The sequence below is a fragment of the Erythrolamprus reginae genome, chromosome 5 (assembly GCF_031021105.1).
Source record: "Erythrolamprus reginae isolate rEryReg1 chromosome 5, rEryReg1.hap1, whole genome shotgun sequence".
Classification (NCBI taxonomy): domain Eukaryota; kingdom Metazoa; phylum Chordata; class Lepidosauria; order Squamata; family Dipsadidae; genus Erythrolamprus; species Erythrolamprus reginae.
This window is the reverse complement of record NC_091954.1, coordinates 80017663-80072691: the sequence shown is the minus strand read 5'-3', so window position 1 is coordinate 80072691 and position 55029 is coordinate 80017663. Positions and strand designations below refer to the sequence as shown.

Below are 55029 nucleotides of genomic sequence, written 5' to 3'. Positions count from 1 at the left end.
AACGAATTAAGAAAAATATTACAAAATTGCCAACTCCAACACTTCCTCAATGGCATCATCATATCTCAACCACTGTAAAATGAAATAAAGTTTGTCTTTATTTTAAGGTGGCTTGTTTTTGTTTTAATGTCTATATAATATTTATTTATTTTTATTTATTTATTTTGTCCAATACAAAATGAATGTTGGAGAGAATGAACAAGTAGTAATATATATCAAGGAAAGGATAGAAGAGAAGATATGAAAATAAAATATGTCAATGAAGAAAAGAGGAAAAGATATATGAATGGAAGAAAAGATATAAAATATATGGGAGAGAGAATTGGACAGGGAACGGAAGGCACACTAGTGCACTTATGCATGCCCCTTACTAACCTCTTAGGAATCTGGAGAGTCTAAGGGGAAAATGTTGGGGTTGGAGGTTGACATCACGGAGTTCGGTAATGAGTTCCAAGCTTCGACAACTTGATTGCTAAAGTCATATTTTTTACAGTCACGTTTTGAGTGATTAATATTAAGTTTAAATCTATTGTGTGCTCTTGTGTTATTGCGGTTGAAGCTGAAGTAGTCGTTGACGGGCAGGATGTTGCAGCATATGATCTTGTGGGCAATACTTAGGTCATGTTTAAGGCGTCGTAGTTCTAAGCTTTCTAGACCCAGGATTGTAAGTCTAGTTTCATAGGGTTCAGTTTCGAGTGGAGGAGTGAAGGGCTTTTCTAATGAAGTATCTTTGGACATTTTCGAGGGTGTTGATGTCCGAGATGTGATATGGGTTCCAGACAGATGAGCTGTATTCGAGGATGGGTCTGGCGAAAGTTTTGTAAGCTCTGGTGAGTAGTGTGAGATTGCCGGAGCAGAAGCTACATAAGGATTAGGTTAACAACTCTAGAAGCCTTTTTTGGCGATGTTGTTGCAGTGGGCTTTGGCACTTAAGTCAAATATTCAAGGAAGGTTTATACTTTGGACTGAGGAGAAAACCTAGCCTACTGGGGACAACATTTCAAGTAATATACAAAGTCAGAGAAATAAAAGTCTGAGGCCAGAGTAAACTAATTCCCATTTTATTTAATAAAAATGTTGAAAAAAAAGATAATTTGATTTCTTCTTTATTTAATCATTTCTCCCTTTTAATAGTTTCATTATGTGGAATTGAAGACATGTGCCTTCTCTTTTGTATCATTTTCCCCTACATAGCAGACTGCTTATCAAAATTAACTACAGGAGTAACTAAATAAAACTGGTAAGGGAAAACAAAGTCTTTCTCAACTCATCATTTCAGTTTAGCAATTATACAAGTTAATCACTGGCTTCATGTATAGAGTTTTTTGACAACATAGTAAAGCATTCAGCCTTAGGAGGTTGAAATACTAACCAGGCACAGTACTTTTAGTCTTTCAACATCAGCCAAAATGAGCTAGATTTCCCAGAGAGATGCATGGATTAAGAGACTGTGCAATCCTGAGCTGGAGGAGAAGGGGGGAAATGTTCAGGATAGCCACACGCTAAAATACCACAAGATATATCTAATTGGTTAGAAGGTTATAGCTTAAGTCTGGCAAGAATCAGTACGTTTAAGTGTAAACAAGTAGAGGACTGAACACGATTGAAATTTGCAATGTCATCTCTAGGTTTGGACTTTACAGCCATTTTATATAGGGATCTACCAAAATTATTATTTGTAGAGTCCCACCCAACCTGGTTCAGGATTATACAAGAACAAATCAAAATGAAGGCTACACAGCTATGATGAAAGGAGATTAATTTCCCAAAACAAAGACCTTTGCCTACAGCTGTGATGGCAAACCACAGGTGGGCATGCATGCTATCGTCAGCTGCTTTTCTGGTTTCTGACATATGCGAAGACCAGCTGGCCAGCACATATGAACATGCTAGAAAACAGAAGACCAGGTGGCTAATGCACACATGCACACCGGCCAGCTGGTCTCTGAGTTTCTGGGGCTCCAGTATGTGCATGCCTCCCGGTTTGGGCAATCGGTGCCAAAAAGTTTCACAATCACTGACCTATGGGGTAGCTACAGAAAAAATGAAGTACAAAAGGGCAGTTAGGACTGTTTCCTTGGCATGGGTCTGTTATGTGCTGATTCTAGGATGACCCTTGAGGCGCATGGGCATATGTAGGTACAAGTCATCTACAGTATGTTGGTTATTCTTGTGAATATGTAGTTTCTCTGGGAGACAGTAGTTTTAATTAACTATATTTGTGTTTACAGACATCCTTTGATGGTTAAGTTAAATTTGGGTAACTTATTTTGAGGTTTAAGGAAGTGTGAGGAAAATATTTTCTTCCATTTTCTTTTTTTTTTTCTTGATTAAGTTTCAGCTTGACTATCAATTATTTAGTGGAGACACTGATTCTTAGTCCATTGAAGATTAATGTTTAAGAGAAAATAAAGACGGTACAGCAATAAAATATATATTTAATATAAATTTCCCAAAATTCTCCATTTCTATTAAACAAGAGCACTTAATTCGCATTTTGTTGTCATGGAAACCCTATTTTGGTTTATTTGCATTCTTATGAAGGAGACCTATTTTGTGCTTGTAGTTTACTGTCACCTAGATTTCCTTATGAATGGTGCTTGGTTGGAAAGTTAGGAAGTGATCTTTATATGAAAGCAAAGAGAATGCACAACATCTACACAATAGAGTTAGAAAATAATGGTGTACTATTGGCGAGCATGCTTCAAGCCATGCAATCCTCTGAAATTCTTTTGGGAGGAAAATATTTTGAAACGTAAATATTATCCCAACAAGTTATAACCTGGTTAGGTCCCACAGAATCGGTCTTCTTCGGGTTCCGTCAACTAAACAATGTCGTCTGGCGGGACCCAGGGGAAGAGCCTTCTCTGTGATGGCCCCGACCCTCTGGAACCAGCTCCCCCCGGAGATCAGAATTGCCCCCACCCTCCTTGCCTTTCATAAGCTCCTTAAAACCTCTGTCGTCAGGCTTGAGGGAACTGAACTACCCTTTTCCCCATAGGCCTATACAATTTATGCATGGTATATTTGTGAATATGTTTGTTTTTTAAATAAGGGTTTTTAAAATTATTTTAAACATTAGATTTGTCATATGCTGTTTATTACTGTTGTTAGCCGCCCTGAGTCTAGGGAGAGGGGCGGCATACAAATCTAATAAATAAATAAATAAAATAAATAATAAACCCTCTCTATTTGCGACATCCAGTTTTCCCTGTAGTTTCAGGCTTTCGCTTAAGGTCTTGTTTGCACATATACACGATACATGATACATCAATAATAAAAGCACATATTAAAACATACCAATAATTACAAATAGATGAATACCCTTTTTTCCATCATCACTCTGTTCCATTAAGTTACTATAGCATTGGTCCTAGTATAAATTCAACAATTATATTACTGTTCAATTATGCCAATCTGGTAGCTGGGATGCAGATTGGTCTTGTCAGCATGTAATGGTCAGTAAAACGAGGTGCAATTAAAAAGTCAGGCAGGCAGTTTGCTTGATAAAAACTAACCGAGTCCAATGCTATTCAGTTTTTAGTAGCTTGGAGAACTCTTCATCAAGTGACAAAAGTTTCTCCTGATAGGTTCCTATTGAAATCCACTAAATCAAAATACAATTGTTATCTCAATATTGTGGGGAGCAAAGGTTTTATTAACAATCACTGTATAACTATGCCCAATAGTCATTGGGCATTTTTCAGACCCCTTTCTATAGCTTTGAATTATCTCCACTAGCAGGAAAGCAGGTTCTTGTTTCCACATGGGGTGTACAAACCTTCTTTCTTTTGGGATAAGCTTCTCTTGCTATGCATTGATTGGGTGATGGTCAACAAATCACTGACTGGAGTTCAGGATGGCTTGATATCAGAGTGGCTTTCTCTTCTTTAATGCCCCTTGGCTATACTGGAAACAGATGAGTTGTTAAAATATTTTTAAAATGATAAATGCCATAACTGATTTGGGCTGTTTGCATTCATCTATACCCTCGGGCAAGACTTTATCACTGTTGTTAGCCACCCCGATTCCACGGAGAGGGAGCGGCATACAAATCCAATCAATCAATAAATAAATCAATAAACAAACAAACAAACAAACAAACCAGACTTGGACTGTGCGTTACTTAAACTGCGAAGGTATTTAATAATTTCCTATTTCTTAATGATTATTCAGAATGAGACGTTCCCCATTTCTAAATTATTCATCAGAATGAATACTGTACTTGCAAAGCTGAGAGTATGTGAGAATGTATTTATTTATTTTTGTACAGTTAATTCTCAAATTTATGTTGTGGTAAGACATTTGTTAAATAAATTTTGCTCCATTTTACTACCTTTCTTACCCCAGTTGTTAAATGAATCATTGTATAAGTTAGTAACCCAGCTGTTAAGTGAATCTAGTTTCCTGATAAACTTTGCTTGTCAGAAAGTTGCAAAAAAACATCACATTGACTTGGGACACAGCAATGGTCATAACTATGAGCCAGTTGCCAAGCCTCTGAATTTTGATTGAATAACCATGGGCATTCTGGAAAGATCATAACTGTGAAAAATGGTCATAAGTCACTTTTTTGAGTGCCACGTTAACTTTGAATGATCACTTAATGAACTGTTGTAAGTCAATGACTACCTGTATTACTTCCACAGTCAAGAGTTGGAACCATTTCTTTTGTGTTTTAGATAGAGGATTTCCTGTCCATTAAGTGCTATCAAATATTGTTTTTCCTCCTGCTTTCACTCTTATCAGATGCCATGGTAAGGGCCGAGGATGAAACCCAGTATGTGTTATCATGCCCATTTATAATTTTTAAAAGGTAAACACACAGGTAAAAGGTCACACACCTTTAGATTTTTTTTCTTACACAGAGCCAACAATGCTGGAATGTTTCTATGCAACGAGATTATGGGATTACTGATAAGAGGCTGAAATGCAAATTTGTTTAGGAAGTAGCACAGCAAACTTGGTAACAGCATCTGGGAAAGCAAAAATTTGTCTTTTTTCTATGGCTGAGAGAGAATGACATATCCAAGTCATCCATATTTTGATATAAAACTTCCCACACTTCCTTTTCACCATTTTACTATGTTTTTCTCCCACATCCATGCCAATAAAAGCCGTATGTACACACTGACCCAACCCAAAATGTATTAGCATTGCTTCGATAAGCAGTTTTACATCACAGAAACGATACAATTCTCCTCAATAAGAGACTTTGCATTGCAATTTGGGTAGTTGAAAAAACATCTCAGAAGAAGCAGAAATCAGAAATATTTTTGTACATGCAACTGCTAGAAAGTATCAGAAAATGAAGAAAGTGGACTTCTCCTTGTCAGAAAATTTGATAGCTGTAATTAGGAATCTAATTAGGAATGTATGAATGATAGTATAGTATATTCAAGTGAACTCTAAAAAAAATCTGAAGTATCATTTTTTACTTCAGCTGACTTTTTCTGAACAAAAAATAATATTGATGAAGCTTTCTGTTTTCCCCCCCAGAGATACTTTACTAGAAGAGCCCTCCACTCCACCACTCGCAACAAAATACTCTATGCAACTATTCAATCCTAGGTTTAGAAATCTTACAACTATGTCACCTTAAACACGACCTAAGCATAGCCTATAATGTCATCTGCTATAACATCCTTCCTGTCAATGACTTCAGCTTCAACCACAACAGCGCACAAGCACACAACAGATACAAACTTAAAGTAAACTGCTCCAAACTCGAGTGCAGAAAATATGATTTTAGTAATCAAATAGTTAATGCATGGAACTCATCATGCCTTATCATGATGAGTTCCAAACAGTATCATTATCTAACCCCAAAAGAAGATGTCATTGTCTCCTCTGATCTGGAGGACTGACAAGTGGAGAAGCCCTACTGGCAAAATGTCAACTTCAGGATTCAAATGGCAATTAGCCACCTCAGGCAATTGCACCAGCATTCATTTGCGACAGGTGAAGAATGACTCAGCTGATAGAGGTCCTGATAAAAGGCCACCAGCTCAAAAATATTCCAAGAACTTCAAACAGCTAATTAGAGATGGTCTGCTGAGCTCCTCCAGAAACAACACCATAATTCAAACACATCTATGGCAATCCAATATTAGACCAACCATCGGCGACCAATTTCTTCACTGGAAATAACTGGAGCAAATCTCAGCTCCACATTTTCATATTCTTGAACCTTATTTGAACTTCGGCTCTTAGATACTGGACCAGCTGACGGTCCATGAGGCTGACTCCATGGACTACTTTGGATTTCTTGTCTTCTGCTTTAACTCAACTCACTGTCTAGAACTACTGACAAATACGTTCTAACAAATCAGTTCAGCATATATATCTGAAACAGGACAGCAGAAAACCATGGTAGAGTGCTACTATGAAAACAGGTGGCATACACTTTCCAACCAGCAAAATCAAAAGGCAAGTGTCTAGTATTTTAGAAACCTAAAGTTTATACTGTAGAGCATAAAGAGATTATATCTGCTTTCATTGCACTTCAGTGGATTATGGGATATTCAGTTTAGACTTCAATCTTCAATCTTCAGTCTTCAAGCCATACTTGAATTGAGAGTGTTTTGCCAAATCTGAAACAAGCTAAATATCTTGGGACCTGTGATTTATATCCAAGCAGAGTGTGAAACTTGACAAATATACCTAAGGAGTTATTGTGAATGAAGTTTCTGTAAGACTGAAGAGTGCAACCCATAGCTTCAAAAATCTTGATATAGCCTTCTGAAGTTAAATAAAATTAAACCCAATATATTTATTTAATCAAATGTTGAGCTGCCTAACTCTGGATAATTTACAAATAAAAACAATTTTGTTTCTGTTGCTTTGTATAAAAACAACACAAAAATACAGAGAACAGAACTGACCAGAAGAACTACACACCAACCACAACATATCCAAGATGCACTCATTCCTGATACATCAGTCAAACAGCAAATGTGGCTTTTAACTTAAAAAAAAATACTATATATTTTACAGCTAAGCAAAGTCAGTTACACATGAATGTTTCTTTTACCTGTCGGGCTTCCCGGTATGAAATCAGCCAACGTTTTCTAAAAACCTGACAAAACAAGATTAAATAAAACTCTTTACCACATACTACTATTTTAAAAACCACTATACATGGTTCTTTGTCCTTTGTCAACACAAGTATGAAATCTGCACTCTACTCCTTGCTGGCACTTGTTTTTCCCAACTTTCCTACAGATTAATATATTGATTAACTTCTGCTTTTCAACTTTGGAGCTATTGACTAACAAGCTAGTAGATGAACTAGCATCTCTGCCTTTAGAAACTCTGGATCTCAATGTAGTTCTTACATAAGCATCTTCACCATAATAATATACTCTGTTACTGCATTGCTCCTGATACCTGTTTCGCCTTCTCCAGGCCAATAACTTTTCTTTCTGTCATTTGCCTACAGCAGTGATGGCGACCCTATGGCACATTTGTCACAGGGGACACACAGAGCCATACCTGGGTGCTGCTTTATGTCAGCTCCAGCGTGTATGCACGTGCTGGCCAGCTGATTTTCAGCCTTCTTTTCAGCTATTTTCACTCTCCCCAGGCTTTAGGAAAGTCTCTTGAATTACAAAGGAGATGGCACTACTAATAACGAGGAGAGACATGGGCGATTTCAGAGAAATTAAAGAAGCAGCTATAGAAAGTGCCCAAGCGGTAATAGTTTTAGGTTGGAAGGATGCAGCAAATTGGACATTACAAAACTGATATCGGTACATGGTGGAAAACATCTAATTTGAAATTATGGAAATTAAAATGAATTCGATCGATGAAAATAAAGTGGAAAAGCAGATGGGAAGATGGGAATTCGACAGCGAGCCATAAAGAAGAAATTGTGTAAGCCAGAATTTCATTTCTGAACTTTTGCTTGGTCCGTTGGGATGTTTTTCGCTGTCCCCAGTCTTCAGGAGTCTGGAGGCTTCAGTGAGGTCAGTGTGCATGTATGAAGGGGCAGCATGGGCGAGGTTGTGTACATGCATTGGGGGGGCAGCATAGGGGTTGTTCACGTGTGGTGGATGACATGGGTGCGGGCATGCACACAAGCCAAAAAACGTTTGCCTGTAGCAAGTCAATAAGAAAAGAAAGAAAGCTATTGGGTTTACATACACACACACATTTTTAGATTTATCACAAAATACTTATTTTGAGAGCAGGTATCAGAATTTTATTTTTTAATGTGTGACAGTTAAAGGGATGCTAACTCCCATCTTCCTGGTGTTTTTGCCTGGCAATTTTTTAAAAAAAAATGGCAAGAGATTAAAAAGTTGCTATCCTGATACTGTTCTGCTGACATAAGAATGAAAGAACAGGACAGTAAAACAGCAGGTTGGATGGAGTGAGGTCTACATTGGCTCAGTTGGCTCACTATTTGTGATCCTTTCTTGGAAGGGCCAAGAAAGACACAGAAAAATGAAATAAAAAAGCTATGTAGATGTTATAATTGGATGATAGAGATCACTATTATATGAGATCCTGGCTTGAACAATGTTCTTAAAATTGGAATAAGAACATGATACACTGATCAGTGTGCTTCCTCTAATTTAAAAGAAATAGTGGTCATGAGAAAGTATCACATGATGCTTATATTTTACTGCACAAAGTTTTACTTTGTGCAGTCTTTGAAACATTCAAAACTCATTTATGGATACTTGAGGCACATCCAATTTATACAATTATATGTTTTAAATCCGGTAATTGGTTTCTGCTTATGCTCATAAGGCAAAACAAAACTAACTTAGTATCTCAATTAGAACTGAATGTTCTATTTAGAGGATATGAAGGGAATTTTTTTATTTGAAATTGCTAAGAATTTACTTTTTAAAAGGATTAAGACACTACATGTGACATTACATATTATATGTTCCAATGCTTCATTTAAAAAAAACTATAAAAAGGCATCTCAGAGATTCGAACTGGATTAGAAGAAAAAGAGAGGAAATACCTTAATGTGATGTCTTGCAACATTTTCTCCCATTTTCAGTGATTATTTCCTATTGATTCTCACAAATGTAGAAATCACTTTCTTTCTCTATACATTTGATCTCTCATGTTATTTCCTCAACTCAGCAGCATTCAGGAATGTACAGTAGTTGAATTGGGGATTATATAACATTGTGTTCAGATTTGGACATCTTGATGCTTTAGAACAGTGGTCCCCAAACTGCGGCCCACTAAGGCCATTTATCCGGCCCGTGAGTGAGTGACAGTGCCCCAGATTTTACACCTCCTTCCAGTGCCATTAACAGTCCATTGCTAGGGAGGCGGAGACCACGGCGATCGGGAGATTGTTGTCGGGGCAGCAGGGGCCCGCTGACATCAAGCCCTGCGCCAGCCAGCAAAGCCGGCTGCCCAGGGAAGCAGCACGCTTTTCAAATGCGCTACTTCCCCGGGCAGCCAGCTTTGCTCGCCGCTGCCGGGCTTGACATCAGTGGGCCCCTGCTGCCCCAACAGCAACTCACTGGGTCAACATAAAGGCAACCTTGGAGCTCTGAGGGGAAGAGGAAATGGAGATGGCAGAGAAAGAGACAGATGTGGAATCAGGGCCATCAGTCAGCCCTCAGATGGAGAATCAACAACACCCAGGTCTGGAGGTAGTTGATGAAAAAGAGGAACAGCTGGGTCCAGTGCCTGACACATGATTGTGTGGAAGGCAGAGGACACCAGTGGAAAATCATGGGGCAATTATGGGGGTTCTGGGGAAGGAAAAGCCACCGCTGCTAGTAGTGAAGCGCCATCTTAGCTCTGGGGATAAAAGGCAGGGGGTGGAGATGAATAGACGTGGCAGACAACTATTCATTTTCTGCCCAGCTGAACTTGTTAGCCTGTGTGAGAAACTTTTAACCAGAGCTGCTAATAAAGGAATCTTTTGAGTTCACGTCAGAAGGTTTGTCGTGTTTGGAGAGCTGGGCCAGAACAAGTGAGCTGATGTGCAGGCAAGCAGCTGTTCTGGAGTGTTCTATGGAACACAGACATGAAAAATCACCGTAAGCGAGTACTACAAAGAATGGGCCAGCAAGCATCAAGGAAATAGTTGGAGAAGGACCAATTTGCAACCTACAGCCAGCTTCTCCATTGACTTGTGGGACGCAGAGTCAGGGAAGGTCGCAAATGGTGATACTACACTGTGATACCGTAGTACATTGGCCGCAACTTTGTGGATTGGTAATAAATTCCTTTCTTTCACTGCCATTGTAACTTTCAATGATTGCTAAATGGTGGTTGTAACTCATGATGTACCTATAGTTGGTGCATTGCACAATGACTATATTTTTTTTTCAGATACTCAGCTGATGGCTACATTGTTTTTGTTTAATCTCAAAATATTTATCTGCTGTCCAGGATTATGTTTTGCTTTTTGTTGCGAATGCCTCTTGGTGATAGGTAGTCCTTGAATTATGACTATTTGTTTAGCAACCATTCAAAGTTATGACAGCACTGAAAAAAGTGACTTACAATCAGTGCTATTTATGACTGTTGCAGCATCCCTGCAGTCAGATAATAAAAATTAAAGCACTTGACAACTAGCATATATTTATGATGGTTGAATTATGCCAGATTATACAGTTGTCATTTATGACATTTCCTGCTGGCTTCCAACAGTCAATCCAGAAGCCAGATTCACTTAATGACCATGTGATTCATTTAACGACTGCGTGATTCACCAAACAACTGTGGCAAGAAGGTTATGAAATTGGATGTGATCTCATAATGACCCTCTTGCTTAGTGATAGAAGTTTTGGTCGCAATTGTGGTAATAAGTCAAGAACTACCTGGAGTGAGGGATATGAATGCTACTGTGTTGTATGCATAAAATGTGGGATAACACATACTTGGATAATTTCCAAGTATACTTGGTTGTTGCATATTGAATAAAATTTTGCTTTATTGTAACCACTAACAAAATAAGAAACTTGGGAGTTATTGATGTGCTATGTTATTTAGTGTAACACTCCCCTCCTAGAGATCCCAGAAAAGATATCTCACTGAAACCTGTGCTAGCATAGAAACATAGAAACATAGAAGATTGATGGCAGAAAAAGTCCTCATGATCCATCTAGTCTGCCCTTATACTATTTTTTCTGTATTTTATCTTAGGATGGATATATGTTTATCCCAGGCATGTTTAAATTCAGTTATTGTGGATTTATCTACCACGTCTGCTGGAAGTTTGTTCCAAGGATCTACTACTCTTTCAGTAAAATAATATTTTCTCATGTTGCTTTTGATCTTTCCCCAAACTAACTTCAGATTGTCCCCTTGTTCTTGTGTTCACTTTCCTATTAAAAACACTTCCCTCCTGAACCTTATTTAACCCTTTAACATATTTAAATGTTTTGATCACGTCCCCCTTTTCCTTCTGTCCTCCAGACTATACAGATGGAGTTCATGAAGTCTTTCCTGATAAGTTTTATGCTTAAGACCTTCCACCTTTCTTGTAGCCCGTCTTTGGACCCATTCAATTTTGTCAATATCTTTTTGTAGGTGAGGTCTCCAGAACTGGACACAGTATTACAGTATTCCAAATGTGGTCTCACCAGCAGTCTATACAGCAGGATCACAATCTCCCTCTTCCTGCTTGTTATACCTCTAGCTATGCACCCAAGCATTCTACTTGCTTTCCCTACCGCCTGACCGCACTGCTCACCCATTTTGAGACTGTCAGAAATCACTACCCCTAAATCCTTCTCTTCTGAAGTTTTTGCTAACACAGAACTGCCAATACAATACTCAGATTGAGGATTCCTTTTCCCCAAGTGCATTATCCTAAAGAGAGTGTGATCTTTGCAATGGTGACAGAACCTTGTCGCTGAGCGAGAGGTCTCCTGAAGTTCATGCACTGTAGAGGGGGAGACATCTTATCTCTACACCGCATGAGATATAGTTATTGACTATACAGAATGTCTCCAGCAATCCCAAATGATTATTATTGAGAATCAGAGCAAATGAATCAAGATTGCATTTTATAATCCTTTTTAAGACCTCACTTGGAATACTGCATCCAGTTTTGGTCACCATACTACAAAAAATGTTGAGACTATAGAAAGAGTGTAGAGAAGAGTAACAAAAAGGACTTGGACACTCTTTATTTATTTATTTATTAGATTTGTATGCCGCCCCTCTCCGTAGACTTGGGACGGCTCACAGCATACAATGAAACAATTCATAACAAATCTAATAAATTTTAAAAACTTTAAAAAACCCATTATTAAAACATACATTCACACAAGCATACCATATATAAATTGTACAGGCCCAGGGGGGTACCTCAATTCTCCCATGCCTCATGGCAGAGGTGGGTTTTAAGGAGTTTACGAAAGGCAAGGAGGGTGGGGGCATTTCTAATCTCCGGAGGGAGCTGGTTCCAGAGAGTCGGGGCCACCACAGAGAAGGCTCTTCCCCTGGGACCCGCCAGACGACATTGTTTAGTTGACGGGACCCGGAGAAGGCCAACACTGTGGGACCTAATCGGTTGCTGGGATTCGTGTGGCAGAAGGCGGTCCCAGAGATATTCTGATCCGATGCCATGAAGGGCTTTATAGGTCAGAACCAAAACTTTGAATTGTGACCGGAAATTGATCGGCAACCAATGCAGACTGCGGAGTGTTGGTGTGACATGGGCATACCTTAGGAAGCCCATGATTGCTCTCGCAGCTGCATTCTTCACTATGAAAAATACTTGCAGGAACTGTCTAATATCCAACAAAAAGAAATACCAGGTGTGGTATGATAGCTATCTTCTTATATCTAAGAGGCTATCACAAAGAAGAGAAGGTCAACCTATTCTCCAAAGCACTTGAGGACAAGAGAAGTAGTAACAGTTGGAAACTGTACTGAAGAAAGATCCAACCTAGAACTAAGAAGTTTCCTGATAGATTTTCCTCCAGAAGTTGTAGCGGTCCATCACTAGAGGTTTTAAAGAAAAGATTGGAGACCCATTTGTCTGGAATGTACAAGGTCTACTACATGAGCAGGGGTTGGATTAGAAGACCTCCAAGATCCCTTCCAACTGTTGTTGTTGTTCTGTTAAACTTTTTCTGTAATACAGTCTTAGTAAATACTTTGGCAGTGATATCGGAATGAGTTGTTTAGCAGAGTGATGGCATGCAGGGGAAAACTTTTTTTCCTCTACATACTTACCTCAAAAAGGGAAGGAAGGAAGGAGAAATGAGGAAGGAAATGAAGGATATGAAGAATAATAGTAATACAGGTTTTAGTAAATACTTTGGCAGTGATATGGGAATGAGTTGTTTAGCAGAGTGATGGCATGCCGGGGGGAAACATTTTTTTCTCTATACACAGTACTTACCTCAAAATGGAAAGGAAGGGAGAAATGATGGAGGAAGGAAAGAAAGAATGAGATTAATAATAGTAATACATGTCTTAGTAAATACTTTGACCGATATGGGAATGAGTTGTTTAGCAGAGTGATGGCATGCAGGGAAAAAACTATCCTTGTGTCTGATTGTTCTGGTGTCAGGTAAAAGGAGGCAGAGCGCTGGCTGGTGTAATATTGCCAGAGAAGAAGCTATGCAAGATTAGATTGACAACTCTTAGTGCCTTTTTGGCAATGTTGTTACAGTGGGCTCTGGCACTTAGGTCATTAGCTGCGAGTACTCCAAGATCCTTGACAGAGTGAGGGCCATCTACAAGGTCGTTTCCTCCACGTTTGTACTTTTATACCACATGGATCAGTGGTCTCTAACCTTGACAACTTGTGGACTTCAAGTCTGGCTGACGAATTCTGGGAGTTGAAGTCCACAAGTCTTAAAGTTGTCAAGGTTGGAGAGCCCTGACATGGAGTATAATTCTTAGCTCCAAATATTAAAGTTGTCGCAATTTTCCAACTTCCCCTTGGTGAAATGCACGTGTCAAGAGCCTGCACTGCAATATGCTGACTGCGTGCCTACTGCCAGAGCCGTTTTGAGTTTAAAGGAAGGGGCAGGACAAGCCAGAGCACTGTTTTACATCACCCTTTTTCCAAGTAAGACAGCATTGTGCTGCCTCCCAGTTTTTGGATGTTGTAGTTTCTACAGAAAATGCTCCTTGCCTGCCAAGCCAGGGAGATGTTAGTGAATGAAATGATATGTAAAATAAACGTATTTGTGGGAGAATTATCCTGCTTGGTCTTCAGTGCTGGCAGGGGCAGATCATGCATTGCTAACCCTTCCATAACTTGTTTATTTATTTTATTTGTCATACAAATATAGTATTGTATTGTAGTATATTTAACATAATATAAGTATAAAGTAGAGATAGAAAAGATAAAAAGACATTAGGACAGGAAACGGTAGGCACAAAGGTGCACTTATGCACGTCCCTTACAGACCTCTTAGAAAAGGGGAGAGGTCTATTGTAGATAATGTAAGGTTGAAGATTTTGGGATTGGGGAAGAAACAACAGAGTCCAGGCGTTGACCACTCTATCGCTGAAATTGTATTTTCTGCAGTCTAGTTTGGAGCGATTTACATTTAGTTTGTAACTATTGCATGCTCTTGTGTTGTTGTTGTTAAAGGTGAAGTAGTCACCAACAGGGAGTACATTGTGATGTATGATTTTATGAACAACAGTTAAATCAGTTCGGAGGCGGCATAGCTGTAAATTTTTTAAACATAGTAATTGAAGTCTGGAGGAGTAAGGTAATTTGTTGCGTGAGGAGGAGTTGAGGACTCTTCTTGTGAAGTATTTCTGGACTCCTTCAATTGCTTTACAAAAAACCTCAAATGGAAAATCCAAGCATCTAGAGCAGTGTTTCTCAATCTTGACAACTTGAAGAAATTTGGACTTCAACTCCCAGAATTCCCCAGCCAGCGAATGCTGACTGGAGAATTCTGGAAGTTGAAGTCCAAACTTCTTCAAGTTGTCAAGGTTGGGAAACACTGATCTAGAGGCCACAAATGGGAGAGAATTGCATTACTGTATCGTTGTTCAAAGCCCAGGACAGAAACGTTACTCTGCCAAAGTGAACAAATAAGAGCAACGTCGCGTAGCAACCCCTTAAGCTGGGAGAAACCGATTTCTGCTTCTGGTGACTGTTGGTAACAGAAGACATAAGCTTTGCCACTGCCATTTTTCAGGGTTTTCTTCATTAGCTATATCGTAGTTATGGGTTTCCCGATATTCACCGGCGGAGTAATAACCAGGCTCGACGGTATTTAGCAACCGTGTAGGATTTGGGCCAATGTAAACCAATAAAACTCAACATTTTAACTTATATGGAGATCCATTAAATGCTTCCCCCAGCTAAAGGAAGCCTGTTTGAAGCCTCTACCACTTCGTGTGAAGTTTAATTCAACGTAAGGCAAGCGGGGGAAACGACTCTCCCTCTCTCCGAATGGGCCTCTCAAGTCTAGATTCATAGCTTTCCCTAACTGACAATTACTCTCCTTGCCCGGAAGATGGCGCTCACGGGAGTTCTCCGGGCGCTGCTGCGCCTTTAAGCAATCACAGAGGAAGGAAGTGCCAGACATCATCTCCCGCCCTCCCTCTCCCGACCGCCGGAGAAAAGAATGAGAGAGAATGAGCTGGAAAGATACCGCGATCCATTTATTCGCTGGAGGGTAGGTAGAATTGAGGCAGGCTCGGGTCCTGGGGTAGAGCGTCAGAGGGGGGGAAACGGGCGAGCGCGTTTCTTGAAGCTTTCTTGGCCGGCTGTGATGCTGGAGAAGAGGGAGGTGGGGGAGGGCTTCCCTGGTTCGCCCAGGCTGGCCAGCGGTTAAAGGGGGCGATATGGAAAACTCCTGCTGAAGCTGTTAAGGTCCGCGAGAGATTTCCCCGGATTTTGCAGAAAGACCTTTGGTGGGAGCAGGCCTCCTGCTGCAGCTCCCGTAGAAATGGCTGCCCAAGAGTTCGAAGCATCTGCTGCTGGCCGGGATGATTAGTGCGGGGCCTGCCCGTGGAGGCAGCCCAGATGAACGAAGGAGGCCTTAAGCGAGTCGGCTGCGATGTAAAGTTAGAATGGGGAGGGAAAGGGGTGGTTGCTTGTGTATTGGACAGTAGGTTTTAAGTCCAGGGGGAAAAATGGGTATACAGTACTGTATAAGGAATTATCTTCTGACTCTGGCTGATGAAATTGTCCCTGTGCAAGAATTGGTTTTTTGGAAAGGGTTGGGGGTGTTTCTTCTTTTTTCGGTTTCTTTTAATTGGAAGGCATGAATCTTGTTTACTTATTTAAAATATACATATGATTCTTGACAAATGTATATTTTCTTTTATGTACACTGAGAGTATATAATAATATACTCCAGATTGTGCAGAATGCAGCTGCGAGAGCAATCATGGGCTTCACTAGGTATGCCCATGTTACACCAACACTCCGCAGTCTGCACTGGTTGCCAATCAGTTTTGGGTCATAATTCAAAGTGTTGGTTATGACCCATAAAGCCCTTCATGGCACCGGACCAGAATATCTGCAAGACCGCCTTCTGCCACACGAATCCCAGTGGCAGGTTAGATCCCACAGAGTTGGCCTTCTCCGGGTCCCGTCGACTAAACAATGTCGGCTGAGGGGGCCCAGAGGAAGAGCCTTCTCTGTGGCGGCCCCGACCCCAGGGATTAGGATTGCCCCCACCCTCCTTGCCTTTCGTAAACTTCTTAAAACCCACCTCTGCCATCAGGCATGGGGGAACTGAAGCATCTCACCTTGCCTATGCAGTTTTATGTATGGTATGCTTGTGTGTATGTTTCTTATATAATGGGGTTTTTAGGCTTTTAATGTAAAATTGTTATTTTAGACTTAATATTAGATTTGTTATTACATGTTGTTTTATCTCTGTTGTGAGCCGCCCCGAGTCTGCGGAGAGGGGCGGCATGCAAATCTAATAATAATAATAATAATAATAATAATAATAATAATAATAATAATAATTTATTAGACTTGTATACCGCCCCTCTCCAAAAACTCAGGATGGCTCACAACAACAATAAAAACAATATAGGTACAAATCTAATAATTAAAACTATGACTAAAACCCATTATCTTAAAAAACAATCAATATTAACAATCATAACCACACAGAACTTTTAATGGTCAGAAGGGGGGGCATGTGCTAATTGCCCCATGCCTGGCAATATAGATAGGTCTTAAGGTTCTTGCGGAAGGCGAGGAGGGTGGAGGCAGTTCAGATCTCTAGAAGGAGCTGATTCCAGAGGGCTGGGGACGCCACAGAGAAGGCTCTTCCCCTAGGCCCCACCAGACGACATTGTCTGGTCGACGGGACCTGGAGAAGGCCAATTCTGTGGGACCTGATCAGCCGCTGGGATTTTTGCGGAAGAAGGTAGTCCCGTAAGTAATCTTGTCCGATGTCATGTAGGGCTTTATAGGTTTTATAGGCTTTATAGGTCATCACCAACACTTTGAATTGTGTCCGGAAACCAATCGGCAACAATGCACCAAAGTAAAATTCCTTGTGTGTCCAATCACACAGGTGGCATGTGGAGCCATATCTGCTGGCATACGACCCATTGCCCTAGCTTAACTCCAATGTGCATGTGTGTGCTGGCGAGCTGATTTTTGGTTTGCACAGACTCTGGCAGGGTGTTTTTGGCTTCCAGAGAGCTTCCCTGGGGATAGGGGAGGATGTTTTTACCCTCCCCTGGCTCTAGGGAAGCCTTTGGAGCCTGAGGAGGGCTAAACACGAGCCTACTGGGCCCACCAGAAGTTGGAAAACAGGCCATTTCCGGCCTTCAGAGGGCTTCAAGGGAGCAGGGGAAGCTGTTTTCGCCCGCCCTAGGCATTGAATTATGGGTGTGGGCACTCATGCATGCGATAGCACACGCCCACGCTCTTTTGGCACCCAAGGAAAAAAAGGTTCACCATCACTGCCCTAGGGATTCTATGCAGCTCACAACCCCCAAAAATAAAACATAGTGTAATATTCAAACCTCTAAACATAATTTTAAAACAATTGTTTTGGAGGTTGCGAATGGTTCACTTTCAATACTGTGTCGTTTTATTGCAGCAATATTCTTAAAACCATAAATAGGAATTCTTATCTAATGGTAGTCTGGTGAATAATTTTTCAGTTGAACTAAAGGAATTTTGTATGATTTCAAACTAAAAATGAAAGATCCAAGTGTCATCAAGAGAAAGATGGTGCTATGTCCTGGATGTTATAGGGAGATTCCATTTAGGTCATATCATTGCTATTCATGAACAACTTCAAACTGAATAATATATACATAGCGTAGCATAACAATTGTGAGTGAAGTTGACACATGCACTAAGCCATGACTTGTTGAATAAATCAGTATTTATGTTGCCTTGAGTTCCTGAATGAAAGGTTATAAATCAAACATAAATAGTTATGTAGGGATATATTGAGTCAGAAAACAATATTGGGTTAATCAATTTTGTACTTAATCCGTTTTTAGAAGGGTAGAGCAATCCTAAAACCACAGATTTAATAGATTTTTATGAAGTTTGGGTCTTAATTGAAACAAATATGTTAAGACAAACTAATATCAAAACAGGATAATGTCAGCTTTTATTAATTGAATTCTTATACATGTACTTGTATTACGATATTGCATGCAAATATGTAAGGGGTATATTTGGTTATGTTGTGGGGTATTCATATTGGTACACCTACCACAGATACTACCGAAATATGGTTTAACCAGTTACACCGTGTTGCTGAAAGTAGTGTTTTGTTCATTCATGGAGGGATTATGGGCTGCTAAGGCTTAAAACAGTAAGCACCAACATATTAATATATTGCGAAAGGTTTGAAATCAAGATAAATTAACCACTGAATTTTGCAACAATTTTTCAAGCCTTTTAATATCAAATGACATATGAACATACATGTCCATTTAGTATGATCAGGGCTTGTGAGGTTTTCACTCGGTGTGGAAAACATAGATCTTAGCATTTTAGAAATAACCAGATAAACCATCTGCATAAATTATTTAATAGCATTGGATTATTATATATCTGTACACATATGTTGCTAAAATATAATATAAACATGCCTCACTAGTCTTTTATAATAAATTTCCCATTTGTAGATGGGGGGAAACGTAATCTTGCTGCAGAATTTACCAGACCTGAATTTGTTACTTTTAAACAAGTTGGACGTTTTCCATGTTTAGAGAAATGCACTTCAAATAACCAAGAAAAAGAGTAAAGTTACAAAAGTATGTTCAGGACAGGTGGTTGTTGCTGCAATGCAGGAAAGAGAAAGTTTTTCAGATATTTTCAACTGTAGCCTTATCTAGGTGTGCTAGGAATGCAAAGTTCTGTTGATTCATGGAGACTTAGATAAGGTTTTAGCAATATCCCATTTGTATCTTATTCTAAAATAGTATTCAGCTTATTTCTTTAAATTCATTTAAATTCTCAAGATAGCATAAAGGTTGAAAAGGGAGGCTAGTACTAATTCAGTTTAGTAAATTGTCAAGCTATAACTGAGAAAGATGCAGAAAGTAGCAAACTAGCATCAAATCAAGATTCTTTTTTTTAATAAGGTAGGGGTATTTTTTTAAAAAATCATAGCACTGTGTTAAGTTTAAGTTAAGTTTTATTAGATTTGTATGCCGCCCCTCTCCGAAGACTCGGGGCGGCTCACAACAACAGCAATACAATATACAAAGTACAAAGTGCTGGAGATTTTAACTTCCTTAACATCTAACAATAAGTATGTGTGTAGTTGTCATCTGGCTGAAATTGCTGAACTGGAGAAAGCTGCTTACACAGAAGTAAAATCACATTGGGTTTATCTGTTCACTCCCAACAGTTCACAAAAAGGTCAAATCCTCATTTGTAAATCCTCAGGTCCAAATCCTCATTAGTAAAAGATGTCTACTCCTTTTGATAGTTGGAATAGAGAAATGATAGAAATAACAGAATTTTCCCAAAGCCAATGGCCATGCAATTTTTAAAAATACTTATACTAGTTGAAGTTTGAAAGAGTTGGGATATAGAGAAATAATCTTGTAATAAACTAGAAATGTATTGTAGAACTATTGTAAGGGAACTATAGAAAGATCCTGGAATTAAAATATGTAAACAAACTGGTACGTAGTTGCAGCCTGATATCTGGAGTTCCGTAGGGGTAAGGAAGGATGAATAGTGTGGAAAGGAGATATTTGTAAAGCTGAGTATCACCTCTCTTCTTGTATTCTTCCAAATTAATAAAATAGATCGGAGTGGAACAGGAACTAGAATTGTGAACATACATGGAAGAGATTTATTCCATTTTATGTACTAAACTCTTTTAAAATCTAAAGAAAATCCACCAAAACAATATCCAATGGTTTAGATCAGTGTTTCCCAACCTTGGCAACTTGAAGATATCTGGACCTCAACTCCCAGAATTCCCCAGCCAGCATTCACTGGCTGGGGAATTCTGGGAGTTGATGTCCAAATATCTTCAAGATGCCAAGGTTGGGAAACACTGGTTTAGATGAAACCATTGGATATTGTTTGAGCCTATCACTGTCTGTTTGAACAATCTATACCAGGGGTCTCCAACCTTGGCAACTTTAAGAATCATGGACTTCAACTCCCAGAATTCCTGAGCCAGTTTTCTGGGTATTCTGGGTATTGAAGTCCACTAGTTTTAAAAGTTGCCAAGGTTTGAGACCCCTGATCTATATAATATGTCCAACGATTTTTTGCCTAAGAGATCCAGAAAATTAGGTGATCTAAATATCGTGGGGGTTTTTTGTAGGGAAACAGGTTGTGCAAAAACTCAGCTTCGGCCTACCATACTTAACAACTTTTAAAAAATGATGAGACGGATAGGAATCTTAATCTCACGAGGGAAATAAATAGCTCCCGCGCCCCTTTCCCCTCGGACAGCGCGTCTGCGAGTTCCCACCGACGAGAAACAAACAGAATCCCCCCCCCCCTAATTCCCCTTAGCTCCTTGCAAGCAGGTGCAGCTTTAGCCCACTCCAATGCGTATTTACTCGGAAGTGGAACTGAAAACGACTTCGGGGGCCATGATCCCAAGAAAAGACAGAGAAACGCGAAAGCAACGCGCTTCCCAGGCAAACTAAATGGGGTGCTCATCCTGCCCTCGCCGTCCCGGCGCAATGAATTTCGGAGGGTTTTTTATTATTATTATTTTGGGAGGGCGGATGCTCATGATTTGAGGAGATATACAGCTCAGTACGTAGTCACGTGCACAAAGCCAGTATAACTTCAGCCAGTGATGTCACGGTCCCTCGTGAGCCAATGGCCGCGTCTGTTTATATTGGGCTTCGCTTCGCCTTGGAAGCGAGAGGCTAGGGCGGCTGCCTTTTTGCCTGGTGTTGCTCTTGCCTCTCCTGCTGGGACCGGAGTTTCTCTTAAGGCGTCCCCGGGGAAGCAGCAGCCTTAGGACTTCCCAGCTTGTATTCGCCGCCGTTTAGATTAGCAAGAAAGCGGAGTGGCACGGAGAAGCCCTTCCCGTTCGGTCTTCCTTATATCTTAACCGGGATAAGAATGAGAATATGAGCCAGGGAGACGTTTGCGTACATCTCTTTGCTGGAGGGTAGGTGAAATGTTATGATAACCTCCGTTCCTTTCTGCCTTGAAATTGATTGACTGTTCAGTAGACAAAACTTCTGCGGTAAATATATGGCGTTGACATTTAATTGGCGGAGGTGTAGAAGGGTGCTATGCATAGGATAGACAGACATTTCCCCCCTCAAAATAGAAGTTGTGAGAATGATTTAAATTAAGACTAAAATAAATTTTTGACTGACTTTGAGCCATTTTTAAGTCACCGTATAATAATAATAATAATAATAATAAATTTGTATGCTGCCCCTCTCAGAAGACTCGAGGAAGCTCACAACACAATACACAATGTACAAATCCAATATTAAAAAACATTAAAACCCTTATAAAAAATTAATTACACAACCCAAGCAAACCATACATAAATTGTAGTAGTTAAGGGGCATATCAACTTCCCCAAGCCTGCCAACATAGGTGGGTTTTTAGGAGCTTGATTCCAGAGGGACAGGCCGCCACAGAGAAGGTAATACAAACTTTTATTAGCGTTTGCAGGTAATACAGACATTTATTAGTGTTTCATGGGCAGATTTAAAAATAAGATGGTGTGATCGGGCACATCTGTAATATTCATGTTGTGTGCTGCAGGGAAGAAAGTTAAAACTTGAGTCTGTTTGTGCAGAGGTTATTTATGATCTTGAATTGGCTAGTTTTCTCCCTATTTCATTTTTTATTTTTTTAATCAATTATTGTTGGGGGCTGGAGTATGTTGTTCTAACTTGCAAACAGATGTATACTAGGAAGTCATTTGAATGTATACAAATTACTATTCTGGATAATATCAATTTCTTGAAATATACATTTGATCAGATAATCCACTGGTGCGTTTTCTTTCTGGAGTACAGTATCTTCAATTGATTGAGAGATAACTGGTTCTAACACTTTTCTTGTGGATAGACCTTGTATAAATAAGAAATAGATTATATACTTCGATAATTTGGATTTTAATCTTATATGCATTTATCATGTATACAGCTCATTCGGTCCAGCTGAAAGATCAAATACTAGAGGGTAGTTTTATTTATGTATACGTATATAAAAATGAGACAATTGAATGAAAACCTTTGACCATATACAGTTGTTTTTCATCTAAGAGCTTTGCAGATTTAGAGCAGTGCTAAGATTTCAAGGAAACTCTCAAAATGACATTGTTAACACATAGAAAAAACAAGCCCTACTAACTTAACTGACCCTACAGCTTCACTGGTGTTTCACTCATGAAACTAAATTTCCCCATTCTTCTGCAACTTTCAGAATATTTTCAGATCTGTTTTATATGGCACATTAATTCATGATTTGCTCGAGCTGATTTTCTGAGATTTGGTGCATTTAATCAAATTTTCAAGGTGAAAAAAATGAACTGATTTATAAACTGAGCAAATAATTGGCAAGTTTATACACAACTGACAAAGCTAATATATTAGAGCTGGTTTACTGTTCACTGTATTGCAAAAAGAGTCAAAATATGCCCTGAAATGTTGAGATGCCCAGAATATATTTTAGTTGGTTATGAGAAGCTCCAAGATAAAGGAAGTGGTTTCCTTATACAAATGGGATTACATTTGAGCAGAATTAAATTCCATGCCAAACCCATAAATATAACTTTCCCTGAAAGAATTTTGTGATGCCTCATATTATATTAAAATTGCTAAATTTATATAGGGCTTGTAGGCAAAAACATCCAGACAATTAGAGTTAGATTTCTGTGCTGCTATTTAGTGATCAAATGGGTTTTTTAAAGTCCTGATTTTTTAGTATTCCCAGAAAAGTCTTAAAGCATAAAAATATTCCTTGGTGCAACTGATTAATGTAGCTATATGTTTTGAACTTGAATCCTTATTTTTTGAGGTGAGAAACAGAGCTTGGAAGTAATGGGACAAAGGATAATATATGTGAATCAACAAGGGCTACCAATGATAATTGAATATAAATAATTGTTCTCTGCAATAGGTATTGCTAGCATATTCACCTGGGCAGTGAATAATTATTTTAGGAATGTGATAGTTTCATGTTCCCTGTCATGGGGACAAGAACATGCAAGTGATGAAGCATGCATTATTGCAATTGCAATATGACAATTCAAATTTGTCCCTTACATATTTATGCATAATATCATTATGCAAGTATGAAACAGCTTGTATTGTTATAACACAACACTTATTTTGACAGCATATGGCAGAGGTCTTCAAACTTGGCAATTTTAAGACTTGTAAACTTCAACTCCCAGAATGCTGGCTGGAGAATTCTGGGAATTGAAGTCCACAAGACTTACAGTTGCCAGATTTGGGGACTCCTGTCATATATGGGCTCCATAATATTTTCCCCAAGATTTTTATCCCTCTTAATTCAGTAGAGGTTTTTTTGTGGACAAAGACTAACCATATTTCACTCAGGCATATGATTTCTCAAAAGTTGTAATTTTCCTTTTTATTTCCTATGGAAGGACTTTTTTTCTGCTTCCAATTCTCAGAAAGTTGGTCAAAGTTCATACTGTGCAGAAGGTATGTTACAGACCTTGACTGCCTTGTTATTAGAGAAGTTGAAGGCTTCTTCTGCCTAATCTCTCAGTCAGCAAAACACAAAAAATATGTGTGCAATCATGTGCAGAGTAGGGTGAAAGTAGCTTAGAGTTATCAGTCCCAAGTATTTTTATTACTAACAGCCAGCAAAAGTTTTCTTTTGCTTTTCCCTAGTATTTGTTGTACAATAAAGAAGTCAAAATATGCCATTTTACTACACTATCTAACTAAAAATCACATGTTCTAAAGTAAACAGTATATATTTACAAAAGAAATTAATCAAATTTAGGCAAGAATGATACCCATATATGCAGTAGTGGGACATAAATCTTTATATAATTAGCTACCAGAAGCTGAACATTGGAAATTAGAAAAGGGTAGCTTCTCTCTTCTTTTGCCCTTTCTATTCTTTTTTATTTTTATGCTTGATTTATTTTTTTCAAGCTACAAGCCCATTTGGGGCAACAAATATTTTTATTAAATTTGTAGCAGTTTTTTAATGTTATGTTTAGTTCTGGCTAAGAAACAAAATAATCTTTTGCCTGTTAACGTTGACATGACAGTTAATACTGATATAATACCTAGTTTTTTGTATCTTTAATGGTTTAAGTTATTTAACCTTATACTAAGATTATTTAGTTAGCACTGTGCAAATGCCATTGCATCAACTAATGTAATGTATTATTTATGTTTTACAATAATATAATAGAAAAGTCGATTAAAAATAAAAGTAGTAAAAGGAAAATTCTGCCTTTGCAGCATTTTTCATATATGGCAAACTTCTTATAGGCAAATTCTTCTGTAAATCAACTTATCATCTACCGTAACATTAATAAACTTTGAAAATAGTTTGATTTCAAATTCATCCTAACATTTAATATGTGCATTGAATCAAAACATGTTTGTTTTAAAAGGTTCCTCTACTAAACTAACTAAATCGGAATTTGAAATTTGGAGTTTCCAGTCCTAATTAGAACTTTGACCAATTTTACCAGCCGTCTATGCCAGGATTGCAAGCTTGGGTTTGAAATACACCTTTTTTTAAATTTAATTTTTTAAATTGATTTTTATAATGACAATATATCAGTAAAACATTCACACAACACATAACAATGTGCTCGGTGCTCAAAATGCCCACCACCAAACAACATTCATACCTCTCCACCAAAATTAGATTTGTTACATTGTTTTTTTTATTGTTGTTAGCCGCCCCGAGTCTTCGGAGAGGGGCGGCATAGAAATCTAATAAATAAAATAAAATAAATAAATAAATAAAACGAGGGCATATTTTCTATATACCATTTTAACTCAAGAGCAGTATATCTATTTACATAGTATAAAGTAATTCTAATTTATCCTTTATACATTAGTCTTGAATTCTACTAACCCCATGTCCTCTTACCTTGTCCCATCAGTTCCCGCAGATTAGTTTCATTGGCCGGATTCATCCTCTTATCCATAATCTCAAACTGAATATGATCCACCATGTACCAATACCAATTTTGTATTGTACATTTTGTCACTTCCTTCCAGCCTAGGACTATTACTGTTTGATTGCTTTCTATCGCTGCTTCTTTTATTTCTCTAAATTTTTCCATCTTGTTCCTTTTGACTAATGCAGCCATTTCCTTTGTAATTGTCCATTATATATTTAACATCCTATTAGTGTCCTCTTGCACTTCTTTCCAAAGGTTCTGCACTACCGGGCATTCTCAAAACATATGCATAAAACACCCCCTTATCTTGACAAGAGTTTGAAATACACCTTAGTAAAAGTTATTTATTAAAATAAGAATAGTAATATCCAAATTTGTTTATTTGCAATTTATACTTTTTTCCTGCTTAAAATTGCTCAGAGTGCTAAAAAGGAGTACTTAAATTATAAAATGTATAAATGCAGTTGCCCTCTAACAAAGTAGTGTAATTAACTTATACTGTATATACTGTATATATATATGATACACTAGTACCAGTGTTCATTGACTCAAATACAGAGGTACTATCAGAAACAAAAGCTCAAGTGATTCCTTCTTTAAAAAAGATAATAATAATAATAATAATAATAATTTATTAGATTTGTATGCCGCCCCTCTCCGAAGACTCGAGATGTATATTATTCAATATATTTTCAATGGGATCTTTATTTTCTAGTTTTAGAAACCAATTGTGAAATTGGACTTCTTTAAATTTATTGATATTAACTCTGATTTTTTCATAGCTTCTGATACTATTATAGTTATACAACATTGAAAAAAAGATACTTTTTTGCTCATTTAGAAGAAGTGATATTTTGCTAGAGGAAAAAATCTTTTGCAAAAGTAGAAAAAGCATAAATTCTTTTTGTAATGAAAGAGTTAAGGTACAAATTTAGTATATTATCTTTTTTTAACAAGTCACATTTATTTCTTAAAAACGTCATACAGTACTTGTGATAAACACATGAAGTTATGTATTGAAAACACCAGTTTCCATTAATGAGAAAATGAAGTTAAATATATTTCTGTTTCTTTTGCTGTGTTTCTAGAAATAGCTTAGTAAATAAACCTAAGATTTTTTAAAATAAAAAAATATATTGAACATTAAGTCTCACATTTAACAAACCACATTTGTCAATTTTTGGACCTGGCAGTTTGACTAAAATAACATGTCTTGCTTTCCTTAAGAACTCTGTTGATATACTGTTTAGTCCCTTAGACTGAATTTTATTTAGAAAGAATACACACACGGTGAATTCATTTATATACTGGATATTACAGTTTGTATATATAGTGGATGTTTTGTATGAATATATACAAAGTCATATAAAGAAAATAAATCTAATTCTTTATCCTGACACCAGATAAAAGAACATGCAGTTTTCCTGATATATTGCTCACAGTAATTGAAATACAGTAATACCTCTACTTAAGAACGCCTCTACTTAAGAACTTTTCTAGATAAGAACCGGGTGTTCAAGATTTTTTTTGCTTCTTCTTAAGAACCCGGAAAATTTCCCCAGGAAATTTGAGAGCGGCACAAAGGCCCGGCCAGTTTCCTGCCATTCCCCCTTTAATCCCAGCCGTCTCCGGCTTTTCTGAGCTGCCAGAGAAGCCTTTTGGTGGCGCTTGAGGCTTTGGCAGCCCAGAGCGAACGGAGCGTTTTCCTTTCTCTGGGCGCTTGGAGAGGGAATAAATCACTTCACTGTGGTGACTCCCTCGCGTTGCCTCCCATATACCTGGCGGAGGTTGCCTTCTGGAGAGTCTGGACGCAGAAAGGCAAAAGGGGGCGCTCACTTCACCATCTTCCTTCGGCAGCGATTGTCGTCCTCTTCTTCCTTCTCCTCCTTCCACCCTAATTCTGAGCTTTTATTTCTTTCCTAATGGGTTTGTACGTATTATTTGCTTTTACATTGATTCCTATGGGAAAAATTGCTTCTACTTAAGAACGTTTCTACTTAAGAACCTGGTCATGGAACGAATTAAGTTCTTAAGTAGAGGTACCACTGTATAGGAATACATTTACAAACTAGAAGCCCAAAGGGAAGAAAACAGAAACTTTTGAATTTCACCCAATTTAGAAGCTATATTTATAAAAATGTTATTTTGTTTTACATCATTTCTATGTCAACTACTTCCAAATTTCAAAAGAAATGTATGGAACTAATAAAACCATATGAACAATTCTATTATACTCCATGCAAACTTGTATTGCACATCAACCCTTCACCATCAAAATTTCTGAAACAGTTTTGTCTTCAGGGGGTATGCTATTCAGATTTCTGGAAGCAAGCTGTTCCATGGGAGTATATTAGAGATGGAAAAAAGATGTTCCTAAACATAATTTATCCAGTTATAATTTAAAATAAAAAATATAATAAATCATGTCAGCGTGGTATGGTAGGCATGGCAGGGGAAGGATACTGCAAAATCTCCATTCCCTCCCCATTCCTGGGGGAAGGATATTGCAAAATCTCCATTCCCACTTCACTCTGGGACAGCCAGAGGTGTATTTTCAGATTCTCTAAACTATTCAAAATTTCCACTACTGGTTCTCCACAACGTCCTGAATTTCACCCCCATCTAAATTAATAGTCTTCTTTAGCTGAGTCTGAGAAAACATGGTATGTTTCAGCATGAGCTAGATCTCTTAATGAGTATTACTGTACTAGTCTTTTTAGTGAAAATTATAAGACTATTAAGAAAGAGAGATATAAAATGTATTTTTAATGAAAAGAATAAATTTTTCAATGGATAATCCTAATTTTTTTCTTTGCAGATGTGGAGGCACAGTAGCTGCAATCTTGACATGTCCACTAGAAGTTCTGAAAACACGATTACAATCATCATCTGTTACTCTCTACATTTCTGAAGTTCAGCTGAATACTGTGAATGGTGCAAGTGTTAATCGAGTTTCTCCACGGGCTTTCCATTGTTTTAAGTGAGCACCTATTTCTGTATGTTAAATAAGGAATACTTGGTAGAGAACAAGTTTAGGTGACTTGTTTTATCGAGTATGGACGTGGAATTTCATTTGAATAGCACCAGATAACCTCTTACGATAACAGAAATTCATTTTAAATATCTTACAAGAAAAAATTCTAAAAGACAAAATTAAAATAAAATATACTCTCTTCAAGTGAAGTTCAGCTGTCCACTTTATCATCTTTGTCTTGGTACCTACTCCTTTAATTTGCAAAATAGCGTTTCACAAGTTTTTGATAATATGATTGATATTCACTTGTTGAAATCTTGTGTAGAATGATTTCTTCAATCATAAGAATTATTTCTGTTTTATTTATTTGCATAGTGTATGTCAAAGCTAGGAGCCAAAGATCTTGGAAAACTAGACAGCGCTATCCTTTATTTAAATCCTTTATTTAGAATAAGTGATCCAACTAAACCAGAATATCTGCTGCCGGCCAAAAACCATCGATCTTGCTGGATGAATACTAAAAGGAAAGCTTTCTGATTAATGTGCTATTACTGTGCTAGACGGTGTATTTATGGATAAATCAGAAGTTGCCACCTTAGTTTCTTTCACATTGCTATTTTGAATATTAAAAGTGGTATGTGCTAGATATCCTGGATTTTGTGGATGTTAGCAATTAGTTTAATAACTAGGAACAATCCATGACATTTCTGGAAAAATGTTTTCTTTCCTCAACTACATGTTTTATTTCTGTTGCTGAAACCTATAATCATCTTGGCTTATTCCTAAACACATTTGGTACACATTTTAGCTGTAGCCAATATGTCTCAGCCTAGAAATTTTTGCAATAGCTTTGTTTAGGTGTTCAGAAAACAGTATCTGTTCTTTGACTCCTAATTTTCCACCCCGAGCAGGGAGATTTAAAAGTATTCTGAAAGGATCTTTCACATTGGTGGAACGCGAGTAAAAGTAGCTAAGGATTTGTTTGTTTTCAAATGCTCTTCAGATATTTTCCCACAATTTTAAAAAGCCAATGATTTAATGAGTGGGAATTTTGGGAAGTGGGATTTGGTTTGCAACTATATCAATGTTTCCAGTCAGCCATTACCTCAGTAGGCTGAGTAGTCTACTAATAAAATCAATAATGATTTACCATTTGATGCAATGAAGTCCACAATCCAGAAATGATTGCCAGCGTCCTGTAACTAGCAAAGACAGCTAAGCTAGGAATTAAATGTTATAATGGGCAATATTTGGAAGTTTCTTAGAATTCCTCAAACTCTGCTGTTTGAAATTTTATTCTAAAATTTACAGATAAATTATATTTAATTTGAGAGAACAGTAGGAAATTAATATTCTTGTTGATCTTCCTTGTCTTGTGTACTGATGCACCTGATGGCTAAGATTACAAAATCATACCTTAACTCTCTAAATAATTAAAGATATATGATCATTCAGGAATGCAGTTGCACAAGATACTTTAGAGTTCTGAATTTTGTCCAGGTGGATTAAAAGCATTGTGGAAACCAAATTTGTAAATAAGCGATTCTTATATAAGAAACACTTCATATTTTGACTGCACAATTAGAGGAGAAATGTGGGAGAGCATTTACTTCCAATATTGTTACCAAGAATTAATACTGGCATTTGAAACTACTATAATTTATTGCATAATGCTGTTGGGCTGTTTGATTTAAACAGTTCCAAATGAGGTTTTTTTTTTAAAAAAAAATACTGTTTGCAGTTTGCTCAATCTTTATGTCATCAACCTGTATTTCTATTTGTACAAGAAATACTTTAAAGACATTCTGATAATACAGGACAATATTGATAAATAGTGATATATAGCATGTTGATACTAGATAATGTTAAATGATACATGATATATAGCATGTTGATACTAGATAATGTTAAACGAGTTTCCTAAACTAGCTCTGAAAATATTAAGAAAATACAGTATTTTAACATTTGAAACTAAATAACCCTTTAGTGTTATATGACACTGCATGGGTCACCAAATAATAAGTGGACAAATATTAAAATATGTTCTTTACAAAGCTCGCTGATGCAAACAAAGTGCCTATCCTTGAAGCACTTGACCAATTGTCTCCTACAAACCAGGAGACAATTGGTTGTCTTCGGAGAGGGGCGGCATACAAATCCAAGTAATAAATAAATAATAATAAATAAATATTTCCTAGATAGCAGATAATTGGTGATAAAAGTTGAATATTTCTTCTGTGGCATTTTCTGAAAACTTAGACCACATTGCTTTTATTATATATGTGCTCGTCTGTGGTTAATGAGTAAAACAGCATGTCATTACAGAGATAAAATTAAAAGGAGAATACATGTTTTAGCTACTATGCTATACTTGGTATTTCAGATTCAGACTTGCAGCTGATTTTTATCTAACTGGATCTTGGATGCAGTTAAAACATGGAATCCTTGCTCCAAGGTTCAACAGACTGAATTTAAAGGAAAATACATTAAAATAGTGATTGTCTTCAGTAATCCTAGCTGATATGATTTAATTGATATTCTCAGGCTTTTCATTTCAGTGGAATTGGCACATAGCTATTCATTTATTCTTATTTCCTGTCAGGTGCTTATTTCTTTGCTTGCTTTTAGGACCTCACCACATGGTGGCTCATGAGATTTTATTGAGGAATAGTTGTATGCACTGCATTTCAATTAACTATAGTACCCTAAAATCTTTCCCATATTGTTTTGGTAAATATTCTATTCGTCGGAGACAGATACCTCACCCCACCCCAACACACACAACAATTCTGTATACCAGGGGTCATCAACGTTAAACACTCAAAGAGCCACTTGGGCCATTTTCTCACAGAAAACAAAACACTGGGAGCCACAAAACCTGGGTGGGCATGGCCAACTCAATATCACTCATTCCCACCCAGTCACATGACCCCAGCCACGCCTACCCAGGTTTTGTGGCTCCATGTTTTCTATGGGAAATAGCTAACTCCCTCTGTCTCCCTCCCACCCTCCTATCTATCTCCCTTTCTCTCTCTTTCTGTCTCATCTCTCTCTCTCTCTCTCTTTCTGTCTCATCTTTCTCTCTCTCTCTATCTAATCTTTCATCTCTCTTTTTCCCTATTTCTCTCCTTCCCTCCTTATATTTTTTCTTTCTCATTTCTTTTTATCTCTATCTCCTTCTCATTTCTGTCTGTGTCTCTCTCTCTATTCTCCCCCTCAGTCTCTCTATGTCTCTCTCTGTGTGTCATACTCTCTTGCTTCCTGCCTCTTGTTTCTTCCCACTCTCGGAAAGCCCTGCAGCCCTGAATGAGCTTTTTGGGGCTTTTTGCCAGCTGTTTTTCTTTTTTCCTTTTGGAAAACTGGGCTAATGGAGCAATGAGGGCAACTTGCAACAGAGGCTTCCCTCCCCCTTCTCCACTCGCAAACCCTTAGCCAGCTGTGGCATGGCTGAGAGGGTGTGCACGAGAGGAGTAGAGGGAGGAGGAAGGAAACTTTTGTCACACATTCCTCCACCCTCTCGGCTTTCAAAAGGGAAGAAAGACAGACAGTTGGTGAAAAGCCCTAGAGAGCAGCATGGCTGCAGGGCATTCCGAGAGTGAAACATAGAGGCAAGGAACCACACACACATATACAAACAGTGAGGCAGACTGGCTGATAGACAAGTGTCTTTGGTGAGGGCTGAACTTCTCCCCCCCCACCCATGTCTCCCTCCCTCCCTCCCTGACTGGCAGGAAATGGTGAGCTTGTACTTCAAGGTTTGCTGTCCATCCCAAGAGAGAAAATGTGTTGCCAGGGGTGAATGGGATAGGGAATGGGCTCCAGGAAGAGGAGGGGATCCAGTCTTTCCCATCTAGCTTTCGCTACAGACCATGGAGGGGATATTGGGTCTTCCCTCCCCACTCCAAAGGAAAGCCACCCAGGCTTCTCCTTCCCTTCTCCCTTACCTCTGCTCTCTGCTCAATCCTACTTCAGGACAGAGGAGTGCATGTGGGAAATACGTGCTGGAGCAATGTCGGAGCATGTTTTTTGATCCTCACCTGCACCTTTCCGCGCTCCTCCAGGCCTGTCTTGCTGAGGAGGGGCAGCTCTGATGCCTCTGCTCCTCCCCATGACCCCAGCCATTGCTGATCAGGGAAAGAAAAGCAAACAAATAGAGCTCTTGCTGAAAGAGCTGAGATTAGGGAAGGCACAGGAAACAGTAAGCGACGTGTTCAACTGTGAGAGCCTCTCTACCATGCAACTCGCCAATGGGTGGGCATTTCTGCCAGGCCATCTCCCCTCCCCCCTTCCCGCTGGGCAGTTCTTCTCGGCAGGACAGAGAGTGCTTCCCCACGCTGTCCCCTTCTTTCCTTTGGCCATGCCAACAAGGATGGAAGAAGACCAGGCTTGGGTGATGGCCCCAACCCCATAAGATCTGCCCTTACTGTTCTCTCCGAGCAGTCTTTGTTGGTTGCCACAGCAAATGTACCATACTGTTACCGTGCAAAGGCAAGTGCGGGAGCACTATGCTCCCACACTAAGGCTCTGACCAGGCCACTGCCATAACGGAGCTGCGCCAAAGGGCCTAAAGAACTGCATGCGGCTCAGGAGCTGCAAGTTGCCAACCCCTGCCCAATAAATAATATTTCAGAAAATTGAAGTAAAAATGTAGTTGCTGGAGACAAATAATGCTGCTGTTGCAACATCACAGCTTCTGCTTGGATCACTACCATTCTGAAATGGAATATTCCATATAGGAACCACAACATTTGTATAACATATATTCTGTAGACTGGGTTAATTGGGATATCTCCATCTGATCTTAAATCTACTATATGTTATTATATATGTGCTTCTTTCACAGGATGATTTTACAAAATGAGGGTCCCCGGTCATTTTTCAGAGGACTAGGTCCTAACTTGGTAGGCGTGGCTCCATCCAGGTAAAGTGGGGGAAAAAATGTTTATTTGGATTATTTCACTTGATAATAGAAATTTGTAATGATTTTCATTATTTTGAAGTCATATATTCTTTTCTGGGAAGCTATGTCTCTATCCTTACTATCACAATTCAGTGACAACTGTTGAACTTTTAATGTAAGTATGATACAAATTCTCCTTTTATTATTTATTTATTTATTTAATTAATTCTACTTCTATGCCGCCCAATCCTGAAAGACTCAGGGTGGCTTACAACAACAATATAATACCCTCGAGACCCCCTTCTGCCGCACAAATCCCAGCAACCGATTAGGTCCCACAGAGTCGGCCTTCTCCGGGTTCCGTCGACAAAACAATGTTGCTTGGCGGGACCCAAGGTAAGAGCCTTCTCTGTGGCGGCCCCAGCCCTCTGGAATCAGCTCCCCCCAGAGATTAGGACTGCCCCCACCCTCTTTGCCTTCTGCAAACTCCTGAAAACCCACCTATGTCACCAGGCATGGGGAAATTGATTCCCACGGCTGTCCCGCATTATGTATGGTTTGTTGAATTGTGTGATTGTTTTTAATAAGGGTTTCTTAATGTGTTCTGGTTTTTTAATATTGGATTTGTAGATTGTATTGTTTGTTGGAAGCCGCTCCAAGTCCTTGGAGAAGGGCGGCTTACGAATCTAATAAATAAATAAATATATATAATATAAATAATATAAATAAAAAATATAAATAAATAATATAAATACAAAACCCGTAAAAAGAAGTCAAATTTACAATCCAAAACTATAAAACGCTGATTAAAACCCCATAATTAACCAATTACAACATGCATATCATTCATACTATTTGGCCGTTGTTAATTCATGGCCCACAGGCCTGCCAGCAAAGCCAGGTCTTCGTGGCCTTGCGGAAGACCAGTAGGGTGGTAGTAGTATAGACATCAAGGGGGAGTTGATTCCCTAGAGCCGGTGTGGCAACAGAAAAGCCCTCCCCCCCCCCATGCCCCCACAACCTGCATTGCTTAGTCGACAGGACCTGGAAGAGGCCAACTCTGTGTGCTCTTATTGGTCTCTGGGAGGTATGCGGGAAGAGACAGTCCCATAAATAGTCTGGCCCTGAGCCATGTAGGGCTTTATAGGTAATAACCAACACCGTGAATTGTGTCCGGAGACTAATAGGAACCCAGTGCACCTTGTGCAGCATAGATGTTATATGACAGCTCGCACGGCTGCATTCTGGACCATTTGGAATCTCTGAACACTCTTCAACGGTAGCCCCATGTAGAGCATGTTGCAATATTCAAGATGGGAGGTGATGAGGGTCTGGGTGACCAAGCGTAGAGCCTCATGGTCCAGATAGGGCCACAATTTGGTAAACCAGGGGAATATGGGCAAAGGTTTCTCTGGCCACAGCTGAGAGATGGTGATCAAGGCTCAGCTGTGGGTCCAGGAGGACACCCAAGTTGCGGACCACTATCTGAAGGGGACAATGTTTCTCCCCCCAGAACAATGGACGGACAGATCGAATAGTCTTTAGGAGGAAATGTGCACAGCCACTCGGTTTTGCCTGGGTTGAACTTGAGCCTATTGGCCCCCATCCAGACCCTTACAGCTTCCAGGCAGCAGCACATCCCATCTACTGCTTCACGGGATTGGCATGGGGTGGAGATGTATAACTGGGTATCATCAGTGTACTGATGATACCTCACCTCATGTTGTCGGATGATCTCACCCAGTGGCTTCATGTAAATGTTAAATAGTAGGAGGGAGAGGACAGACTCCTGCGGCACCCCACAAAGGAGAGGCCAAGGGGTGGACCTCTGCCCCCCCACTAAAACCGACTGAGAATGACCAGAGAGATAGGAGGATAACCACCGTAAAACGGTGCTTCCCACTCCCAGTCCCTCCAGCCGTCGTAGAAGGATACCATGATCAGTGGTATCAAAGGCCGCCTAGAATCAAGGAGCACCAGGATAGAGGAATGTCCCCTATCCCAGGCATGCCAGAGATCATCCATCCATATAAATTATATAAATGATATACAGTGATCCCCCGGGTATTGCGATCCCGATCATTGCGAAATGGCTATATGGCGATTTTGCAACCCGGAAGTAAAAACACCATCTGCGCATGCGCACCCTTTTTTCTATGGGCACGCATGCGTAGATGGCGCCGGGCAGATCAGCTGCTGGGCGGCTTCCCTAGGTCTTCCCCCTCTTGCTGGCGGGAGGGCGAGCGGCGGGCATCAGCGAGGAGTTTCCCCATCGCCCACGCAAACTCCTCGCTGCCGCTCGCCCGCCCACGCCGTTCATTCTCGCCGCTTCCCAGCTGAGTCCTGAAGCGAATTGGCTTCAGGACTCAGCTGGGAAGCGCGAACGAGCGGCGCCAGCGAACGGCTTGTCCGCCGCCTACCTGCCCGCCCGCCCTTCGCCCGCCCACGCCGTTCATTCTCGCCGCTTCCCAGCTGAGTCCTGAAGCGAATTGGCTTCAGGACTCAGCTGGGAAGTGCGAGCGAGCGGCGCCAGCGAACGGCTTGTCCGCCGCCTGCCTGCCCGCGCGCCCCGCCCTTCACCCGCCCACGCCGTTCATTCTCGCCGCTTCCCAGCTGAGTCCTGAAGCGAATTGGCTTCAGGACTCAGCTGGGAAGCGCGAGCGAGCGGCGCCAGCGAACGGCTTGTCCGCTGCCTGCCTGCCCGCTAGCAAGGAGTCCCGAAGACAAACGCGGAAGTTCGCCTTTGACATTTGTTTTCGGGACTCAGTTGGGAAGCCGCGCGGCTGTTTTAAAACGTCGCCGCCAGCATGGGGGGCTTCCTAGCAGCCCCCCCAAACCCGGGTTGGGGGTCCAGGGGGTGCTGGCAAGCCCCCCATGCCGGCGGCGACGTTTTAAAACAGCCGCGCGGCCCCCAATCTTCGGCTCCTCGCTAGCGATGCGCAGATGGTGTTTTTACTTCCGCAGCGCTACTTCGCTAAAACCCGATCATTGCTTGGGGTCCTGGAACGGAACCCTCGCAATGATCGGGGGATCACTGTATATTTATCAATATAAAAATATTAATTTTAATATTTATAGTCATCGTATGAATCCTAGCAAAAGTGCCAACCATCGTACTCTAATTGGAAACCAATTAACTATAATTGGAAACCATATAAACTACAATATCTGCTATTGTATTTTTTTTTTAATAATTTGGGAATTGAAATTATCTGTAAACAAATGCCATTCAGTCTTGCAACTATATAACTGAGATATATACATAAACATCTACATATTCAGCTAATTTTAATTTTACAATGCTTAGTAAAATAGGTACATGCCATTTTATTTAGGATAATTTTAGTAAAATTTTGATCTATGTAATCAAAGTATCAATTCCCTGTAATTCACATTGTACAAAATAAGGTCAGACTTACAGAGTGTGATAGTCAATATAGGATTTGTGTAGATATTATGTTCATTATCCCTCTATAGAAGAGGAATGTGTGGAATGAACTATGAAAAAGAAATAGTGTGTAATGGCAGAGGAGGAAGCATGCCAAGAAACAATTCTGTGAATGAGTCATATGGCTGCCTTCCCAGTTTTGGATGCATAGTCGGGTATACTAAAATTAACTTCAGTCATTGTTTGCAGAAAATAAGAGACTTGAATCATCCAGGCAGGTCCAATTTGCAACTTATTCACTTGTCTCAAAGCTTTTAAGACACCAAGAGTTGATTCAATATGATTCCTTTTAGATGCTTGTATTGGAGACAAATACATGTAATATTATTTCAGTCTTGTTATGGATATGGTTGTACTTAAGGTTCTCATAATCCTATGACAGACTCCTTAGTTTTGTAGTATCATAAACTGCCCTCACATTAATAAAAATTATATACCCTTGACAGATTTAAATTCACTATATCCTCTCATTGTGTGTATATTGTGTGTAGATTTCAGTGGAGGATTAAATTTGTGATTTTGACTCTTATTAGCTGTGAGTGAATTTTAAAAGGAATGTAAACCCTAACCCAGGAGTAAAGCAGATGATTTATTAATTAGATTTTCTAATAAATAGTTAGTTTATATAATCCATTATTTACTGCATTAGAGAAAAAGTAAGCAGAAATAATCCTTTATATAATCCTTTATGTAAACATAAGGAGCATACAAAAACACTTGAATAGAATATCAAAAATAAAAATCAGAAGGTTGGAGAGAAATGGGAATTAGTCTAAAAATATATTACCTAGTTTGTATGATTCTCTCACCTGTGAGTAAAATCACAATTGTGGATTTCCCCCCAGTTTTTCTACTGTGCTTGTCCATTTGCTTATGTATTCTTGGGATTATGAATAAATTCTAATTCTTTTCAAGTCATCAACTTTGGGCAAATACATTTATGTTTTGTTTAAACATTTCTGAGTAGCTTTAACAGCACTTCTCTATTTGAATAAGACATAATGAGGTCTGTTTTATAACATGTATGGTATACACTACTGATTTCAAATTCCCTGTTGCTAAGTACATCACGTAAAACAACCACTTTATCACATTTTGTGAAAGGCAACATGTTTGCAAAGCTAATGGCATTAACTTAATCTTTTGGTGTGTGAGTTAATTTATTCAGACCGTAACTCCTGTGGATAGCATTTTCCAAACCATCAGTACAAAGATACGGCAAAATAATAATCTGGTTTATTCTTGATTATTAAATTCATTTTAAAGTCTATCTGTTAAAATAGTATCATTAAATATTCATTGTTATAGTAATATATATATATATATGTCACATGTTTTTTGCTAAATTTGAAAATTAAGAGAGACTAGGATAGATCTATTTTGGCCTTATTTTTGCCTCATCAGCTAGCCATACCCTCACTAGGACTTGAACCTGCCAATCCCTTCAGCTCTGCACCAGGGAAGGGTTACATATTTTTGTGTCAAATCACCCTGGTGTATTGAAGGAACATCACAGCTCCTCTTTTGCCTCTCGGCCCAACCCAGGACCATTTCCAAGGCAGTTAATTTTATTGATAGCTGACAATTCTATCTATATGTGTCACATGTTTTATATATATATATATACCGTATATAGCTATTGGACATAGTGGAATACTAAGCCTTAGCATTTCCAAACCATCAGTACAAAGATACGGCAAAATATTGAAAGCTTAGAGTAGCATTTCTCAACTTCAAATAAACATTCAGAAAATGCAAGGACCATCCAGTTACACATCCAGTTACATCTAGTTTGTCTTCATTGAAATTAATATTATAAAATAATAATTATAGCCCCACACACCTGCTTGATTTTAGAGGCCTTTTAAAATAAAGCAGGTTATGTATCATGTATTATTTTATTGTCATATGTCATAAATCTAAAAAATACTGTTCAATAGAAATCTCTGAATATTAAAGGTGGGTTATCTTCTCAATAAATTCCTATTTTTCGTTGCTTAAATCTCTTATTACTCCTTTCTTTTTGAATTGCTTCTATCAGACATTATTCCTCTTAGCTGAACATATGTGAACCTCCTTAATGTTAACTACACTTCCTAATTACCTGAATTTGAGTATTCATGATCATTTATATTATACCTTGCCTGCATTGATGAACCAGTTTTCTGCTACTGATCTCTTCTCACATACCAGCTGACAGGCAGACAGCACTTGGGAGGCAGGAATGGAAGTGAGAAACAAATTGTTAGTGCATGTGAAGCTGAAGTAAAACTGAGGTGGTGAGTCTCGCCAGTTCACACACAAGCTGAGATTTGTGAGCAGGAAACTGCACTTCCACTGGCTTCACCTGAGACACACTACTGTGCAACATTGTTTCTTATTGCAACTATCAATATTGGTCTAAAGCAGAACTGTGTTATGGTTAACTCTTTTTTATTCTACTTTTAGAGCCCTATACTTTGCAACTTACTCCAAGTCTAAAGAAATTATGAATAACATATTTGAGCCAGATTCTACTCAAGTACATATGACCTCAGCTGGAGTGGCAGGTAAGAATTTTTAACTTCTTGCTTTAATCTATTGAAAAGCTATTCGTGGAATGGCTGCAATAATAAATGAACCCTAAATGAAAATACAGTGATTAAAATACTGTATATGAAAATCTACTGATTGTGTCTGAATGCTTGCTACAAGCATTAATAGAACATTGAGTTAGAAAGCATTTTATTTTCTTCATAACCTCAAGTTATTGAATCGTGTGGGCATAGTTTGTAGGATTATTCAATGATTTGGAGTAAGGAAAAAGGTGATTTGTAGCATGCAGGAGCATTACATTTTCATTAACTTTTTAAAGAAGCTGTATTATTTCCTGGGCTTACAAAACAGTAGCTGCATAATCACAGGGAAATATACATATGCTTTTAGGACCTGCCGACAGATACATGTGCTCCCTTAAGTATGCTCCAGTGCACCATTTCCCTTTGAATCTTGATCAGTGCATAGTCCTGCAAAGCTAAGAAATTTTTATGTGGAATAAAGGAGCCTCTGTTTTTTTTCCTCTTCATTGACAGATTTTCTATTGCAAACCTCTTCCTCTGATAAGTCACCTGCAATATCTTCTTTATACACCATCTTGTATTAGATAATTCCTCAAAGCTCATTGCCTTCATAAGAAGGGAGCAAGGAAACAAGCAAAAATTTTCCTTTTGGTGGTGGCGGGCATAAAGTGTAGGATAATAAGAATGAGTTTCTGAGGAAATGGAGGACATAAAAACATTATTTATATGTTTATTCATAATTAATAATAGAATTCATGGAGTTGTAATTCTGTAACAGTTATCTGGTGATCTCTGGGGCATGTCATGAGAAAATGTAAGATGTGCTATTTTAGAATAAATGTTTCAATTAATGGCTTGCATGATATGTTCTACATCAGAATCCTGGCATGTTTGGGAGACAAAAAATGCCCATATAATTAATAAGCATAGTCAATGTTCTGTCTTATTATTTTGTAGAGTAGAAGTTTAAATTTTAAGTAGCTGTTTGTGTACATTTTTAAAAGATCCACAGGGAATGGGACGGAAGGGGCAACAGTAGAATTGAGGATTCATTTAAAATTGTACATTGATTTAGAAACTGTTACCTGTCTTCTTTTTTTCTCAGAAGTTTAAAAGAATTTAACTTTCTCTTGACAAAGAACAGAGCAGAAGATGAAAATGGATTAGTAATTTTTTAACAAAAATTGACCTGTATATTAATATTTGTTTGGAATTAGATTAAAGATTGATTTCCTGGTTGTTGTAATGATCGTAAATATGCATATTTGCCCAGAATATGTAGAAAACTGATTTGTTGGCAAATTTCATATCTACATGCAAATATAGCTTGCCTTTTAAGCAGTATTTTTTATATTATGATTTGAACTGTTTATATGAAAATTCTGTTTTAGATCTATTTCTTTAATTAGAGTTTTTCATAGCTATCACTTTGAGAGAAATATGCTTTGTTCTATATTTAATATAAAAAGCTATCTCTTTTGAAATTCTGTGATTCTGTTCTTATTACATGAAATTATCTTGTTCATGTGCTTACAAAAATTGACTGGAAATAACATTCAGCTTTGCAGTTATATACCTAAACTACATGGTTGGTGAAAAAGAATGTCCTGTGCATATTGGCTTTGAAGGTAGCTACTTTCCATTTGAACTAGCATAGTTTTAGGATATTAGAAATCCCGTAAATTGCATTTGAAAAATGCTTAAATATATATAAAACTACTGACATATAATTATAGCTGTATTGTCTCATAACTAATACAAGCATATGAGAAAAATGCTAACCTTGTCATTTTTGCTTTTTAAAATGCTTACTTATTGTATTAAGTTAAACAATTAACAATTCTGCCTGCAAGTACATTTTAGTTTACAGTTACTAGTACAATTAATAATAATAACAACAGAATTGGAAGGGACCTTGGAGGTCTTCTAGTCCAACTCTCTGCTTGGGCAGGAAACCCTACATTACTTCAGACAAATGGTTATCCAACACCTTCTTAAAAATGTCCATTATTGAAGCATTCACAACTTCTGAAGGCAAATCGTTCCACTGATCAGTTGTTCTAACGGTCAGGAATTTTCTCCTTAGTTCTAAGTTGCTTCTCTCCTTTATTAGTTTCCATCCATTGCTTCTTGTCCCACCCTCAGGTGCTTTTGAGAATAGCCTGACTCCTTCTTTGTAGCAACCCCTGAAATATTGGAACACTGCTATCATGTGTCCCATAATCCTTTTCATTAAACTAGACATACCCAATTCCTGCAACCATTCTTCATATGTTTTGGCCTCCAGTCCCCTAATCATCTTTGTTGCTCTTCTCTGCACTCTTTCTAGAGTCTCAAAATCCTTTTTTACATTGTGATGACTAAAACTGAATGCAATGTTCCAAGTGTGGCCTTACCAAGGCATTATATAGGGTATTAACACTTCAATTGATCTTGATTTTATCCCTCTGTTAATGGAGCCTAGAACTGTGTTGGCTTTTTTGGCAGCTGCTGCACACTACTGGCTCATATTTAAATTGTTGTCCACCAAGATCCCAGTTAGGATTATATGGAAGTCTTAAGAAACAAATATGATATCAGACCTTCTGCATACAAATATATTTTAAAACCTTTCACAGAGTATGAATTCCTTCTTAACTCTCTAAATCATTACTTTTTTTGGTAATGTTTAATTGTTTTTAAAAGAAATATGTTTAATGTATTAAATCATATAGGTAATATTTTTTAGAAAAGACAAATAAATTTATCAATGCCTGAATATTACATGTTTAGTGGCTAGTATGTGTTAATATTTTGTTATCCAGTAAAAATATTTTATTTTGTCATGGACATAGTTCCCTCTAAGCTGAGCAGTGAGCAATCGCTCACTTAAAAATCATCATCAACTCAGAGTTTTACAAACCTGCCCAGAAGCCGAGAGGGAAAGAGTGAGAGGGAAGGAGAGAGAGAGGAAGAGAGGAAGAGAGAGAAACAGAAAAAAAAAGAGAGGAAGGAAAAGAGAAAGAAAAAGAATGGGAATAAGGAAGAGAGAAAGAAAATCAAAATCTAGTTTGAAACTAGCTCAACTGTTTAAGTGGCATTTTGATATTGATAGAGTTGCCCTATTATGAGCTCACTGTTATAGACACACAGTACAGTATTTTATTTTGAAATTCTCTGATGCAAAACAGGGTGGGTTTTTTATTTGTTTGTTTGTTTGTTTATTTATTTATTTATTATTTTTGTGCCGCCCAGTCCCTAAGGGACTGCCGCTCAGACACTATACTTTTCCGCCCCCCCCAAAAAAAAATTAGAGGGAACACTGGTCATGGATATCAGTGCACTCTTGGTGAGCAAAATAGACTAATATATATTGACTATTCAGGCAAGTGTGGTGTTACTTTGAACATTTATTCTGATCCCATTATAGAAAGTAGATAAAGCACTGCAATATTAATATGACTCTTATTGTTTTTATGCGGTTCTATGTAAGCAGTCCAATTATAACACTGCCAGGTACAGATATATGCTAAGTACAGATGGCATTCTGCATCCTAGTACAGCTGTAACCTAATACAGCTGCATTCTGTGGATGAAAACACGAACAGCATTATCTCTTGAATATCTATTCCACTAAAAAAATTTATATTCCTGATCAATACAATGCCTTTGCTAATTTGTTGGATATGATATTAACAGCCGTTGCATAATCCAGGTAGTATTGGCCATAAATACAGAAGGTATATCTGAGAAGATATTCCTCCTACACCAATTGTAATATGAAACAGAAAAATATATCATGAAGAACTGTCAAGTTTTATAATCAATTGACTTTTCTACTAAGTATCATCTTAATGTAATTTATATAGCAGCAGCAGAATTGACAGTTTTCAATTAAAAAATTATTTCCCAATAAATATGCTTTCTTATATAAATATATGTTAAAACATCTGTTTTGAAAAGAGATAAATAGCTATACTATAACCCCCCCCCCCTTTAATGCTTTTAATTGATCTGTAGTAGCAAAATTCAGGGAGATTTCGTATTCAAAGTAACATGTATCACAGTGTTATATTATTTCTGATGACAAGGTTAGCATTTTAAATTATTTTTAAAGCAAAGCCAAAGCAATACTTTATATTTTTTTAAGTTCATAGGTAAGTATTTTATGATATAAAATGGTTAAATTGCTGCAGATGGCAACACTTTCAGTACTCAATGCATTTTACAAAACCCTTTATAAAATATTTGTGGCCTGTATTTTTTTATTTTTCACTGTTCTGAACTTTTAAAAATTAGATCTCACCTTTTATTAAGTCACAAATCCTTCCAATGGGATTCGTTTTGTCACATGTATCTGATGAGGTCACTGCTTGTTGTTATGATACAGAAAAGCCTGTGTCTATTTTAGGCATTTACTGTACATTTCTCCCGTGAAAGAGTGAGATCGTGTCATCTCATGTTCCCCATCCGCAGGTCACTTCCTGCAGAAATATGGACTAACTTAAACCTCGTGAGTACTGAACTGAGCATCTCTTGCAGCCTGTAGTGTAAGAACCAGAGTTTGGGTTTGTAACCACTCTTAAAGAACAACCTAAGGGGAACCTTTATTTCTGAATTCCAGTTGTTCACTCAGCTGTTTCTTTCGTTCAGTTTGAGAAAGGTGGAAAACCTTTTAATCAACTGCTATAAAATTAACCTAATTGTTTATAATTTTGATAATATGCAGAATTCACACAGAAATTTCTCTTTAAATTTCGAAGTAGTTATTAACAACTGCACTTAATAACATTTAATTAATTGAATAATTGATCAGAGCCTTTTTTCCCCCTTTGAAAACAGTTTAGTATTACTTTTGTTTATATTGATTTATCAATTCAGTTTGTCTCACAAAGAAAGTCAGCACAAATTATTCCTGGGATCTTGAGATGTTTTAATTGAAACATGGGATATTTTTTCTCTAAAAATCTTCTGATGTGTGTACTTGCTGTTTGCCGTGTCAGAGGTTTCAACCAATAGCTTTCAGAATTAAATAAGTTGACAGTACAGTCCTATGCATATCTGCTCAGAAGTAAGTTTTATCTGGGAATCTTTTTCCTAGAATTTATAGTATTTTAATCTCAAGCCATAAATTAAAACACTAATTCTACATATATACTTTTATTTTAAAATCATTTAAAATCACTTTCTGCATGCAAGGAAACATTTTCTTCGGTGTACAAATAAACTATGTAAAAAAAGCCATTTTTAAAATATTGAAACCCAACCATTTCACCCAATGGGAAAAAAGTGTGCATCTTATATGAATCAATATTACATACAAAAATACAAGAGAGCAGACCTTCAGATAATATATTTTTATTGCAAAATAAAATTTAAGTTTAATGAACTGTATATCATGCTGTTTTATATTGTATTTCCCAAGATAGCAGTAATTATTGTAAAATTAGAATCTAATGTTTAAACATAATAGCAAGAAAATAACTTTGTTGTATAGGAACATCCAAGTCAATTTAGAGATCAAATGTGAATAAAAAGTGCAGTGGAACTTCAATTTTTTTAAAGGAAAGACTCGTGAAATGAATGAAATAATAAACTTTTTAGAAATTATAACATTGGGGGAATATTTATTTTAAGCATTCCAAGATAATGAAATATGAAAAAATTAAAATGCATGCACTCAAAACAGCCATGAAATTAAAATTTTTGGATGGTTTATTTTAAAGTAAATTAATTTCAAAATTAATAAAATTAATAAAATTAAATTTTATTAATACTTTTAGGGATATAATTTTATAAATAATACTAACACCATTGAATGTGACTTCCTTCTGAATAGACATACATAGGATTGTGCTGTTGTTTAACTATAAATTAATTAGAAATTATATAGAAGCTCTACATATGATATTAGCAAATCAAGTTTCTACATTATCTGGTTAGAAATGTGTGCAAAATATGAAAAAAATATAACCCAAATACTGAGTCTAAGATCCTTATATCCATTTTCTGTAGGAAGAAAGTAGGATTTGTGATAGTAAGGATAATGCATTTTTTTCCAATAGAATAATAATAACTGGGTGGTCAGAATCTAGTAAAATGCATTCTCCCTTCTCTGTTACTTTATAAATGTTGCATTTTATATTAATCTTGTTACTGAACAGCTATTAAAAACTGCCCTTTCAGCCTTCTGCTTTCCATGTTTTGTGATTCTGCAGTGGGTGAGATAATTTTTTATCTAGTAGTCTCAGCAATATCTTATTGGAACTTTGAATAGTTGTTATCTTACCTGTTTAATAGGTCACAGTATATAAATATTCACATCTCTTTAACTAATAATTTGTTTTTCTGCGTATGAGAATTTCTGTGGCCCACCTTGATTGTTAAGTAGTAGTCGCTGGCATAAATTGTACAATATCCAACTTCTATTTTAATCAAATATTTCAAGTATTTATATAGAGGAAAGTGTCTGACTGATGTTTAGTTAGTATATTTTTATGTACTTTGAATTTTCAACATGTAAAGTAAATTCACAGAGAATAATTTATTGATGTGTTTTAATGTTGTTTGCAATTTATTTTTATGGATTATATTTAGATTTAGATTTAGTTGTTTCAAACTATAGGACAGGTGCCAAATGAAATGTATATGAAAAGAATGGTACAAGCTTTAGTTTGTATAGTTTTATATGTACCTATTATTAATACTTTTTGAATGACAAATGTATTTTGGAAATCATGCAGAAAATTGTTGGCCTTGTGGACTTTTAGTAATAAAATATTGATAGATAATTATTTCTGAATTTTTACAATAAACATAGTACAAGTCAGTTTATATCTTCTTGCTGTGTAGTTTAGCGTACTGTTGCCATGATATTAGAAAAATAATTTATTTTTTTAACTATTTATTTAGGTTTTACTGCAATCACAGTAACTAACCCAATTTGGTTAGTAAAGACACGATTACAACTTGATGCAAGGTAACATTTCCAATAATTTCTTGAAAATATAGGATTGGTATGTATAAAACTGGTGAAAAATTACATTGTAAAAAGTTAATGTAAGGAACCAATAAAGTTCCAGCATTATTAAGTACTGTCCTACATCTGTTTTAAAATGAACCAATTGATTTGCTAGCAATTGACTTTAAAGAAGGGCATTTAAATGAATGAATCTTGATCCAAAATGCATCAATCATACTGCTTTAGCTTGTAACACTGGCAATTTGATGAATAAAGAACATGTTTAAAGAAGCCTTTCTTACATATTTCTCTGAGCATCCAGACATATAGAACTAATGCTAGTCTTGATTGATGTCATATGTGTGTCTATTATAGAATATAAAAAACTATGCAAGCATGACTGCACTTTGGGCACTTTGCAGCATAGCTGCATTTACAATTGTTTGCAATGTACAAGATGGAGTTCTACAAAAGTTTTGCCAACAATTGGCACTTACCATTTTTTGCAAAATCATACCCATAGCGAACTTTTGGTTTGAAATAGTTTGACCACAGCATTCACTTAACATCTGCAGAAAAGTCATAAAATCAGATCTGTCACATGACCAACCCATTTTACAATTTTGTGGGCAGGTTCCCTTATAAGTTAAGGACTATCAGTAAACAGTAGTTTTGTGCCTTGAGAGGGATATTGAGACATATAGTTCTACTTGAAATTTAATCACAGTCAGGCAATTTGTATGCAAGTGAAAGGCTATATCTTTTCCTTTATCATTGATAATGCATAAATGCATGAAACAATATATAAATGTGAGAACTTTGCAAGCTTTGGGCCACTTTGCTGAATGGAATATGTCATGCTGATGTCAGGTTCCAAGTAATGTATTCTTGGTAGAATACAGCTGATTCTTAGTAGAATTTTATAAACCATTCACATTTCAAAGTAATTTTTATTTTTGGTTTTGTTTTCCTTTTTAGGAATCGTGGAGAAAGACGGATGAATGCTTTCGAATGTGTACGCAAAGTTTATCAGTCAGATGGAATTAAAGGTTTTTACCGAGGGATGTCTGCGTCTTATGCAGGCATATCAGAGACTGTTATTCATTTTGTTATTTATGAGAATATTAAACAAAAAATCTTGGAATGTAATTCTGCTTCTGGTATGGATAAGGAAGATGAGCCTGCCAAAAAAGCATCTGATTTTGTTAGTATGATGGCAGCTGCAGCCACTTCGAAAACCTGTGCTACATCTATTGCCTATCCACATGGTAAGGATCATTTGCTTAGAAAGATGGTGAACAAAATAAGATAGCATCACAGTCCATATATTGCAACAAATCATAGACTATGTTAAAGTTATTTGGGTTAAATAATGACCATGTTCATTTTCCTTAAGAAATGCAATTTTCAGAAAACTGATGAAAATGCTAGCCAAACGTAATTACTAAAATTTTTACCACTGACATTTCTAGAACATTATAAACCAAATACAATATGATGCAATTAATAAAACAAACAAGACTTTAGCCTATTTTAAAGTCATTATTCCAGTGTAGTGCAGACATTTAAATATATATGACCAGGACAATAGTATATTTTCCTGCTTCTGAAACAAACAGTGCAAGTAACAGTTTTTATTTCTTGGGAAAACCATTTCAAAGAGAGGTAGCCAAAATGAAAATGATCCCTGTCTTGTAGTCATCCATCAAAATTTAATAGGAAGAGGGAGAGAAGGTAGATAATGGAGGAGGAGAGAAAGAGGGGAGTAAAATAGAAAAGATAGAGGCAGATTGATTAATGAAGAGCAAGATTGGAGTGTAAAATAGGTTTTTTTTAATGAGAATAATGTATGTGTACACACACACACACACACACACACACACACACACACACAATTTAATAAGACATTTTAAGAAGGACCTCAAGGGATGATCAGGTAATCTGGGCAGAATAGTTAAAGCTATTACAGTGGTACCTCTACCTAAGAGCGCCTCTACTTACGAACCTTTCTAGATAAGTACCGGGTGTTCACAATTTTTTTGCCTTTGCTCAAGAACCATTTTCTACTTACAAAGCGGAGTCTCAGAAACTGTAACCAGAAAAGGCAGGCAAAAGCCTCCGTGGGGCCTCTCTAGGAATCTCCTGGGAGGAAACAGGGCCGGAAAAGGCGAGAAGCCTCTATGGGGCCTCGCTAGGAATTTCCTGGGAGGAAACAGGGCCGGAAAAGGCAGGGAGAAACGTCCATGGGACTCTAGGAATCTCCTGGGAGGAAACAGGACTTCCACCCTCCCTGTGGTTTCCCCAGTTGCACGCATTATTTGCTTTTTCATTGATTCCTATGGGAAAAATAGCTTCTTCTTACAAACTTTTCTAGTTAAAAACCTGGTCATGGAATGAATTAAGTTCGTAAGTAGAGGTATTACTGTTCTCGACATGCTCTTGATTTATTTTAACTGCAAGTCATTCAATGCTTTTAACATCACTATTTTAACTATGGAACCTGTCCCAGAATTTGATGAAAATATATTGATCCCTTAGAAAAAGTATGGTAGTTGGATAAAGGAAAGAAGTAATATATTCCTGTTAACCAATCTAAGAAAGGTGGTAAATGGCTTTAATTATTTTGGACCTACTGGACCAAATTAACAGTCTGTTGGCCCTTTCTTTATATACTTTGCTCCTTGAGAGATAACAGTATGGGCTAATTTAAAGCTAAAAGTTGAATGTGGATTGAATCCCCTGGTCTTTACATAGTGATTGCTTATAAATATTGCTTAGAAATTGAGATTTTTATATAAAATACAATATCAAATATGAGGCTTTCTCCTTTTTCTTTAATGCAGAGGTTGTACGAACAAGACTACGAGAAGAAGGAACAAAGTACCGATCCTTTTTCCAGACGCTGTCATTGCTTATGCAAGAAGAAGGCTATAGTTCTTTCTATCGTGGCCTAGCCACCCATTTGATAAGACAAATACCGAACACAGCTATAATGATGACTACCTATGAAGTGGTAGTCTACTTGCTCAATAGACAGCAGCACTACTATCTGACTATAGGGAAGTGAAAGACCAAATGTTTGCAACGGACCATAAATATTCTGAATGATAGCAGCTATACATATATATCATCCAGGTATATCACTCATATATCAACTATATGCAGATATGGACAAAGTGGAAGAAAATTGATAGGCACTCATTCATACTTCTGCTGGCTTGTCATATGGTATATCTTGCAAGTTGTTCTTAAGGACTGCATTTAACATGTCATATTTCAGTTGCAGTTTCCTCTTACCGTGTTAACTTTTTTACTTCTATGCAGCAAGCAGCGAAGGCTTGGTGTGAGCAAGGAGGTTGTAACGTGTTTTAGTGCAAGGTGTAAATCCATTACTGGTTGTAGAGTTATGGTCTCCTACAGCAGTTTGAAGGCTATGTCAGCGTAAAGCAGATTCATGCTCGTATCTGAAAGTCCATTTTGCAATTGAAATAAAACGAAAGGTGAAGATTTACATTAAGCTTCCCATTTTACTACCTCAATGGGTCTCAGAAGGAAATGTAAATTCCTACATTCCTCTAAAAACAGTGATCTTCATTTGTTTATACATGGGAGCAGGGCAGGAAGAACAAAATTCTAATTTTAACATCTAACCTTGTGGTTCAGTGTGCCATAGGCGCATATTATTTTAAGTTTTTTTTCTGTACAACTAGAAGAATGTTAAGATCTCCATAATATTTACTTACATCCTTTATACATCTACTGATGAATCCCAGTATGACTTAAAAGTATTTCTAGATTATGTTATTTTGAACCATGAATCAACCAACCCTTGAAGAGTGGCAAATAACTTAGTAATTCAGCATTATGTCAGACTTCAGCAAACTTAATTTTTGTAAGTTACTTCACCTGAGCTGAAATCTGCACCAACTAAATGCCAAACTTCACTATACTTCAAGAACATTTTGAAATCAGATGTTAATAGAACTAATTAAAGAATTAATCGCTGCGTTCAAGCATTCCCTTGCATTTTATTATTTGCTTAATTTCTGGTGCATTGTGCAGAAATTGAAAAATCAGTATTTCTTTTTTCCCCCCTCAGAAAATATAGTCCTTAAAATTTATTTCAACATTTATACAGTATCATTTGCTATAATTTAAGAGTTGGTTTTCACTAATGCATAGTAACTATGTTGTCTTTAACAAACACTATTCACAGTATTACAAGTAACCTATTTTAGTGTTATATATTAATTATATAAATTAATTGTATAATACAAAAATCCTACATTTATTTTTTAATTACAGCCCTGCTGTTCCAAGCAAATTTTCTGCCTATAAATTACTGTTTTCTAATTTAATATATTTTTTATTTGTACATTTAGCTAGTGATACCAGGAAACAAGCTTGTGAATTCATTTGCAGGTATTTATAAAATTTTCAGAGTATAAGACACACCTTCCTCCCCTAAAAGTGGGTGAAACGATCCTGTTTTTGATGAAAACAGGTGTGGAGCACTGCAGAATGCTTCTGGGAGGATGACAATGCAAGCATAGAGGGCTTGGAAGCCCCAAAACGGGTCACTGTTTGGCAAAAACGGGCTATGTGGAGCACTACAGAGTGCTTTTGGGAGCCTGGGAGGGTAAAAACATGATGCATGGAGGCCAGAAACTTCTTTTTTCTTGTTTTCCTCCTGGTTCATCTTCTAGTAAAAACAATTCAAAGAATTGGTAATTCAAAGAAAATATTCTAAAATGTTATTTGATTTTTTTTTAATTAAAGAAAACTAAATGTAATGGTGCAATCTTAATCTTGCCTATTCAGAAGTTACAAAGAATGTAGAAAGATTTATTTCTAAGTCAGTTATTTCTAAATAGAGTTGTAGCTTAAAGTTTATTTATGGCAACTGGCTTAAATCATGGTTAATTCACTTTATTATTGTATATATTTTGTTACTGTATAATACAGAGTGAAATATGGTGGCATGAGAAAGGCTTAAAATTTATTTCTATAGACTCTTCAAAAATTATTTTATTGCAGGCTGCTCTAAAATAATGCAGGGATACTGAGAATATAGCCAATTGTCAAAATAGGTTTTCCCTGGCTATTCTGTAGCAGATACGCTTCCTATAGACTTGCCATATTTAGTTTGATGGTTGTATCAAAATGTATCTCTTGTTACAAATCATTCTGCAAAATCATTTTAGCAGGAAATAATTTTCTTTAATGAGACTGATCTTGTTATACATGTAGTCCTTGACTGATGACCACATTTTAGGCTGAAATTTTGATTGCTTACCAATATAGTAATTAAGCAAATCTGGCTTTTCAATTAATTTGTTGGAATCTTGCTAGGGAGTTGCAAATCATGATCATATGACTGTAGGATGCTGCCTCTGTTGTAAATGTTAGCCTGTTATCAAGTGCTCAAATTGTGATCAGGTGACTTTACGGGGCTGATGTGATGATGTAACTTCCTCAAGGACATACTATAACTTCAAACTATCATATAAAAATGGTCATAAGTTAAGGACTATCTATTATTTTAATAAACATGACAGATACAATCAATAGCTGAAGATGCATGAAGAAAACTATAGCTGAAGGAGCGGATTCTGCCCAAAATTTTCACCTGAACAAATTTCCTGCTTGTAAATATTGCTAACAAAGATGGTGTTGGTGGTAAACAATAGACTACAAATGCTGTCGTAAATGATAAAATTGAGTAATATTACTTTGTTATGAAGAAATTTATAGAAACAGTGATTTCATATATTTCTATTTCTACACTCAGGTAGATTCAGATAACCAAGTCTCTCCCCCACCCCCCTTGTACAATCACCATTAACACCATATGATAGCGTTCCAACAACAATCATCCAAAGATAATGAATCAAATAACTTTGGAGCAAGCTTAAAATGTAGATAAAATCATGATTAGTTATTAATTCTAATTGAACAACGTCTTTAAAAATGAATATTTGGAAAGCTGTTATAGCACGCCAGCTTTATGAATCCTCGCTTCTATTGTTCATTATAAAGTAGATTCTACTCGTTACATGATCATGCAACATTCTGGTCATGCAGTTTTTTAAGGCACACATGACTTTGCTCGATGAATAAAGCTTCTTTTAGCTAACATATCTATTTGAGCATAATTTGAAACATTATATAAAATTCTTTTGGTAAAATATTTATAATCCACCTTTAGAAAAGTTCATTTGATTATGATAGATATATTAAGAATTAGGAATGTGATGAAGTGAACAAGTTAATCCTAATTATTTTTACTGTCACTGCCATTTCATCTATGCCTCCCTGAGTCCTTCGGGATTGGGTGACATAGAAGTCGAACAGAATAAATAAAAATAAATTAATATGCTATGACATAAGTGGTGGAATATCTAGATTCAAAGGAGAAATAGTTACATCAGTGTGTGTGTGTGTGTGTGTGTGTGTGTGTGTTGGCTTGCATGTTGTGCTTGTCAGCAATTTAAATAACTTCATTGTTTCCTTTAAGGCAGTGACTACAGAGTCCCAGAAAAAAAACCATTTAATTTAAGAAGATACTGAAAGTTGTAACCTTTTTGTTTTTACATCCCTATTCCTAGTAGACTTTGTATTACTTGCTAAACATGAATTTGTAGTCTATTTGTTTAGTTCAGTGTTTCTCAGCTTCTACAGTTTAAGATGTGTGGACTTCAACTCCCAGAATTCCCAAGCCAACATGCTGGTTGGAGAAAACTGAGCAGTGAAGACCTTACATCTTAAAAATTGTGGAGATTGAGAAACATTCCTTTAATCTAAGTTAATGTTGATGACCTTTAGGAAAATTGCCTTAATGAGCTATTTTAACTTCAGTCTGAATTCAGATTAGGGAATTCAGGTGAGATTAAAAGAAGCAGAAATTTCATGTAGTGCTTGCAGAAAGCTCCCTAGGTGGCATGTTTCCACCAAAGGAATATTGATACTCAGTGCCCACTCTTGAGTTGAAATAAAAACAAAAAAAATAGTGGATTTCCCCACATTCTTTTGATAATTTGAAGAAATGGTTATATATTTTCCATGTACTAGTCTTTTATGGCTTTTTGATCTTTGCATCTAGCTTTGAATTTATAAGATGGAACTAATAGAATTACCCATTTTGTTCTAGACATATAAAATTTGGTTAAATAATTACATAATATGAAGATGATTTAATCCTCACTTGTGTGGTTATATTCCTGTATATCTTTTTGAATAAAATAATGGATTTGAAACTTTTCAAAAAAATGAGGATTTTTCCATACGCACAATATACTGTACTTGGTTGTATTCTTCTGAAGAATGACAAGACAGACCCAAACAATAAAATAAAAAGTCATAAGGTATCTGGTAGCACCTTTAGCTGACAAAGTCTATTAAAAGGCATACCTTTTTCTGAGCTGTAAATGAGCTTGTTCTACTAGACGTCTCATTTTTAGCTGTGGTATACCATAAATACAAGTCTCTTAATAAAATTTAACCAGAAGGTGGCGCTATAGTAATGGCAGTGCTATTTCTAGCATAGAAACAAGCCAGGGTAGATTCTGTCATAAAACTTGCAGATTTTTATTGCTCTGTGTAAAATGTCATTAAATCAAGGAATAAGTTTTTCTTATGTATATATATATAATGTTATTTTCTAATTGTAAGCAGTGTTTTCTTAAGCATTCATAAAACTTTGACACAAATTTGATTCCTTAAATTATAAAACACCTAATGTGACATTTTCAGTAGGCTGGTTATCAATCTAAACTTTTATGTGAAACAGTTATTAATCCCCTATTCAAAAAAAATAGTTTAAGATTGCATAGTAGGTTTCCAGTGCTTTCCTTTCATCTCAGCAAACAGAAAATGCATTTATTAAAAGTTAATTTATCATTGAAATGTAGTTTTATGCCTTTCTAACGTTATAGTTTTAGAACTGATGGAAGATATTGTGACTTCTCATTTTTAATGCTTTCAAGTCTGTATGATATTACTGCAGCCTGCAATCTGGAAATTATTTTGTTTTCATCGGGTTTTATAAATTCTACAATCTAGCAGAATACTGATGAAGGGTGCCTATATATGTTTGCTACTTTAGAATTCAAATATTTATCTTTTGATAAATACCTGAAGTCCAATTTCAGATTTGTTTTTATTTTATGTACAGAAAGCTTGCATACCCTCTATATGTGAAAGTGTTTTTTAGAGCTCTTGTTGTTTACAAAGTCAGACAGTCTACCACTCCTACAAACTTTTGTTTTTAATTCTTTCATACCATATTTTTGACTGTCAAATATGTGCTTTAAATACTTTTTGTATTTATGCCACAATGGCAACATTTTGTTTGGACTGCTCAAAACTTCAAAATAAAGTAGAGTTTATTCAAACCAATAAGACTCCATTAACTTTTTTAAAACACAAAGAAAAGGGTGTTTCCAGTGGGAAAATACGATTGTTTAAATTGCCAGAGTGGGAGAAAAAACATTGGCTTTGGAATAAAGTTCACAACATACAAGAGAAGATTTTATTTTAAAAAATATACTTTTAGGGTAGTATATTTTACCATAATATTTTCTCTTCAGGTCTTGTTTCTTTATGAATAAATGTTTCCTTTTCTTCTAAGCCAGTATTTCTCAATCTTAGCCATGTTATGATATGTGGACATCAACTCTCAGAATTGCTCAGTCAGCTTGTGAAGTCTTCACAT

At 37.1% G+C, this 55029-nt stretch overlaps 1 protein-coding gene across 2 annotated transcripts; it reads left to right on the top strand.

Moving 5' to 3' along the window:
• The first annotated feature begins 15439 nt into the window (after window positions 1–15439).
• Window positions 15440–54713, top strand: SLC25A36 (solute carrier family 25 member 36). Of its 2 annotated transcripts, none has more exons than XM_070753286.1 (7): window positions 15440–15596; window positions 28315–28476; window positions 33314–33391; window positions 39267–39367; window positions 46268–46334; window positions 47295–47584; window positions 49160–54713. In XM_070753286.1, exons 1-7 carry the CDS (start codon window positions 15556–15558, stop codon window positions 49381–49383), a joined length of 963 nt encoding a protein of 320 aa, XP_070609387.1. In that variant the 5' UTR covers window positions 15440–15555; the 3' UTR covers window positions 49384–54713. The 2 variants fall into 2 exon arrangements, with proteins under 2 accessions (XP_070609387.1, XP_070609386.1); XM_070753285.1 differs by lacking the exon at window positions 15440–15596 and adding an exon at window positions 21210–21515.
• Window positions 54714–55029: the final 316 nt, after the last annotated feature.

Bases quoted from the DNA above. Each gene is read 5' to 3' on its own strand.
- SLC25A36 (XM_070753286.1), top strand. From the start codon at position 15,556: ATGAGCTGGAAAGATACCGCGATCCATTTATTCGCTGGAGG. The intron at 39,368-46,267 runs GTAAGAATTTTT...CTATTTATTTAG, and splicing joins GACCTCAGCTGGAGTGGCAG to GTTTTACTGCAATCACAGTA. The intron at 47,585-49,159 runs GTAAGGATCATT...TCTTTAATGCAG, and splicing joins ATCTATTGCCTATCCACATG to AGGTTGTACGAACAAGACTA.